At 44.3% G+C, this 72,089-nt stretch overlaps 1 protein-coding gene across 1 annotated transcript; it reads left to right on the forward strand.

The window, feature by feature from the left end:
• Positions 1-24,670: 24,670 nt before the first annotated feature.
• On the forward strand, positions 24,671-56,198 carry SP1 (Sp1 transcription factor). The gene is made up of 6 exons (XM_075851846.1): positions 24,671-24,865; positions 25,431-25,513; positions 43,024-44,407; positions 45,726-45,891; positions 46,691-46,890; positions 51,453-56,198. Exons 1-6 carry the CDS (start codon positions 24,859-24,861, stop codon positions 51,761-51,763), a joined length of 2,151 nt encoding a protein of 716 aa, XP_075707961.1. The 5' UTR covers positions 24,671-24,858; the 3' UTR covers positions 51,764-56,198.
• The last annotated feature ends 15,891 nt before the right edge of the window (positions 56,199-72,089 follow it).

The following is a 72,089-nucleotide window of genomic DNA, read 5'->3' on the forward strand; positions in this document are numbered from 1 at the left end:
TGCAACGTGCTTTACAAAAGATGACATCTAATGATGATGATGTAGAGGCCTACCTCAATGTGTTTGAGATTATTCGTGAAAAACGGGAATATGTACGGCGCTGCTACTCAATAATGATACATATGTTATAATTTTGATGATGTTTATTTGATCAAGGCTACGCGTTTCAATGCCGCACCGGCTCAGGCCTGAGGAAGATGCCGGTCCGGCATTGAAACGCGTAGCCTTGATCAAATAAACATCATCAAAATTATAACATATGTATCATTATTGAGTAGCAGCGCCGTACATATTCCAGTTTTTCACGAATAATCTATTACTTTGCACGGGGGCCAGTGGGCTTGACCGTTTGGTATTTCGGCAGCAGCACTCACTGTTATCCACCTGTTCAACGTGATTGATCTACCTTCTTGTGGTAAGCATCCATTTGTCATACATTTGACTGTCATTTCTGGGATTACTCACACTATGTGGCGCCGTGTGTTTTCCTTGCATTTATATTCAATGTGTTTGAGAGACTTGCTGAAAGATAAAAATTTCCACTCAGTGAATGGGCAGAGGTTCTGGCACCCTATTTACCTGGTGAGCCACAAAAGGCATATTTTGATCTAACTTCAGAACAAGCTAAGAACTATGGCTTGTTTAACCCCTCCCCCCTGCTTGCATTCTGGGCCCTAATGACCAAGCCAATTTTTACGTTTTTCCATCGTCACATTCGAAGACCTATAACTTTTTTATTTTTGCGTCGACATAGCTGTAATAAGGTCTTGTTTTTTGCGGGACAAGTTGTATTTTTTAATAGCACCATTTTGGTGTTATTGTTTGATTAATTTTTATTAACTTTTTTGGGGGGGATAGAAATAAACCTGAAATTTCGCCACTCTTTTTTGCATCCTAAATCTACGCCGTTTACCGTGTGGTATAAATAACACAATAACGTTAGTCAACGGGTTGTTACGATTGCAACGATACCACATTTGTATAGATTTTGTATGTTTTACTACTTACACAGTAAAAACACTTTTTTTCAAAATTATTTGTTTTTGTGTCTCCATATTTGAAGAGCAGTAACTTTTTTATTTTTTCACCGATGCAGCTGTATGAGGGCTTTTTTTTGCGGGACGACTTGTAGTTTTTATTAGTACCATTTTGGAGTAGATGCGACTTTTTGATAACTTTTTATCACATTTTTTTTAAGTCAGGATTCACAGAAAATAGCAATTTTTCCATTGTTTTTTATTTTATTTTTTACGGCGTTCACCGTGCGGGCTAAATAATGTCATAGCTTAATATTCGGGGTCGTTACGGACGTGGCGATACCAAATGTGTGTAACTTTTTTGCTTTATTTTGGGTTTTTTAATAGTAAAGCATTTTGTAAGGGGGAAAAGTGTTTTTCATTTTTTTTCACATTTTTTTATTAACATTATGAAACTTTTTTTTTACTTTTTTAATAGTCCTACTAGGGGACTTTATTATAAAAGCGATCGGAAGATCGCACATTACACTGCAATACTTCTATATTGCAGTGTATTACTGCCTGTCTGTTTAAGACGGACAGGCATCTGCTAGGCCTCCGGCATGACCTAGCAGGCATTCACTACAGGCAGACCTGGGGGCCTTTATTAGGCCCCCGGTTGCCATCGGAGACACAGATACTCGGCGATCTTATCGCCGGGTGTTGGTGGGAGAGAGAGGGAGCTCCCTCCCTCTCTCCAAAACCACTCAGATGCGGCGCTCGATATTGAGCACCGCATCTGAGGGGTTAAACGGGTGAGATCGATACTAATATTGATCTCTCTCATTCGAGCAGGGATGCCCCCAGCTACCTCTGGTAGCTGAGTGCAGGGAGATTTAACGGCTCCCTGCTCTGTTTATTTATTCTGATGCAGCGCCGTGAAAAGGCTATTGCATCAGAATAAAGCCCACTAATGACCGCCGTGAAAAGGCATATCAGCGGTCATTAAGGGGTTAAAGCAGAGATAATGGCTCGTCTGGGGGTCACCTTAACTGTACGGGCTCACGGAGTCCATGACTGGCAGTTTCAAAAATGCAAGCCGCCACATTCCCAGATGTTTGATCTTTTGCACCTAGTGCGCAAGTGGCTATAACCAGAAACTTTGAGTCCCTCTGACATTGTGGATAAGATAGTACTGGACCGCTAAGTTAGTGGTCTTCCTCGGGACATATATCGGTGGGTTGCTCAGGGAGAACCCAAAACTTTGGACCTGCTTGTTTCGCTTGTGGAGCGTTACACTACTGAAGATTTTCTTGGCCCTGAACCAAAGGCGCAGCGGTTTGTGCGACTCACCCATGCTTCCCCTATTTCTACAAAGAGAATTTCAGATGAACCTGCACATGAGGGAAATCGATTTTCTGGGCAATATCTGTGTCCAGCCACAAGGACAGGATGCGCCAAAGTCTAATAGACCACCAACCCGGGGACCAACTGATCGTCTGTGCTGGAGGTGTCACCTACCTGGGCATTTAGCAGCCCACTGCCCAACAGAGGCAGAGCCAATGGATTGCGATATGGCTCAGCGGCGATCATTGTGTGCTCACTCTGCAAAACTCGGGGGTTACAGCAGGTCCCCAGGAATGTCAGGTGGCCGTAAATGGCCAGGAAGTAGTTGCCTTACTGGATTCTGGTAGTTTAGTTACCTTACTTAATGCAAATGGTCCCCACGAAGTTTGTGCTCCCCGCAAGCATGTGCGTGATTTGCATACATGGGGACACCAAACAGTACCCCATTGCCAAGATAACCGTGGAAACCCTCTGTGGGATTCATGACCAAGAAGTAGGGGTTGTAGAAAACCTGTTGCATGAACTAATTATAGGTCGGGACTGTGTCTTGTTCTGGCAACTTTGGGAACAGGGCACGAGCAATCTTGAGTCTGTGGGAGTCAATAGTAACCACATGGTTGATGTATTGATGAATACTGGTGAACCTGCAACCATTACCAGTAATCTACCTGAAACTGTAGAAATTGTATACCCTGATGAGCAGAGTCAGTCACCACTAGCCGTGTTTGCTGGTGAGGAAATTGAGGATAATTCCTCTGGGCAGAACTTCTCTGATTTAGGGGTGTCACATGATAACTTTGGTACGGCTCAGATGAAAGATCCTACTTTAAAGAATGCTAGAGACCAAATAACGGTCTTGAATGGTGCACCACAACAGCAGGAAGCTGATGCCCAATTCCCTCATTTTTCGTTCAATGGTGATCTGTTATATAAAGTAACGAAATACGCGATGAAGTGGTAGGGCAGCTGCTAGTGCCCCAGTCATACAGACGGCAGGTGTTAGACCCAGCCCATACTCATGCACTAGGGGGACACCTTGGAGCCGATAAGACCCAGGAGCGGGTCTACTGGCCTGGGGTTTACAGAGAAGTATAAGAATTCTGTGAATTATGTCCCACCTGTCAAATAACCACTCCCATGTCTCATTTTCGGAGCCCACTGGTGCCGCTCCCAATTATTGCGGTACCATTTGAATGCATAGCTATTGACCTGGTAGGCCCTTTAGTCTGATCCTCTGGAGGACATCAATATATACTTGTGGTCCTAGATTACGCTACCCGGTATCTGGAGGCTATCCCTTTAAGGAACACCTCCTCAAAAACTATTGCTCGCGAGTTAGTCCATATGTTCACCAGAACTGGTCTCCCTAAAGAGATACTTACTGTCCAAGGAACACCATTCATGGCAAGGGGAGAGAATTAAAGAGGCTCTGTTACCATATTATAAGTGCCCTATATTGTACATGATGTGATCGGCGCTGTAATGTAGATTACAGCAGTGTTTTTTATTTAGAAAAACGATAATTTGACCTATTTTAGCTTTATGCTAATAAGTTTCTTAATGGACAACTGGGCATGTTTTAGTTTCTGGCCAAGTGGGCGTAGTACAGAGGAGTGTATGACGCTGACCAATCAGTGACCAATCAGCGTCATACACTTCTCTCCATTCATTTACACAGCACATAGCGATATAGCTATATTGCTATGTGCAGTCACATAAACACACTATAAAGTTACTGCAGTGTCCTGACAATGAATAGGCATCACCTCCAGCCAGGACGGGATGTGTATTCAGAATCCTGACCACTTCTCTGCACTTCTCTGTCATTTACAGCGAGATCTCGCTGTGCTGTGCTGTAGTCTCACACAGACGCTACAGAAGTGGTCAGGATTCTGAATAGACATCACGTCCTGGCTGGAGGTAATGTATATTAATTGTCAGGACACTGCAGTAATGTAATGTTATAGTGTGTTTATGTGGCTGCACATAGCGATATAGCTATATCGCTATGTGCTGTGTAAATGAATGGAGAGAAGTGTGTGACGCTGATTGGTCACCGTCATACACTTCTCTCCACAACGCCTACTTGGTCAAAAAGTAAAACACGCCCAGTTGTCCATTAACTGGTTCCCGACTGCTGGCTGTGTTTTTACGGCCAGTGGTCAGGGTCCTTAAAACTCGAGCCATAGACTTTTTACGGCTCTGGTTTTAACTTGCTGCCCGCTCGATCGGGCAGCTGAATGTCGGGTCTCCGGCTGTCAATGACTGCCGGGGACCCTGAGGAGAGGATAGAAGCAGCTTTCGTTGCTTCTGTCTTCTCCGATCTCTTTTACACAGCGCTCAATGAACGCTGTATATAGGAATAGAGGCAGCAGCCGCGCCGCTGCCTCTATTCCTCCCGGTGTTCATGTGACTGGTCACATGATTGCCGGGTGCCGTTACTGACAGACTGCTGCTGGGTCTTACTAGACTCAGCACAGCCCTATTAGTGACAATCGTCACTATGAGAGGGCTGATTTCCAGTTACAGCTCCGTTACAGTGGAAAAACATGGTGTAAAAGAAAGAAAAAAATATATAAAGTTCCCTAAAGGTCTTTTTTGACCTTTGAGGGACAGACCATAGTAATAAAAAAATAGTAAAGTAAAGTGCAAAAAAAAATGTATAATAAATACACACGCCAAAAAAAAAACTTTCCCCCCCGCCAATCAGTGTTGTAACACTAGCGCTGACCCAATTACCCTAATATACACATGTAATATATTAAAATTTACGGTAGACAATGACGATCACAAATAAAAGGTCTATTTTAGGGTAAAACTATGTTATTACCCAAAAAAATGGCTGAAAAATAAAAAAGCTTCGTTTTTTGCTATTATTTTCAAACTTTATGAATAAAAATTCTAAAATAGCAAAAAGGATGTGTATAAGAACGATAAAAAAAAGAAACCTGCATTGTCTATGGAAAAAACATCGCAAAAATCACGTCGTCAGCCAAACAAATAAAAAAGTTATAGCCATTTAACCAACACGTGCAAAAAAAGGGATAAACGGTGTCTGGTCCTGAAGGTTCAAAATAGCCCGGTCCTGAACTGGTTAAAGAAACTCATTAGCATAAAGCTAAAAAAGGTCATAACTCTGCTGTAAAAAAACAGATCATATCATGTACAATATAGGCCACTTATAATGTAGTGACAGCGCCTCTTTAAAGAGGCTCTGTCACCATATTATAAGTGCCCTATCTCCTACATAAGGAGATCTGAACTATAATATAGGTGACAGCAGTGCTTTTTATTTAAAAAAACGATCTGTTTTCACCACTTTATTAGCGATTTTAGATGTATGCTAATGAGTTGCTTGATGGCCAAGTGGGCGTGTTTTTACGTTAGACCAAGTGGGCGTTGTACAGAGGAGTGTATGATGCTGACCAATCAGCGACTTGCACTCCTCTCCATTCATTTAGACAGCTCATAGGGATCCTGTTAGATCCCTATGTGCTGTCTTATACTAACACATTATCGATACTGAAGTGTTTAGACAGTGAATAGACATTCCACGGGATGTCTATTCACAAACTCTGCACTTCGTTACTGTCTCTGTGGTAGTTACAGCAGAGGAAGCGTAATCTCGCGAGATTACGCTGTAGATGACAGGTTACAACGAGATTACGCTTCCTCTGCTGTAACTACCATAGAAACAGTAACAAAGTGCAGAGATTGTGAATAGACATCCCTGTGGAATGTCTATTCACTGTCTAAACACTTCAGTATCAATAATGTGTTAGTATAAGACAGCACATACTGATCTAAAAGGATCCCTATGCGCTGTCTAAATGAATGGAGAGGAGTGCATGACGCTGATTGGTCAGCGTCATACACTCCCCTGTACAACGCCCACTTGGTCTAAAGTAAAATCATTAGCATAAATCTAAAATCGCTAATAAAGTGGTGAAAACAGATCGTTTTATTAAATAAAAAACACTGCTGTTACCTACATTATAGCGCCGATCTCCTTATGTAGGAGATAGGGCACTTATAATGTGGTGACAGAGCCTCTTTAACAAGACCTTAAAAGGCATGTTAAGGAGAGTTGTGGAAAAAGATGGACAGGATTGGGATTATTTACTACCATTTTTGTTATTTGCTATAAGAGAGGTGCCTCAAGCCTCCACTGGGTTTTCACCCTTTGAATTTGTTTATAGTAGACGCCCCCGGGGATTGATGGATATTGTTAAGGAGGCCTGGGAACAAGAAACCACCCCCTTTAAAAGTGTGGTTGAACATATAATCTAAATGCAAGAGCGAATGTCATATGTAATACCTCTTGAAAAGGAACATCTGCAGAAAGCGCAGGAGTCCCAAAGTAGGCTGTACAATAGGAATGCTGATGTCAGAGAATTCAGCCCAGGAGACAGAGTGTTGGTGTTAGTTCCCTCAGTGGAAAGTAAATTTCTTGCCAAGTGGCAAGGTCCTTTTGAGATAGAGGAGAAAGTGGGGATAGTTAAATATAAGGTGTACCAACCCTCTAAACAGAAGCAATATCAAGTGTACCATGTAAATCTTCTAACACCCTGGAAAAATAGGGAGTCGTTAGCTGCAACCCAAATACCCCAGAAGAACCCTAATGAGCAAATTAAAAAAGTTAAGGTAGCAGATGCGCTCTGATACCATCAGAAACAGGAAGTAAAAGAGTTTTTGCAAAGAAACAGGGATGTTTTTTCTTGGTTGACAGGTGTTACTGATGTAATTGAACATGAGATTCTGACAGAACCCCATGCCCAGGCAATCTCAAGCCTTACAGAATTCCTGAGGCCCGCAGAGAGGTGGTAGCTGCTGAAGTTACATTTTTTTTTTAGACCTTGGCGTCATTGAGGAGTCCACAAGTGGGTGGTGTAGTTTCATTGTGTTAGTGCCCAAACCCGATGGTACCTGGCGTTTTTGTAATGAGTTCAGAAAATTGAATGAGGTCTCCAAATTTGATGCTTACCCAATTCCTCGGGTAGATAAATTGATCGAGACATTGTGTCCAGCAAGGTATATCACAACCCTTGACTTAACAAAAGGGTATCGGCAGATACCTCTATCTAAGGATGTCAAAGAGAAAACTGCTTTCTCTACCCCTGAGGGATTGTTCCAATATAACAAAATGCCCTTTGGTTTGGATGGAGCTCCACCTACCTTCCAGAGGGCCATGGATAGGATACTGAAACCCTATAGGGAATTTTCTGCAGCATATCAAAATGATATTGTCATTTTCAGTACAGACTGGGCAAGTCATATGAGTAAAGTCCAGGCTGTTCTTGATTCTCTCTGTCAATCCAGAGAAGTGTGCTATTGGCCTACAGGAAGCCCGATATCTGGGGTATATTGTGGGGAGAGGAGTAATCAAACCTCAATTTAACAAAATATATGCTATCCAGAGTTGGCCCAGCCCTTGCACCAAGAAACAGGAGAGCAAATTCCTGGGCATTGTGGGGTATTATTGAAGATTTATTCCCAATTTTGCAACTCCGGCAACGCCATTGACTGACCTCACAAAAGGGAGAACGTTCACCAGCGTACAATGGAGCTCAAATGCGGAGAGTGCCTTTCAGATATTAAAATCTGCGTTGTGTCAGCAACCTGTCTTAATAGCCCCAGACTTCAACAAAGAATTTTTGGTGCAGACTGATGCCTCAGATGTAGGTTTAGGTGCGGTAATGTCACAAGTGGTTGGCAGAGAAAAACACCCAGTCATCTATCTAAGTCGTAAATTAACCCCAGCAGAGAAAAATTATTCAATAGTGGAGAAGGAATGTCTTGCTATAAAGTGGGCATTAGATGACTTGAGGTATTACCTGTTGGGTAGATCTTTCAGGTTGGTTTCTGACCATGCTCCTCTGACCTGGATGTCTCAAAACATAGAAAAGAATGCAAGAATTACCAGGTGGTTCTTGTCCCTTCAGGACTTTAAATTTACTGTTGAACATAGAACTGGTAATTATCACCAAAACGCAGATGCGCTTTCCAGAGTGTACTGTACTTGGGCTTCAAGTGTCCAGTGCCCGGGCCTGGAGCAAGGGGGGGAATGTCAGGAGCCGAAGGGGTTAATTGTTGAAAGCAGGTACATCCCACCTAGGTTGCTCTATTTAATTAGGTGTGGCTACTCATGTGTGTGAGCTGCTGGGTGCTGACTCTCAGGCTGGATTCACCCGAGCACGTTCGGCCCGTAAAGGACTGAACGTATTCTGGCCGCAAGTCCCGGACCGAACACACTGCAGGGAGCCGGGCTCCTAGCATCATAGTTATGTACGTGGAACTACTGTCCCGTACTGTAAACATGTCCTTGTCAATGAATTAGAATATCATCAAAAAGTTAATTTATTTCAGTAATTCAATTCAAAAAGTGAAACTCATATATTATATAGATTTATTACACACAGTGATCTATTCCATAACACCTCAGCAGTGCCACAGGCTGATCGCCTCCATGCCACGCCGCAATGATGCAGTAATTTATGCAAAAGGATTTTTTGTACTTTTATCTTTGGAGTACATTACTTGCTTTAGGGTCATGTCCCATCTTTGGTTCGTTTTTAGGTCTATATCTTACCCAGGTCGACACAATTTCCTCTCTAAACTGCAGCATAATACTGTACTACTTGCAGTAGGAGCTGCAAAACACACCTAAGGCCAGCCTTACGAACACAACTAATGTGCTTGCACTGTTTATGGACAATGAGGAAAGCAGCACAGGCGCCGATGAACAGGCGGAAATTAACGCTTGTTCTCGCATGTACGAGGCAGGTCACATGCCCCTCCAGGTCTCGGACTGTGATGGATGAGAACGGCATGATGGCGGCGAGAAAGGTCTCCTTTCATCAGGGCTTAGTGAAAAAATACAGAAGTACTTATCAAGATATAAACGAGCACACACAAAGTGGTGCGACCCATTTAAGCCATTGTTGTCTATACAAAGTTTAATGAGAAGCACCACTTCAAGAACTGGGGGTCCTCACTGTATCAGGGCTGCTATGTCTATGAGACCCACCAACCATGATTGACGTCCCAAAGACTGCTGTTATTCCATGTAACTGGGGCTATTTTGGGTGGATAAATGGAGTTAAATGTGAGGACTAAAAGTACCATCAGCATGGTGACACAAGCGCCACCCTACATAAAACCATACATACCACAAGATAACTAAATAAATAAAAGACCAGGAGACTATTCTTTAGATGGAAATATATTGGCAGTGGTATGTATTAAGGGATTAAATAATAAATGGATAATAAATAAATATTAAACTTGTGATAAATAACACATATTTTAATAAATATTAAAAACCAATAAATAATTACCACTAATGAACCCCTTCCCCACATCCGCCGTGTATGTATATATATATATATATATATATATATATATATATATATATATATATATATATATATTGTAATGATGGGGGTAAGGAAACAGACAAGTGAGCCCTAATCTACCCGCCACTCAGTCCCTGCCTACATGCAACGACCCGCCCTAGGCGACGGGGTACAACTGGGCGACGGTCCCTACGCTCGATAAGTGCACGACAGACAAACAGACAAGGGTACACAGAAGCAAGGGAAAAGGGGCAGTTGCCCACGGCAACACCGTGAGCAACAAGAGTGGTGGACGAGCCGAGTCAAACCAGGAGTGTACGAGGTACCAAACGCAGAGCAGGAGATAAGTGAACAAGCCGAGTCAAACCAGGAGTGTACGAGGTACCAAACGCAGAGCAGGAGAGTAGTCAGTAAGCCAGGGTCAATATGAAGCAGGGTCAAATGGTTCAAGAAGCTGCAGCAGGGCCAGGAAACAAAACGAGAAGAATCACATGAAAGGAGGAACAGGAAAGGCAGGTATAGATAGAGGGCGGGAGCTAGCTCCGTCTGGCCAGGCTGTGATAGGCTCTCCCACTCCTAAGCCTGCCATTCTGAGTGGTGGAAGATGGAGTCAGTCTCACAGACATAGAAGCAGGCTCAGACTGATTACCTATGGGCGTGGATACAGAAGCTGTGCCTGGCAGATCCTTAACAGTACCCCCCCTTTTATGAGGGGCCACCAGACCCTTTCTAGATGGACCTGGTTTATTGGGGAAACGAAGGTGGAACCTTCTGACCAATACCCCAGCGTGAACATCCCGGGCGGGTACCCAAGTCCTCTCCTCAGGCCCGTATCCTCTCCAATGGACCAGGTACTGGAGGGAGCCTTGGACCATCTTGCTGTCCACAATCTTGGCCACCTCGAATTCTACCCCCTCAGGGGTGAGAACAGGGACAGGAGGTTTCCCCGAGGGAGCCAAGGACGGGGAGCAGCGTTTAAGGAGGGAGGCATGGAACACATCGTGTACTCGAAAAGATGGGGGCAACTCCAGTCGGAAGGAGACAGGATTGAGGACTTCAATGACCTTGTACGGCCCTATAAACCGGGGAGCAAACTTCTTGGACGGGACTTTAAGGCGCAAGTTCTTTGACGATAGCCACACCAGATCCCCGACCATAAACAAGGGGTTAGCAGAACGTCTTCTATCTGCCTGAGTTTTTTGTATGCTCTGGGACGCCTCTAGGTTCTTCTGAACCTGGGCCCAGACTGTGCACAGTTCCCGATGAACGACATCTACCTCGGGATTGTTGGAACTACCAGGTGAAACGGAGAACCGTGGATTAAACCCAAAATTACAGAAAAAGGGGGAGACCCCTGACGAGTTACTGACCCGGTTATTAAGGGAAAATTCGGCGAGGGGAATGAATGAGACCCAATCATATTGACAGTCAGAGATAAAACACCTTAAATATTGTTCTAGAGACTGATTAGTCCTCTCAGTTTGGCCATTAGTTTCAGGATGGAAGGCAGAGGAGAAGGACAGATCAATCTCCAACTTTTTACAGAAGGCTCTCCAAAACAAAGAAACAAATTGTACCCCTCTGTCAGAAACAATATTGACAGGGACCCCATGGAGACGCAGGATGTGTTTGACAAACAAGGTAGCTAACGTCTTAGCATTGGGTAGTTTTTTGAGGGGCACAAAGTGGCACATCTTACTGAAGCGGTCTACTACAACCCACACCACCGACTTGCCTTGAGATGGAGGCAAATCGGTGATAAAATCCATGGAGATATGGGTCCAAGGTTTCTGGGGAATGGGCAAAGAACGTAGTAAGCCCGCTGGTCGGGACCTGGGAGTCTTGGACCTAGCACAAACCTCACAAGCGGCGACGTAGGCCTTAACGTCTTTAGGCAACCCAGGCCACCAATAGTTTCTGGCAATGAGGTGCTTGGTACCCAGGATGCCTGGATGACCAGATAGTGCGGAGTCATGATTTTCCCTAAGTACCCTTAGCCGGAATTGTAGGGGAACAAACAGCTTGTTCTCAGGAAGGTTCCCGGGAGCTGAACCTTGATCAGCAGCAATTTCAGAAACTAAATCAGAATCAATAGAGGAAATGATTATACCTGGAGGCAAAATACAAGCAGGATCTTCCTCAGAAGGAGGGCTGGCCATGAAGCTACGCGACAGTGCATCAGCCTTAATATTTTTAGACCCAGCCCTATACGTAACCCAAAAATTGAATCTGGTAAAAAATAACGCCCATCGAGCTTGTCTCGGGTTTAGCCTCCGGGCAGATTCTAGGAAAACCAGATTCTTGTGGTCGGTAAGGACCGTTACCTGGTGCCTAGCCCCCTCCAGGAAGTGGCGCCACTCTTCAAATGCCCATTTAATGGCTAAGAGTTCGTGGTTGCCAATATCATAGTTACTCTCAGTGGGCGAAAACTTCCTGGAGAAGTAGGCACAGGGACGGAGATGGGTGAGGGACCTGGTACCCTGGGACAAGACAGCCCCCACTCCCACCTCGGATGCGTCAACCTCCACGATAAATGGCTCCATTTGGTTGGGCTGAACCAACACCGGGGCCGAGATAAAGCACTTCTTAAGGGCCTCAAAAGCCTGGACAGCCTCAGGAGGCCAGTGGAGGAGATCAGCACCCTTGCGAGTGAGATCCGTAAGAGGCTTAGCGATGACCGAGAAGTTAGCAATAAATCTCCTGTAATAATTAGCGAACCCCAAGAAGCACTGTAACGCCTTCAGGGAGGCAGGTTCGACCCATTCCGCCACAGCCTTGGCGGGGTCCATGCGGAATTCATGAGGAGTGAGGATTTGACCCAAAAATGGTATCTCCTGCACCCCAAAACACATTTTTCGGTCTTCGCAAACAGTTTGTTTTCCCGAAGGACCTTCCTGACATGCTCAATGTGGGAGGACCAGTCCTTGGAAAACACAAGTATGTCATCAAGGTACACTACAAGAAATACCCCCAGGTAATCTCTTAAAATCTCATTTATGAAATTCTGGAAGACCGCGGGAGCATTACACAACCCAAAGGGCATGACGAGGTATTCGAAATGACCTTCGGGCGTGTTAAACGCAGTCTTCCACTCATCCCCCTCTTTGATGCGGATAAGGTTATACGCCCCCCGTAGATCAAACTTAGAGAACCATTGGGCCCCCTGAACCTGATTAAAGAGATCAGGAATCAAAGGAAGGGGATACTGGTTCCTTACAGTGACCTTATTCAAGTTACGGTAGTCAATGCATGGCCTAAGACAACCATCCTTCTTCCCTATGAAGAAGAAGCCAGCACCTACCGGAGAAGTAGAGGGGCGAATGTAACCCTTGGCCAGGCATTCCTGGATATACTCTCTCATGGCTTCACGTTCGGGACAAGAGAGATTAAATATCCTACCCGTAGGGAGCTTAGCTCCTGGTACCAAATCGATAGCGCAATCGTATTCTCTATGAGGAGGTAACACTTCGGAGGCCTCCTTAGAGAAAACATCAGCGAAGTCCTGAACAAACTCAAGAGCATGTTCACCTCCTCAGGGGGAGAAATAGAATTAACAGAAAAACATGACGTCAAGCATTAATTACCCCATTTGGTAAGATCCCCAGTATTCCAGTCAAACGTGAGATTATGCAACTGCAACCAGGGAAGGCCTAAAACCAAATCGGACGATAATCCCTGCATCAACAGTACAGAGCACTGCTCCAAATGCATGGAGCCAACAAGGAGTTCAAAAACAGGGGTATGCTGTGTAAAATAACCATTAGCGAGAGGAGTGGAGTCGATACCCACTACCGGGACAGGTTTAGGCAAATAATCAAAGGCATAGCTAGAGACATAGCAAATTCCACAGACATGATATTAGCAGACGACCCTGAATCCACGAAGGCACTGCCGGTAGCAGACCTACCACCAAAAGAGACCTGAAAGGGAAGCAAGATTTTATTACGTTTCATATTTACGGGAAATACCTGTGCGCCCAAGTGACCTCCCCGATGATCACTTAGGCGCGGAAGTTTTCTGGCTGCTTATTCTTACGCCTAGGACAGGTGTTCACTTGATGCTTGTCATCCCCACAATAGAAGCAGAGACCATTCTTCCTGCGGAACTCTCTACGTTGTTGGGGGGACACGGAGGCCCCGAGTTGCATAGGTACCTCCGAGTCTTCCGTGGAAGAACGAAGCAACGGAACCTCAGGAGGCATCATGGGGGAGTCAGAGGAGAAAACACAAAAACGTTCACGTTATCGTTCCCTGAGACGTCGGTCAAGTCGTACCGCTAAAGCCATAACCTGGTCTAGGGAGTCAGAAGAGGGATAGCTAACTAGCAGGTCTTTCAGGGCGTTCGACAGACCCAACCTAAACTGGCACCTTAAGGCAGGGTCATTCCACGGAGAAGCTACGCACCACTTCCTAAAGTCAGAGCAATACTCCTCAACAGGTCTCTTACCCTGACGTAAGGTCACCAGCTGACTCTCGGCAAAGGCAGTCCTGTCAGTCTCGTCATAAATGAGTCCGAGAGCAGAAAAGAAAAGATGAACGGAGGAAAGTTCAGGGGCGTCAGGAGCCAAGGAGAAGGCCCATTCTTGGGGCCCTTCCTGGAGCCGGGACATAATTATACCCACCCGCTGGCTCTCAGAACCTGAGGAGTGGGGCTTTAAACGAAAATAGAGCCTACAACTCTCCCGAAAGGAGAGAAAAGTCTTCCGGTCCCCTGAGAACCGGTCAGGCAACTTGAGGTGGGGTTCAAGAGGTGAGGTGAGGGGCACTACCATGGTAGCATCAGGCTGGTTGACCTTCTGAGCCAGGGCATGGACCTGTAGGGAGAGACCCTGCATTTGCTGAACCAGGGTCTCAAGGGGGTCCATAGTGGTGTGAGGGACCAGGGTAGAGTAGGTATATGGGCTTGTGATTATGTAATGATGGGGGTAAGGAAACAGACAAGTGAGCCCTAATCTACCAGCCACTCAGTCCCTGCCTACTTGCAACGACCCGCCCTAGGCGACGGGGTGCAACTGGGCGACGGTCCCTACGCTCAATAAGTGCACGACAGACAAACAGACAAGGGTACACAGAAGCAAGGGAAAAGGGGCAGTTGCCCACGGCAACACCGTGAGCAACAAGAGTGGTGAAGGAGCCGAGTCAAACCAGGAGTGTACGAGGTACCAAACGCAGAGCAGGAGAGAAGTGAACAAGCCGAGTCAAACCAGGAGTGTACGAGGTACCAAACGCAGAGCAGGAGAGTAGTCAGTAAGCCAGGGTCAATATGAAGCAGGGTCAAATGGTTCAAGAAGCTGCAGCAGGGCCAGGAAACAAAACTAGAAGAATCACAAGCAAGGAGGAACAGGAAAGGCAGGTATAAATAGACAGCGGGCGGGAGCTAGCTCCGTCTGGCCAGGCTGTGATGGGCTCTCCTACTCCTAAGACTGCCATCCTGAGTGGTGGAAGATGGAGTCAGTCTCACAGACATAGAAGCAGGTGCAGACTGATTACCTATGGGCGTGGATACAGAAGCTGTGCCTGGCAGATCCTTAACATATATATATATATATACACACACACACAGGGTGGGCCATTTATATGGATACACCTAAATAAAATGGGAATGGTTGGTAATATTAACTTACTGTTTGTGGCACATTAGTATATGGGAGGGAAACTTTTCAAGCTGGGTGTTGACCATGGCGGCCATTTTTAAGTCAGCCATTTTGTATCCAACTTTAGTTTTTTCAATGGGAAGAGGGTCATGTGACACATCAAACTTATCGAGAATTTCACAAGAAAAACAATGGTGTTAGTTTTAACGTTACTTTATTCTTTCATGAGTTATTTACAAGTTTCTGACCACTTATAAAATGTGTTCAAAGTGCTGCCCATTGTGTTGGATTGCCAATGCAACCCTCTTCTCCCACTCTTCACATACTGATAGCAACACCGCAGAGTGTAAACTGAACTTTTCTCAAAGCACCCTCCATGACAGCACCACAGGAGGTAGGACCCCACCTCTAATAGGAAAAGGAAAATCACAAGAGGTTAAATAACCACTCCCCACCATTCCTCCTCAGTGTTTTTTCCTGTCCCTATGGGGCAACAAGAGGATGCTACCGTCCCTGGTCTGGTAGCAGGGGGTGACTAACAATAAACTAAACTAAGATCTACCAGGCAGCGGGGGTTTGGTCTTACCTGCTCCCTTTTGCTGCTCCTGTTCTCTCTGGGGTCTGGGACCTGCGGCAACCTCTCCTGCTGTGTTCAAGCTGAGGTTGGCGGTGGTGGCTGTGGTCCTCGTCGGAGCTCCCTAGCCATGCTACTTCCAATGTAGGAAGTAGCGATGACTACTCCATGCCTGGCGTGCGTTAATCTATGAAACGCATGCGTCATTGGTTCTGGTCAAAGCCAAAAAAACCTTAGCGTCGCCCACCGCTAGCGCCAGCAGAGAATCTACATAGAATCTAATTTTCCATGAAAGGGAAAGGAGTCAGGAAAGGCCTGCAGGATGTCCATCAAGTCTCCCTCCTGGATTGGCAGACTTATCCATCCTAATCCCGGTCACCTGGTTTAAAGGTCTCCTGGACGAAGGTTCTCAGTCTCAAAGTATGATCTCTGCTACGGACAACTGTTGTTGTATTGTCAAGAGTTTACCTCGAGATGGATAATCCGACACTTAAAGGGTAACTAAACTGTCAGAAAACTTCTGACATGTCATAGTGACATGTCAGAAGTTTTGATCAGTGGGGGTTTGAGCACTGAGACGAGATCCCCACGACCACTAAAACGAAGTGGCAGAAGCCCTGAGCCGCTTGGTTTCTGATCGACTTTTCTCGGAAAGCCGAGCAGTTGGTGTACGTGCTCATGGACTCTCTGTTGACTATGTATCACGGCTGTAGGGTATGTGGACCAACTAGGCCGCTCTGCCGTAGCGGAGAAGCAGCTGGCCAAGCAACAGTCAATAACAGTCTCACGGATATGAGTACCTAACTAGATGATCAGACATATACTCAGAGTAGCTGATATATGGTGAAGCAGACACTTGGCTCAGATGATGCTTGGTGTAGCAGAAGATACTAGGTGTGGCAGATGACACCAGACATGGCGGATAGCACCAGACGTGGCGGATGGCACCAGACGTGGCAGATGAGGCACACACAACTCCAACTATAGGCTTAGGCTCAGGAACAAACACAGCAACCGGATACAGAAAGCAGGATACAACTAAGGGACCAATTGCATAGACAAACACAGGAATACAAACAACGCTCAGGCAAGTAGAGGAAGGGCAGAGCCCCTTTTAAAGTCCAGGGTGCAATGGGGTTGGCTGGGGAACTTTAAGGCCAGGAGTGAGTGCGCGCACCCTACGGGACACAGGAGAGAGCTGCAACTGTGTGTGTCAGCATCTCCAGAAAGGTAGATGCCAGCATGAAGACAGAGCCGGAACTTTTTTATGAGGGCCGGGCATCTCTCCTCACTACCAAATCCTTTCCAGTCCACCAGGTAGAACATCTTTCCTGCTACCCTCTTGCAGTCCAGAATCTCTTTCACTTCAAAGATTTCAGAAGAACCGCTGAGAGCAACTGCAGAACGAGGTTCTCTTTTTCTCCTATTAGCATTCCTCTTCATGCGGTCGACCGCCAGTAGGATAGAGGACCTGGTCTGCTGCCATATGTGAAGAAAGTCTCCAAATGCAGAGTTAGCTGCTGGTACATGGGATGTAGGAGGATCATGTGCATGTTGGTTGTAAACAATGAAGAATGGAGTAGAGGCAGTAGATTCACTTGTGTGGTTGTTGTAGGGGAACTCGGCCCAAGAAAGAAGTTGTGCCCAGTTGACGTGCGGAGCATAAGTTTAATGACAAAGGTAATTCTCCAATATTTGGTTAATTCTCTCGACTTGGCCGTTAGACTGAGGATGATAGGCAGAGGAAAAGTCCAATTATACATTAAGGAGTTTACATTTACAGAGGGCTCACCAGAATTTCAAAGTGAATTAAACCCCCCGATCAGACACGATATGGAGAGGAAATCCGTTCATATGTTGTATGAAGAGATTAGCTAGACGAGGAGCTGAAGGGAGACCAGTAAGTGGGATGAAATGTGCCATCTAGGAAAAACCACCATCCAGACTAGTACATCCAGCCAAAGGAGGAAGCTCAGTAATAAAGTCCATTGCAATATCTTGCCAGGGGGCATCGGGCACTGGCAGGGGTAGGAGCAGACCAGCAGGTCTGGAATGAGCAGATTTATTAGAGGCACAGATAGCATAGGAGGAAACAAAGTCCACAACATCCTTAGGCAGCGTGGGCCACCAGTATTGGCGTGCAATTAGGTCCCGAGTTTTACGAACGCCAGAGTGCCCAGCCAGTTTAGAACTGTGTCCCCAGCAGAGAATCTTTTTCCTGTCTGCAAGACAAAGGACTTCCCAAGAGGAATGTCTCTAATTTGAAGAGGATTGACGGAGATAACTCTGGAAGAATCTATAATGCATTGAGCAATCTGTTCAGAGTCCTTCCGTCTTAAATGACTGAGACAGAGCATCGGCCCTCATATTCTTGTCATCTGGATGGAAGTCAAGCACAAACTGGAATCGGGCGAAGAACAGCAACCACCTGGCTTGTCGAGGATATAAATCTTTAAGCAGACTGGAGATAGGTAAGATTCTTGTGGTCTGTAAAGATGACAATAGAATGTATGTCGCCCTCCAGCAAATGTCTCCATTCCTCCAAGGCCAACTTGATGGCCAGTAACTCCCGATCCCCAATGGAGTAATTGTGCTCTGCAGGAGAGAATAGTCTCGAGTAGTAGCCACACACCACTGCCTTACCCTTGAAGTTTCTCTGAAATAGAAGTGCACCTGCACTAACAGAAGAAGCGTCAACCTTTAGGGAGAACTGTCGAGATATGTCAGGATGATGAAGAATCGAGGCTGAAGTGAAGGCATTCTAGAGACTGATAAATGCTGACTCTGCCTCCGGGGTCCATACTTTGGCGTTCACCCCTTAGTAAGGGCAGAGATTGGAGCAGTCAGCGACGAGAAGTTTGGGATAAACTGCCGGTAGAAATTTGCGAATCCCAGAAATCGCTGTATGGCCCGAAGGCCCTGAGGATTTGGCCACTCTAAGACGGACTTCACCTTCTCAGGATGTATCTTGAGTCCACGATCAGAAATGACAATGTAGCCCTGGTAAAAGCAGAAAATTCTTCTCAAAAATGCACTTTTCTAGCTTAGCATGCAGGCGATTTTCCCTTAGCCGCAAAAGGACTTGGCGGACATGCTTCCGATACGTTGTCAGATCTGGTGAGTAAATCAGGATGTCATTCAAATTCACCACCACGCAGACATAGAGGAGATCCCGGACGATGTCATTCACAAATTCTTGAAATACCACTGGAGCGTCACACAGGCCAAAGGGCATCACAAGATACTCGTAGTGTCTGAATGTTGAATGCGGTCTCCCACTCGTCACCCTAAAGGATCCGGATCAAGTTGTATGCTCCACGAATGCGATTAGAGATACTTGTTCTTAACCGTGATTTGGTTAAGACCGCGGTAATCGATACAGGGTCGAAGAGATGCATCTTTTTTTTCACGAAAAAGAACCCAGCTCCAGCCAGAGAACAAGACATGTCTACTGTGATATATCAAGTCCATAGTCAGCACAGCCGTATACCAGGACATTTTTATGGAGATGCTGATTTCATTTTCCAGCAGGACTTGGCACCTGCCCACACTGCCAAAAGTACCAATACCTGGTTTAATAACCACAGTATCACTGTGCTTGATTGGCCAGCAAAGTCGCCTGACCTAAACCCCATAGGGTATCTATGGGGTATTGTCAAGAGGAAGATAAGAGACACCAGACCCAACAATGCAGACGAGCTGAAGGCCGCTATCAAAGCAACGTGGGCTTCCATAACACCTCAGTAGTGCCACATGCTGATCGCCTCCATGCCACGCCACATTGATGCAGTAATTCATGTAAAAGGAGCCCCGACCAAGTATTGAGTGCATATACTGTATATACTTTTCAGTAGGCCAACATTTTTGGTATTAAAAATCATTTTTGAAATTGGGCTTCTATAATATTCTAATTTTCTGAGATACTAAATTTTGGGTTTTCATTAACTGTTTGCCATAATCATCAACATTAAAAGAAAAAAATGCTGGAAATAGATCAATGTGTGTAATGAATCTATAGAATATATGAGTTTCACTGTTTGAATTGAGTTACTGAAATAAATTAACTTTTTGATGATATTCTAATTCATTGAGATGGACTAGTATTCTCCAACCGCTGCCTCCCCTTGGCGGAGGGCCACAAGATAGGAAGCTGTGGAAGACGTCCGACCTGGTTCCTCAAAAACAGTGCGGAAGATCTCTAGGAACAACTGTAAATTAGAGGATTCCGGACCCTCACGTTTCACAGATGGGATTAGCCCATGCCAGAGCTTTGCCAGAAAGGAGGGAGGGAGACAATTAAAGTGACCTTGGTAACATCAGAGGGGAACAGATGTGCGTGCAATCTGAAGTGAATCTGGCATTGGTTAATAAAGCCTCTACAGGTCTTTGCATCTCCATCGTAGCGAGGTGGTAGAGTCTCAGAGATTCCGGGGCCAGTACTCACAACAGGATCAGCAGGAGGAGGTGTAGTAGAAGCAGCCACGGAACGAAGATCCAAGCGATTAACTATGGAATTCACTGCCTGAAGAAGCTGATTTTTTCGTGTCCGGAGGTCACGCATGTCTGTTTCCTTCAACTTAATTGCAGCCTTGGGTTGACCGGTGGGATACATGGCCTGAGCTTACCGTCACGGCTGTGGGGTATGTGGACCCACTAGGCAGCTCTGCCGTAGCGAAGTAGCAGCTGGCCAAACTACAATCAATAAAAGTCCTTAGAACAAGAGTACCTGTATAGAAGTTCAGACAGACACAAGATGTAGCAGATACTTGGTCGTGGCAGGCACCTGGTGTAGCAGACACTTTGGCACAGATGATACTTTGGCACAGATGACACGTGGCACAAGATGACACTTGGCACAGATGACACTGGGCGTGGCAGATGACACTTGGCGTGGCAGATGATGATCTTGACTCCAACACTAGACTTCACTCAGGAACAAACACAATTACTGGATACAGGATATGGGAACACAGGATACAACTAAGGGACCATTTTCAATAACGAACATGGGTTGACACAACAACGCTCAGGCACGGGGAGGAGGGCAGGACAGACTTAAGTAGGATAAGTAGAACAGGGATAGGCTAGGGAAGAATATAGTGGTGCGTACGCTGGGCCTTTAAGAGGTCACCAGAGTGTGCGCACCCTACGGCAGCAAGGCACGGATGGGAGCAGTACATACCGACGTCCCCGGGGAGCAGGAGGCCAGCAAGAAGTTAATAGATGCCGGATAGCGGCGAACGGTTGCCATCAGCACTATACCCTTATTGCACTGGGTTTTGCATTCTCCATTCGGAGGTGTTCCCATATTAATAAACTGTGTTCTCTCATGTTAAAAAAACAATACATTTTTTAGTAGATGTCTCTGTATGAAATATATGTTTAACCATGAAAAAGGGAATTTTATTTTAAACCCAATATCATTTAAAAAAAAAATTACACTGAAAGATAATGAATAGGGGCCATTAGAGTAAATAAAGTGTGCTCCTTATGGTAACAAGGCACCCCCCCCCCCCCCCCCGATTTTTTCCTTCTTTAGGTTTCTATTATTTTCATTAATGTTTTATTCCACCGTTCTCTCCCATTTTTTCATTATGGTACTTACCTGTACAAGTTCATGGTCAGGTCAGTGGTGCTTCACCCCCTCCTTCTGGCACACGCAGGTTCTAGAAAATTCTATATTGTGCCGGGAAAATCCTTTATTCTAATTGGTTCCCAAATGAAAAACAGCGGGAATTCTGTGTATATATTCCCAGGTTTTGGGCGGGTTTGTGCCAGTCTGAAGTGGAAAGGAGGATCATCATCGCCTCGCCTTCCCTCCCTTATGCTGTCACGGTATTTGTTGGTGGTTTAGTGGCCCAGTTTATGGATAGACAGGGTCATGTAACAATTAACCCCTTCCCGCCCCAGCCATTTTTCGAATTTTCTCTTTAGTTTTTTCCTTCCCACCTTCCAAATTCCATAACTTTTTTATTTTTCTATCAATATTGCCATATGAGGGCTTGTTTTTTTTGGGGATTAAAAAAAAACCTTTATTTTACTCTTTTATACTTGAACCAACAATCGTTGCATCGCTTGCACGGTATACTAATGTATTGCACTATATCGTGATTCTGACAGTCTCCTATGGGAGTACAAAGATGGCGGACCTGGGGGCCTTCATCAGCCCCCAGGCTGCCATGCCAACCGACACCCCCCGATCTCACGTTACATTGCTTTTAGTCATTTAAATTCTGCGGTCGCTATTGACCGTGGCATTTAACAGGTTTATCAAGCGGGACCGTGCTCGTGCGGGATCCCGTTAGTTACACACATCGTTATAACACACATCCGACGCGCTCGTCCTATGGAACGGGCTCAGCCCATACTCCCCCACCCGAAAAACAGCTGAAAAATCGGAAGCAGGACGCCTCCAAACATCTGCCCATTGACTTCAATGAGAAAACGGCGTTCTATACCGACGGAGCATTTTTCGCTGTGTTTTTTACGCGGAAAAAAATGGCCACAAAAAAGAAGTGCAGGTCACTTCTTGGGACGTTTTTGGAGCCGTTTTTTATGGACTCTATCGAAAAAAACGTCAAAAATGGCCGTAAAAACGCCGCGAAAAATGCAGCGAAAATCTCTAGTGGATTAAAAAACTTCTGAAAATCAGGAGCTGTTTTCCCTTGAAAACAGCTCTGTAATTTGAGACGTTTTTAAGTTTGTGTGTGAGCATACCCTAAGGAGAACAGCAGCAGAAGCGTGAGGAGTTGAGCCAGCACCATGCATGAATACAAGCAGTTTATCCTTGGTCATGTGGTGTCGGGACTTGTGCACGGACTATTCAGTTTGTAGTTTTCTGGCGCTGGTTTTTGAAACCGCATCGAAAACCACCTCCCATCGATTTCAATGGGAGGTAGAGGCGGCTTTTTCCCACGAGCGGCAAAAAGCGTCATGCCCTTTCTTCCGGTGTTTCCATCTCTGACCTCCAATTGACAATGGGAGGCAGAGAAAGCGGTTTTCGCTGCGTTTTTTTTTTTACCCACGGAGTTCTATTGCCGCGGCCGAAAAAACACCACAAAAAACGCTGCAAACATAGTGCAGGCAGGTCCAAATCTGCCTCAAAATTTCTGAAGGAATTTCGAGGCAGATTTTCCTGCCTACAAAAAACTCTGTGTGAACTAGGCCTAACAGTATAAATAGAAGCGCAAGAAACTACTTGGCAGCAATGCAGTGAGAGCGTCATATGGTGCAGCGCTGCTGCCCACCCCCAACCCCTCCCCCCAGAGAGCAGGAAAGCCGTGGGATACAAAAGAATTAAAAAAATAAAATGTGAATTTAATTTTTTTTTAAATTATTTTAGATACGTGTATCCTGTCAATGACTAGAGTATTTTGTGTAAGAGGATTTGCGAGATAACCCCTTTAGGCCGGATTCACACGAGCGTGTGCGTTTTGCGCGTGCAAAAGGTTCGTGTGGCGTCAGCATATGGTGCGGGGGTGCGTGCTTTTCATGCAGCCGGCATCATGACACCCTGGTTTTACGTTTACAAACAGAAAAGCACGTGGTGCTTTTCTGTTTTCATTCGTAGTTTTTACTACTGTAGCGCACATCACCCGGAAGTGCTTCCGTGTGCCGTGCGCGATTTGCACGCACCCATTGACTTCAATGGGTGCGTGCAGCGTGAAACACGGGCAATTATAGGACATGTCATGAGTTTCACGCTGCGCACATACACTGCGTGACATTCACTGACCGTCTGAACGGCCCCATTCACTAACATAGGTCCGTGCGAGCGTAGCACTGACGTATTATACGTTTGTGTAAATAAGGCCTTAATGAAACATCCTATAACCCTGCCCTATGAGGAGAGGACTGCTGAGCGGCACTGACCCCAGCGTAAACACAAGCTGAAAAGTGTGACCAGTATGAAAACTGCTATTTCAAGGTTGTTTTTTTTTCATATAGTGATATGGAGAGGAAAACCACCACAGAATAAGACTGCAAATATTGAAATCCACAAAATGTCTGCAATTTTTTTTTGCAAAACCCCATTAACTTGCATTGTAGGTCCACACACACACGACAATTTTACTGTAGAGATTTCCGCAAATGTTTCACAGATCTGAATGTGGGTGGTAAAAATTCACATACAAGATACAGAAACACTTCCAATTGCAGGAATTTCTGCAACAAATCTGCCGCGTGTGAACATACCCTAGATCAAAAAAAACAAAATCATGTGAGGCGGTGCAACCATACAATATTTCTAAGATTTTTCATCATGATCAACCACTCCAGAGCCTTCTATTACTTCATGTGTCGCACGTGGGCGCAAATAGTCTCTCTCCTCAGCCTTTGCAACAGCCTAGAACTGTTGGCAGCCGCATGAGGTCGCATTGTGCAATATAACTCCCGCCTATAGGGCGCGATTTCGGCTGCTGCTGAACCTCTAGCGGCCAAAGTGACCGCGTAACACGGGCTTTATACTGACAACATGAAAGTCGAGCAGCCGAACCCCCTTCTACCTCGGGGAACTTTAAATTCGACGAAATGGCGCCTAAGGTTGTGCAAGATCAACCACACTACCTAGTAACCGATTACTCTAAGGCGCAGATGAGCGCTTCTTCCTCTGTTTATTGGTTCCCGAGTACGAGGTTACTCTCCTAACTCGCTCCATGATTGGTCAATACGCACGTCAGTTATTTTTTGGAGGGGAACTCAGCAGGAGAAGAGGAAGAGAGCAACGCCCTTCTTCCCGCCCATGCCACATTCCTTTTTTCCCCTCCCCCAGTAGTACGACTCCGTCACTCCGTGGCGGGGGCGGAGCGGAACGGTCTGTCATTGGCCTTCACCTTCTGTCAGTCTTAAGCCTTTTCCCGCCCACCGCGCCACCCCATTGGGCGGTGGAGCCGCCCCTCAGCGGGAGTGGTTAGGCAGACTGTCGATCTCCGCCCGTAGCCACGCCTGCTATCCGTCTCCGCCGCGCGGCAGGCAGGTTAGGTTGCCATCGTCAGCCGAGGTTTGTGTGAAGTGCCTGCGCCCCCAGCAAATATGAGCGGTAAGAAATGGCGGATTATAACGGGGGCGGCTGGGATTCCTCCCCATCTGCTAGAACGGGAAGAGTAGGAGGAGGGGTCAGTTGAACGAAGGGGTTTGCGATTGGAACGTGTAGGCCTTTTCAGGGCGGAGGATGAGGCCGGTTTTACCGGAGGAGACGAGGGGGCTGTGTAGACAGTAATATCCGCCCTCACTCTCGTTGTCCCTCTGCTACCTCGCCCCCTTTTTACTTGCCCTACAATCGGAGGTGGTGGCGAGGATCCCCTCCCTCCTGTCTCTCCACCTCTCCCGCCCTTTTCGCTGTCCCCCTGGGTGGGTGGGGTAGAAATATAAAATTGCCCCCCTCCCCTGGTCTGACCCCACTACCCTGACATGTCCACTGTGGTCGCACCTAAAATGCCCGTTCGAACACTCGTTCCCCGGGTGCCTTACTCTCCCTGTGGGCCTCCGCTAGCCTGTCCCGGAAGTGGCAGCTTCCCTGTCCTGGCCGCCATGTTGTATTCTACGCAGTTTAGGCTAGAATGTGCTGTTATTGTATTCATCACACTGACTTCTCTGACCAGCAGATCAGGAACACACGAGCGAAGACATGACTTCAGGAAAGTCAGACAGCCGGGCCGGAGGAGGCGGTTTTGCACAGAAGGGGCAGGTATGTTCACCCACCCAGAGCGCACTGGGCAGCCCTCCCCCATCCACACGCATACAGCCAGAAGGAGGGTGCGGGGAGTTGGTTTATCTTTGCTTTGAAGCCTGGCTCCCACCCTTTGGCTGCCAACCCACCCACCCCTTGACTCTGACTGCCCACTTAGGGCTGGCTACAAAAACCCATCCTCCTTGCCCTGTCCCTCCTGTTCAGGGATTCTCTTGACATGCTGGTTTGTTTACATGCTGGCACCATTGGATGAGTGGCTTACTCTGTTTGTAGAGAATGGCGGTGAATGGGTTAAGACATGTCTGGTTGGTACACTGCTCAGGCTGTGCTTGTTGTTTGCGACTAATCACGTGATGAGACTTCTGCTTTATCTCTTGTATAAGGTCAATGTCGTATGAGACGTGGTATGGATTTCATGTTGTGGTTGACTAGATTGGGTCCTGTCTGACCATGTTGCTTTGTCGCCAGACCTTTTGCTCTGTATATTGGACTCGTGGCACTGGGTAGTGTTGTGGGAGATGGTGATCCTGGTTGATTTGCAGTATATTGACTTAATGCCTGATGTGAATGAGTGTTACGTGATGTGTGGAGTCATGTGACCTGCCGCATAGTCTTCTGTTTCTGAACATTCTATATAGAATCTCAGGACTTTCTCCCTGGAGGAGTTTAGTCTTCTGTATTAACCCTTGCTGTGGAACATGCCTCAGTCTAAAGCAATACATTGAGTTGTGTGCAATTTTGTGGACTACTGGCACTCAATAGTTAAAGTTTATCAGTTGCGTTAAAGTCTTGTGTAGCCAGTGTTGCCCTCCATTGTTACCCTGTCTGTGATACTAAGAGGACTGCTAATTGATCTCTACAGAACAGGAAGGATCAGTCTATTGTGAAAAGTGGATCCTGTCTTATTTATATAAAGGTGTTACCTTTTTATTGTAATTCTGTCTGTGATCATGAGGAGACTGCTGAGAAGTGATCCCTACAGAACAGGAAGGATCAGTCTATTGTGAGGCTCAGTGGCCAAAGTGAAAACTGCTACATTTCAGGGTTATTTTATATATATATATATATATATCACATGGAAAATTAAAAATCAAAGTACAATAAAAATGATACGTCTTTTTAGGCACGCTACAGACTTTTAAGGCCCTGTTCACACAGTTTTTTGACACGGAAAACGCGCCGCAAAACTCGTCAAATACCGCCCGAAAATGCCTCCCATTGATTTCAGTGGGAGTTGGACGAGTTTTTTACAGCGACTAAAAAAACCGCGTCGTGGTAAAAAGAAGCGTCATGACCCATTTTGAGGCGGTTTCCGACTCCAAAACCCCATTTCAATCGGTCAGAAAGAGGAAAAAAAACGCCTCGACGAGTGTTTTGATGAGTTTTTGTCAAACCACTGTGCAAAAACCGTCTGGAGCAGTTTTTGCAGGAGGAATTTTCCTCCTGCAAAAAACTCAGTGTGAACACAGCCTTATGTTGCCGATTTCGCATAAAATCTGTGCCAAAATCCACGTGTTACATGCACGTTTTGGTGTGGATTTCAGCATATGCATTGCAAAGGATGAAAATGAGTTATTGAGGATTAGAAAGTCCGCAGCATGCCCTCATTTTGTGTGGATTATATATAATGTGTGTGTACACACACACACACACACACACACACACACACACACACACACACACACACACACACACACACACTTTTTAGCCTTCCCGTCGTAAACAACTTTCAGATTTTCATTTTCGTTATTTCCTCCCCACATTCCAGAAGCCATAACGTCTTTATTTTTCCGTTGATATAGTCCTATGAGGGTTTGATTTTTTGCGCAACGAGTTGTCGTTTTTCGTAGCACCATTTATTTTGCCGTATAATGTACTAGGAAACAGGGAAAAAATTATTTGTGGGGTTGAAAATGAAAAAAACTGCGATTCCTCCATGTTTTTTTGCACGCCGTTTTTACGGAATTCACTGTGCAATTAAAACAACATGTTAACTTTATTCTGTGGGTCAATACGATTACGGAAATACTAAATATATATAGTTTTTTTCTATATTTTACTACTTTTACATGTAAAAACCTAAGTGTAAAAAAGAATTTTGCGTCGCCAAATTCCGAGAGCCATAAGTTTTTTATTTTTCCGTCAATTAAGTGGTATGAGGGTTTATTTTTTGCGGGATAAGCTGTAGTTTTTAATAATAGCATTTTGGTGTACATGCGACGGTTTGATCATTTTTTTTTATTTCATTTTTTTTGTGGGAGATGAGGTGACCAAAATGGAGACATTCTGGCGTTTACAATTTATTTTATTTTTTTACGTCTTTCACTGCAGGTTAAATAATGATATATTGTAATAGTTCAGACTTTTACGGACACGGCGATACCAATTATGTTTATTTTATTCTTTTACTATGCTCTAGGGGGAAAATGGGAAAAGGTTGTTTTTTTTTTGGAACTTTTAATTTTTACATTTATTTTTTTTAACCCAAAAAAACTTTATTTAAAGGAACAGTGTCACGACCAACTTTTTTTTTAATATGTTATGTGTTTTAGTGTGATAGATCAATAAATTTTATTAATGTATGTTGCTGTGTTGTACTTTTTACGTTTTTAATTGATTTACTTCTCTATGGGGGCTGCCATTTTTGTTTCCATTACTGTGTGTGTCGATTAACGACACACACAGACATGGAATACGGCAGCCACAGTCCCATAGGGACTGCGAACGGCTCCCGTCCCATTGACTGCCGTGTACGGCGTCTGTGTGGGAACTGCGCATGCGCCGCTCCCACACAGTCCTATTCGAAATTGGCGCCGTCCGGCGCCATTTTCCTGTGGACCGGAAGTCGCGGCCGGACAGTAATATTACTACTTCCGGTCGCGGCTTCCGGACTTGTGCACATAGAACAGCGGCAGCAAACGGAGCGGACGGGCCGGAGACAGCCGCGGCGGCAGGAGCAGGTAAGAGATTTCAATGTATGTTCGTGTTTACTACTGTATGTAAACCTACTACGCTGTGTGTTAGCTCAAAAAATGGCGACACACAGTGTAGGAGGTTACACCGTTCAAACCCCTCGTTTATCCCGGCACTAGCCAGGATAAAGGAGGGGGGGATGCTGAGAGCTCACTAGAGCGAGAGCTTTTAACCCAATGTTGCAATGCTGCAATTTTGGGAAATAGCTCCATCTAGTGACCAAAAATGGGTAGTATTATAAATTAGAATTAATTTATAATATTTCCTGACTATTTCCTGACTCGTGAAAAAAATAAAAAAAATGTGAACAATGTTTAATCACCCACACACTAAATGTTTAATTAAAAAAAAAAAACATGTTTTTCGGTCAACACCATGCCTTTAACTCATTTTTACTTTTTTTTTTTTTTTTATTAGTCCCCCTAGGGGACTTCTAACCAGCGATACTAATGTATTGCAGTATATTGTGATTCTGACAGGCACCTCTTAAGCCCTGCCGGAGGCAAGGCTTAATAGGTGTACAAAGATGGCGGACCTGGGGGGCGTTCATTAAGCCCCCAGGCAGCCATAGCCACAATCGTCCGTCCCCCCGTCCCCCCCGCGCGGTGAGCTGTTAGAGGGGGTCGCCCCCCTCTTTCTGACGAATTAAGCCCACTCCATACTTCGCCTACCCAATTTTGGCGTATGGATACGTCAAATGTTGGGAAGGGGTTATTAAAGTGCCATCGGCATACTGTACTGTAAATTGATGTGGATTTTCAGTGGGAAATTTTCACGGTGTGAAATAACCCTAAGGATATGTTCACACACTTTTTTTTTTTTTCTTTAAAGTTGAAAAATCAAAATTTTAATCGCTGATTCTAAAATGCCAGTGGATTGTGACACTTTTTTTTGCACATATTTTAAAGAGGCTCTGTCACCACATTATAAGTGCCCTATCTCCTACATAATCTGATCGGCGCTGTAATGTAGATAACAGCAGTGGTTTTTATTTTGAAAAACAATCATTTTTGAGCAAGTTGAGCTAGTTTAGATTTATGCTAATTAGTTTCTCAATGGATAACTGGGCGTGTTTTTACTTTTTACCAACTGGGTGTTGTACAGAGAAGTGTATGACGCTGATTAGTCACTGATTGGTCAGCCTCATACACTCCTCTGTACAACACCCAGTTGGTAAAAACACGCCCAGTTGTCCATTGAGAAACTCATTAGCATAAATCTAAACTAGCTCATAACTTGCTCAAAAATGATAGTTTTTCAAAATAAAAACCACTGCTGTTCTCTACATTACAGCGCCGATCAGATTATGTAGGAGATAGGGCACTTATAATCTGGTGACAGAGCCTCTTTAAAGGGAATGTGTTGCTAGCAAAAAATGTATTTTTTTTAGTTAAACAATTAGTGTGTAGGTGATTAAACATTGTTCTAATTTTTTTTAATTTTTTTCACGAGTCAGGAAATATTATAAATTAGATTCTAATTTATAATATTTCCCAGTGCTGGTCACTAGATGGAGCAATTCCCAAAATTGCAGCATGGTCACTGTTGATTTATGCTGCAAATTTGGGGTGGACACACTCTCCTCTAGTGAGCTCTCAGAATCCCCCCCCCTCCTTTATCCTGGCTAGTGCCGGGAGAAACGAGGGGATTGAACGGTCAAACCTCCTACACTGTGTGTCGCCATTTTTTGAGCTAACACGCAGTGTAGTAGGTTTACATACAGTAGTAAACACACACTGAAACACGAACATACATAGAAATCACTTACCTGCTCCAGTCGCCGCCGCTCCCTCCGGTCCATCCACTCCGTCTGCTGCCGCTGCTCCATGTGCACAAGTCCGGAAGCCGCAACCGGAAGTAGTAATCTTACTGTCCGGGCGCGACTTCCGGTCCACAGGAAAATGGCGCCGGACGGCGCACAGTTCAACTTTGACTGTGTGGGAGCGGCGCATGCGCCGTTCCCACACAGACGGCGTACACCATAGTGGATGGAACGGGCCCCGTTCGCATTCACTATGGGACTGTAGCTGCCGTACTCCATGTCTGTATGTGTCGTTAATCCACACATACAGAAATGGAGTAAAAAATGGCAGCCCCCATAGGGAAGAAAAAGTGTAAAAATAAAAAAAAAGTAAAACACAAACACACAAATAAATATAGAAGTTTTTAATGAAAGACTAAAATCAAACTGATAAAACTTTTTTTTTCGTGACACTGTTCCTTTAAGGAACAGCCCCTTGGAGGTTTTGACTTTGAAAGTTAAAATCAACACAATGTTTTTGGCGCTTTTCGGCGCATTATAAACTAAAAAGTTTCCCGTTGATTTTATTGGGAATTTCAGGCAGGATCTGCTCCTATATAGGTCAAGAGGCTCTTTTTGTTTTCAGCCTGGCTTATTTAGATTCAGTTCGCTAAAAAATCAGCACCGTTTGAACCACTGCCCTTATACCCATTGTAAACAATAGGAGGCAAAATAGAGCTGTTTTTAACCTCTTGCGGACCACCCATAGACTATAAAAGTCTGGGCGGTCCGCAATGAACTCAGCATGGCCGTTCCAGAACCTCCTGCAGAGTTAGCAGGTTTTCCGCTCCCCGGAGGCCTTTAGCTCCGGGATACAGCTGCCTCTAGACAGCTGTATCATGGAACTCTCACCGGGGACCACTCAGCGTGGTCTCCGGTCATGTGATCGTTGTGACAACCTGTCCCAACGTTCACATTGCTCCTAACAGCAGCGCTTACGCGCCGTCTGTGAGGAGCTCTGTCAAACAGCTGTCTAGAGATAGCAGATATCACGAAGCTTTCACCCGGAGACCACTCAGCGTGGTCTCCGATCATGTGACATCCAGTCACAGCGATCACCTTGCTCCTCCCAGCAGCGCTTGCGTGCCGACGGTAAGGAGCTCAGCTATGTGATCGCTGTGACATCCTGTCACAGCGATCACCAGTTGCATCTTGTCCCTCTCTGGCAGACTGCCAGAGAGGGAGAAGAATAATGTAATGTAAAAAAAAAAAATTTTTTTCAATAAAAATTTTGTCTATAAATAAATTTGTCTACCTTCTACACAGCGACTTTGGCCACACATGACACAGGTCGACCGGCCGAAGATCGCTATGTCCCGTAGCCTACATTGCATGTAGTAAAAGTCAATGTGGTTGTGTCGCAACATGCAAGTTGCCACAATGTCGTGTCGCAGTTACTTGCAGGTCGCAACGCAACCACATTGACTTTCATTACTTGCGGTGTAGGCTATGGGACATAGCGATCTTTGGTCGGACGACCTGTGTAGTGTGTGGCCAAATTTTGACCTGCCTGCACTTTTTTGCCCGAGACCATGGAGGACCACTGGTGTAAAACGCTTTTTCTGCCTCCCAGCCGCCCGGGAAAAAACAACAATTTTCATCCGTATATTGGTGCTAATTCCATGGAAACCTGGTTTCCACATCAAAATCAGCGCCAAAAAACTCTGTGAACTGGGCCTTAGGGTGGCGTTAGATGTGGCGGATTCACTGTAAATTTTACCTGTGGCTCAGGCGAAGTCTGCTTCGGATTACAGTACAAGGCAAGTAGATGAGATTTTACAAAACATCTGCATGCTGCAGATTTTTAAGTCTTTGATCCGTCGTTAAATTAGTACCCAGGGGTCTACTTTCCATAAAATTATAATTTTTGGGGTTTCAAAGGGGTTGTCCAGTCCACAAAAATTGATGACCTATCCTCAGAATAAGCCATCAATATTTGATCGGTGGTGGCCCGTCTACCGCAGCCCTGCCGATCAGCTGTCTTGAAGGGACCACGCTGCTCGTACGATCGTCGCTTTTCCTTCATTTCCTTTACTGCTCACACTGAATCGTGGACACTTGTAGCAGCGGTTCACAGTATTACAGTATACACTTGAATGGGAGAAGGCTGTAAAACTGAACCGCCTCTACAAGTGTGTCCGCGATTCACAGTGTGAGCAGTAATGGAAATGAAGGGGAAGCAACGCTCGTATGAGCACTGTGGCCCCTTCAAAACAGCCGATCTGGGGTGCCAGGTGTCGGATCCTGACCGATCAGATATTGATCGCCTATCCTGAGGATAGGCCATCAGTGTTTGTGGACTGAAAACTGCACAACATCTGTAATGGTCATATGGTGTCAGCGAATCAGCATTGGAAATTTTGTCTCTAAAAGCCAGTTTGCGCACCATTCATTGTAATCACCACCTTGCGTCCAGTGTGTAAGAAATGCACACATATTTGGTATAGCTGAAGTCGGCAGAAGTTGCCAAATATGTATTCAGGTGTGTTGACCCAGTGGCATGCACCAGATGTAAAAAGAAAAACAAAACCCCTAAAATCACACATTCACATTTTTTCCAACTTTTTTTTTTGTCATTTTTCATTCCATATTTTAAAAAAAACTTAAAACAATATGGAAGCCCAATATGTTCTGTGGAAAACCAGACCAAATACATGTAGGTTGGAAGAGTAATCGAAGAACAATTTGCTTTTAAATTTGCACATGGCTATAACGTAAAAATGTGCCTGATCAGGAAGGGGGGGGGGGGGTAAAGCTCCTGGTCAGCAAGCTCATTCTGGCATTGAAAAAGTGTTGGAATCATCTTGCAATAAAAGCCTTGTGAGCAAGGCCTAAATGAGGTCTCCAGGAATTTATATACATGAACTATCCCGTCAATGTGTGATCGATTGGGGCTCTAAGTGTCTGAGTTTGCGATGAGCTGCAGTGCCAGGCACAGCATGATGTGCCAGGTACAGCATTGAAGGGACCACCTTAGTACTGCTTATTGTGGGTGGATCAGTAACTTTAAAGGGGTATTTCTTTTGTTTATAAAATAGCGAACCATACAATTTCTAATATACATGTATTAACCCCTTGACGAACCAGGACAGACCCGTACGTCCTGGTGCAAAGGTTTTAAATATGGAGCGGGCTCGCGCGCTGGGACCGCTCCATACGCTGCGGTTGTCAGCTGTGTATTACAGCTGACACCTCGCACTAATGCTAAGAAACAGAGAGTGATCTGATGCTGGCCATTTAACCACTTTTTGATGGCACAGTAAGTATCGACCGCGGCATCTAAGCCGTTAGAAAGAGGAGAGCAGCCCCCTCTGACGGCATCGCGGCCAATGGGTTCTCTCCCCTTGCGGATGGTTGTCATTTCAGCCTGGGGGCCCAATGAAGTCCCCAATGACAATACACTATATCTATATTTATTTTCGTATTAGGGTTGTCACGATACCAGAATTTGAACTTCATTACCGATATTTTGTGTAGTATTGCGATTTTCGATACCAAGACGATACTTTGGCAACAGTAATAATAATAAAAAAAATAAGTTATTACATTTTCTGATGTGAGGTACGAGGTGTGATGAATTTTGAATGTGCCTCACATTAATCGTAATTAACCCCATCATGTTTCTGTCATAATGGGTTAATGTGTAAGGTACATGATGGGGTTAATTACTATTAATGTGAGGCACATGGAGGCACAATTCATCACACCTCGTGCTTCACAATAAGTGAAAGAAAGCTGTTGGTATTTTTTTTACAGCGTACACATCATAAATGATGCAAAAAAAAATTGTACCTAAGTATGCCCTAACCGGAAATATGGTAAGACAGCCCTGGGGTCCTTCAATGGACCCTGGGCTGTCTGCCCATATATGGTTTGTCCCTCAATCGTGTCACAGGTATTCCCTATAGCGCAATCCAAGGGCCCCCCCCCCCTTCTCATTTTCCCCTTGAATGATGCGATCAGCTTTGATCACAGCATTCAGGGGAATAACGGTGGAGATGAGAGGTTTCTCCTTTTTTTTTTCATAAAAAAAGTTATGGCTATTGGAAAGTGGGGAGTGGAAAACGAAAAAACTAAAATTACTACTCCTATACTTATGTTATTGGAATAATTATTATTGTGGCTATTGTAACAACTATTTTACTGTGAGTTTTATCACGTATAACATGGCTGCTTGTCTCTAGATCAGGGGTGGGGAACGTGCGGACCGTATAAGGCCTGGCAGATCATTTGGTCTGGCCCGACCTCCGAACGTGCTTCCGCCGCGTCTTTGCTACTTGGCTTGGTCTACCCTACTCACTCACATTTAGGAGCAGGAGGAGGGCGGGCGGAGCCTAGTATGGCTGCGGTCTGAGTGAGACATAGGACCTGTCCTAAATACATGAAGTAAGGTCAGGTGATTTTAAAGGGGTTTTCCTATCAAGGACATGTATGATATATCAACAGGATATGTCATAAATTTCAGATAAGTGCGGGTCCCATATCTATCTTGGGGCCCCCTAAACCACATTCTACCTCGTTGTGGCTGAAGCTTGTGATTTCCAATCAAGAATAAGAAAACCGCGTAGCTCGCATGCTACGCTTCTTCCTTAACTGCCATTCTCTACTGTGGGAGTTACTGAAACCGCGTAGCTCAGCGAGCCACTCTGTTTTCTGGGTCAGAAATCAGCCAGAACACAAGTAGAACGGGGTTTAGGGGGCCCAATTCTAGAGAGCGGTGCGGGTCCCAGAGGTGAGACCGACATCTATCTCACATTTATGACATATCCTGTGGATATGTCCTAAATGTCCCTGATGGGAAAACCCCTTCTAAGTAAGTCGGAACAACTTACTTCTGCGAACACTTATTTTTAACCCGTTCGAGACCGCCAATACGCCTTTTCATGGTGGCCACTAACGGTCTTTATTCTGATGCTTATGCCTTTTCACAGTTCTGCATCAGAATAATGCTGCGCCGCCGGGAGCAGTTAAAACTCCCCGTTCTCAGCTATCGGAGGTAGCCGAGAACTTGGGGCATCGCTGCTCTAGTGGGTGGATCGAAATCCGCCCGTTTAGCCCCTCAGATGCGGTTCTAAATAGCAAGTGCCGCATCTGTTGAAGTTGGGGAGCGCACACATCTTTGTCCAGAAGACTTGGGACAATCTGCCTTCAGCCTCATCTAGCCTAAACATTCACAGCTGTCCCTCAAAGCTCTAGCAATAAACTAAGCACAATACATGTAAAAATGTTGTCGGACAATATAACCACCCAAATAAACAAGGGGGGCACAAGAAGCAGAAAGCTCTCTTCTGTGGCAGCTCAAATGTGCTGTTGGGGAGGATCTTTCCTCTCTATCTGCTATTCACCTGAGAGGCAAAGAAAATCTGTTACCCGACTTCCGCATAGATCCTCTTTGCGAATGGGGATTGGACCCTAGCATTTTTCTCCAACTGATAAAGAAGTGAGGGCTTCCAGTCCTAGACCTGTTCACCACAAGAAAAAAAACATCAGGTTTCAAATTTCTACTCCAGGTGGATTCCCTGTCGCAAACTTGACCGAACAGTCTTATATGCCTTTCCACCCTTCTGTCTCATCCCAAAGAAATTTCATGAGCAAGGTAATTCTGGCTGAAGAGGTCCTGGTTCCCGCTGCTGATCCTATCAACAGGGAATTACTACAGTGTCGTTGTCCCCCCCCCCCCCCCCCCCTTGCCAGACCTTCTCATTCAGGGTCCAGCCCTCCATCTTGGGGGTCCCACACCTTTAGTTGACAGCATGGATGCTAAACGTACCATCTGATATATGCTTACGGCTATGAAGTAGAGTAGATGACGTCAAAAATCTATCTTCTATTTAGTAACGCTTTTGTGACCTTTTCTAAAAAACAAAAAAAAACAAATGGGACCTCTCTGGAAAGCACATCTTTGATCCTGGTCTTTTTAAAGGCTCACGACTAGCACTTTAAAAGTACAAGTTTCAGCTTTTAGTACCTTCTTAAACTAGCTAAACATACCTTGATCAAAAATATCATTCCTGACTTCCGCCGTCTATATGTGGGAGGCTGTATCTCCTCCATAGAACGAGCCTATCGGCTTTATGAAACCGCAGACACTTCAGTAACGCGCGGTATCCCGCTTGTTTAACCCCTTAGATGCCTTGGTCAAAAGCAACTGTGGGGTGATACGGGGTGAGCCCCCTCTGACATTTCATCGGGCCCCCCACCGCAACACTTTTTTCTTCTAAGAATATATATAAATTTGGTTTTGCTGTAATCTTATTGACCCATAGAATAAAGTTAACATGTAATTTTTCTCACACGGTGAATGCCATAAAAACAAACCCACACAAGGAAATTTCTTCCAGTATCCCAGTACGTTATATGGTACAATAAATGCAGGGAAAAACTACAGTTAGTCTTGCAAAAAACAGGTCTTCATACGGTATATCGACAAAGATAAAAAAAAGTTGTGGCTTTTTGTAGGTGGGGAGAATAAGCGAAAATGAAAATCAGAAAAATGGCTGCAGAGGGAAAGGGTTAAGGACACGAAAATACTTCATCTTTTCTGTTCTTCTGTGCCCTTCTTGGGGCCTTAATCTTGTTCTATCAGTCCTTGAACCCATCTCTGACATCCCTCTTGGGTGCTTTATTATTGGTTGTCAAGACGGCCAGAAGAGTGGGCAAGATAGAGGCTTTCTCCTTCAGAGCTCCATATCTTACCATTATTAAAGTGGCTCTGTCACCAGATTATAAGTGCCCTATCTCCTACATAATCTGATCGGCGCTGTAATGTAGAGAACAGCAGTGGTTTTTATTTTGAAAAACTATCATTTTTGAGCAAGTTATGAGCTAGTTTAGATTTATGCTAATGAGTTTCTCAATGGACAACTGGGCGTGTTTTTACTTTTGACCAAGTGGGTGTTGTACAGAGGAGTGTATGAGGCTGACTAATCAGTGAGCAATCAGCATCATACACTTCTCATTGTTCCAGCCCAGCATGATCCACAGCCCAGTGTGATTGTGCAGTGAAAGAAGCAGGGTTGGAACAATGAGAAGTGCAGGACACTGATTAGTCACTGATTGGTCAGCTTCATACACTCCTCTGTACAACACCCAGTTGGTCTTTAAGAAACAAAATCTAAACTAGCTCATAACTTGCTCAAAAATGATCGTTTTTCCAAATAAAAACCACTGCTGTGATCTACATTACAGCGCCGATCCGATTATGTAGGAGATGGGGCACTTATAATCTGGTGACAGAGCCTCTCTAAAGATAGGATCATTCTCAAACACCAACCTTCCTTTCCAAAGTATTTTCAAAATTCCATTGTCGGCTAAAGATCTCACTCCCTTCATTCTGTGCTAATCCACCTACAGAGAAGGTTTGTGAATTCACGAATCTTAATGTACATAGCTGTGTTCTCCTCTACCTTCTGAGAATTTCAAGAAATCAGACTATTTTGTTTGATACCAAGGCAAGAACAAGGGTTGCATTCCAAAGTAAAACCACTATTGGCTCGCTCGATAAAGCTCGCTATTGCTTCCTGATATCCGACTTCTCCAGAAGACTTGAAAGCCCATTCCACAGGGCAGTTGCTACCTCCCTTGCTAAAGGTGTTTTGGCATCCATCGGGCAGGCCTGCCATGCAGCCTTATGGGCTTCGCCTCTAACCTTCTTCAAACGCTACAAACCAGACCAGGTTCTATCCATAGCAATTCGAGTTCTTTTTTGTTTTGTGTTTTTTTTTTTTGCATAATTTCAATATACCATGTTAACTGGATAAGGTAACGGGTAGGAGACCTTTATTTGCTGCTTCCATGTTTCCTGTCCCTAGGGAGGTGGGGAATCTTTCCTCTCAGTGATGCTGTGGAGGTTAACGGAAAATCCAATTAATGCTTAGTGTACGTCATATTTCTCTCTCCACTATTAAAGGAACAGTGTCACCCCCAAAATTTTTTTAATATGTTAAAGATGTTAGTGCTTTATTAAAAACTTTTGGATTAATTTGTGTTACTTTTTTTTATTTTTACACTTTTTCTTCCCTATGGGGGCTGCCATTTTTTTTTTCCATTTCTGTATGTGTCGATTAACGACACATACAGACATGGAATACGGCAGCTCCAGTCCCATAGGGACTGCGAACGGGGCCCGTTCCATCCACTTTCGTGTACGCCGCTGTGTGGGAACGGCGCATGCGCCGCTCCCACACAGTTCAATTTGAAATGCGCGCCGTCCGGCGCCATTTTCCTGTGGACCGGAAGTCGCGGCCTGACAGTAAGATTACTACTTCCGGTCGCGGCTTCCGGACTTGTGCACATGGAGCAGCGGCAGCGGATGGACCGGAGGGAGCGGCGGCGACTGGAGCAGGTAAGTTATTTCTATGCATGTTCGTGTTTCAGTGTGTTTACTACTGTATGTTAACCTTCTACACTGTGTGTTAGCGCAAAAAATGGCGACACACAGTGTAGGAGGTTAGACCGTTCAAACCCCTCGTTTATCCCGGCACTAGCCAGGATAAAGGAGGGGGGGATTCTGAGAGCTCACTAGAGCGAGGGGATTTTTACCCAATTTTGCAGCATAAAGCAATGTGGTTGCTTTACCACATGCAATGCTGCAATTTTGGGAATGGCTCCATCTAGTGACCAGTGCTGGGAAATATTATAAATTGAATCTAATTTATAATATTTCCTGACTCGTGAAAAAAATAAAAAAATTAGAACAATGTTTAATCACCTATACACTAACTGTTTAATTAAAAAAAAACAAAACATGTTTTGCTGGCAACACATTCCCTTTAATGAGTCTCCCCTCTCTGATCTCTTTGCTAAGTAATAGGAGCATTCAATGGATTGTTGTGCGTGCATACACCCCACTCATTCTTTTGCAAAAAGGAATTGCATACACAGCAGTTCTGTAATAAAATATTGATTTTGAGATGTCATTTTTACAAGTGATGATCACCCGCAGCACCTAAGACACCATTCTGATAATACGTATATATTCTAGAATACCTGTGCATGTAATAACTTTATGTAAAATAACTTTTTTTTTTTAGTTTAGCAAAAACCAGTATGATACTTGATTTTAATCTCTATTTTTCTTAAGTTTAAAAAAATGAGATCTTCTCTTTAGGCCGTTTTGCATATCGCTATTAAATGTATGTCCCCTGTTAGTCCTTGTGTCCGTCACCTTTATTTGTGGTCTTCCTTCTCCCCTTCTATGTCGGTTTGGCCGTTCTCCATCCTGTAGTCCTGTGCAGGGCCACTGAACACTCCGTAGCGTTCCTGGTTTTCAGGGAGGCAGTTTCCCAGGTAGCAGGGCTAGGAGGGAGAAGTGCAGCGTCTGCTCGTTCTGAGCCCATTGCTGACGCAGCGTAGCGGTATCATGCCAGTTGAGCGCATTGGCGGGGTGTCAGGGGGAGGGGATATAGGAGGAGGGTTGCACAGCAGGAGACTGATAAGTACAGGACACTACAGTTCAGCCCAACCACTGGGAACAAAGACCACATTTTCTGTTCAGAGAAGGGGGGGGGGGGGCACTCCTAAAACTTTTGCACTTGGCTGACCAAACTGTTAAACCTGCCCTGCGCCCAGTAGTGAACTTCCTTCCTTCACTGCTAAGCACAGATTCTAACATTTTAATAAAGGGGCTTGGAGCAACTATGGGTCATATATACCAAGACTGGGGTTTTGTTTCTACCGACTCCACTGTCCTGTTTATAAGTTCTACTCCTCAATAAACAATTGTTTTACTGTTCTACACGTGGACACTTTCCTGAATCATTTACTACAAAAGACTAAATATGGCGGCAGCCATGAGACCAGCTCATGTTGTAAATGCTGGTTCTCATGTGAATGGCACATTAAGGGAGACTCCTAAACTGTTTTATAAAACTCTGACCCCGAAAGCAATATATGTGTATGTATGTAATATATAAATAGATATAGATCCAGGGGATATAGATCAATATTGAAGAAAGTCCCACAGCACTCCGTGTTAGGCTATGTTCACACGGAGTATTTTGGGGGAGGAATATCTGCCTCAAAATTCCATTTGGAACTTTGAGGCAGATATTCCTCTCCCTGCACGCCGATTTTCGCGGCAATTATCGCGCCGTTTTTCGCCCGCGGCCATTGAGCGCCGCGGGTATAAAACAGCGAGAAATACGCTTTCTCCTGCCTCCCATTCAAGTCAATGGGAGGTCGGAGGCTCAAGCGCCCGAAGATAGGGCATGTCGCTTCTTTTTCCCGCGAGGCAGTTTTACTGCTCGCGGGAAAAAGACGTCGACGCCTCCCATTGGAATCAATGGGAGGCGTTCTCGGGCCGTTTCTGCCGAGTTTTGCGACGCGGTTTCCGCGTCAAAAAACTCGGCAAAATACCCCGTGTGAACATAGCCTTAGTGGGAAAAAAAATGGTGGTTTATTAAAAAAACACAAGCTGCAACGTTTCCGTCCTGCTATAGGCCCTTTATAAAGCTTGATAAAGGTCCTATAGCAGTATGGAAACGTAGCAGCTGGTGCTAGCTTAATAAACCACCATATTTATCACTAACATGGAGTTCTGTGGGACTTTTCTTCAAAATATATATATATATATATATATATATATCATTACAAAGCACTATAAGAAATAGAAGCTGCGCTGTTTTTATGAGCCTCCCCGATTTGTATAGTCCTGTTTATCACATGGGCAGAGGACTGATCCTTTGGCTGTACGTTCTGACTGCAGAGACAATGGTGCACTGGTATAAGATGGTTTTGTTAGCATTATTTTTAAGAAAACTACACAGTCAAGTCACATTGTTAATGTCCAGCTAACCGCCGTGTGCAGCACGGACAGCAGGTAGATGGGTTGGGAGTGACTCAATAAGATGCTGGTAAGTTGTCTCCGGTATCTGGAGCCATGCTGACTGCAGTGCATCCCAAATTTGTTGGAGGGTGCGTGGGGGAGGATCCATAGAGCGATTGAGGTGGTCCCACAGATGCTCAATTGGGTTCAAGTCTGGCTAATTATGGGGCCGGGGAAGTACTTGGAAGTCTTGATTCATACCCAAATCGGTTCAGAATACCTTCCACATGGATATGTGGGCCCAGAGAATGCCATGAAAAAATTCCCCAGACCATAATGCTGCCGCCACCAGCTTGTGTTCTTCCAGCAATGGTTGCAGGGTGTTTGTTCTGTTTCTCGCCTGACACGTCACCGTCCATCCGTTCGATGATTCAGAAAACGTGACTCATCGGAGATACCTTCGTAGCCAACGTTCACCTCTCATCAATGGCACGTGGTGCTCCACAGTTTCCACGTTGGTTATTCTCAATGGTGCCATTTTCCACTCACGATACACTTTCACCACAGCAGCACGCAAACACTTCACATACTGCGCTTTTGAGAAATGGTGCCAATCTAGGCCCGAAAGCCAAAAATTATACCTTTTTGCAGGTCTGATAAATCGCCCCTTTTACCCATGGCATCAACGAGTGACGTGTTCAGACAGCCTATCGTACACCTCGTATACCCACCAAGCCAGCCCACAACGTATCACTTCCTTCATTAGCTACGCGCTGCCAACGTCAAAAGTAGGAGGTTGTCGTCATAATAATGTGACTCGATTGTGTACCTGTGCAAGTACACCGTGTCAACGCTACATTTGTTTATTACATCGTGGTCTGTATAAGGGTCCCTTTACACTGGCCAATTTTGGCCATTAAAAACGAGCGCCGAGCAACGAGATCGCTCGTTGCCCTGCACTCGTTTTGTGCCTTTCACAATGAGCTAGTATGGGGACGAGCGCTAGTTATTCCGATCACTCGTCCACATACGTTTCCATCATATCGGCAACAGATCTTCCTGTTTATCAAGGGAGATGTGCTGCCGACAACCAGACTATTTTGGGCAGCATAAACTATGCGATCAGACGATGAACAAGCATTGGCCAATGATCGGGACTGCGCGTTCATATGAATGCGATCAATGGCCTGTGGAAAAGAGCCTTAACAGACCTTGTTAGCAAAGTCCACAGTGCTAATCCTCCCATCAAAATGATGGAAGCCCAGTGGACCCCGCTGTCAGTCGGGGGGGGGGGGGGGGGGTCCCATCAGGTGCTGGTGTTATGGGGCACAGTAAGTCTTCTGGGTACTGTAAATAATTCCAAATATCCACAGGGACTCTTATTCTCACCAAGGGATATACACAGCTGAGTTTGCTGGTTTCTGAAACAGAGCATGGGAGTTTATTACTTCACTGATTGTCAGGTGCAATAAAGCCATTTATTTATAAAATTATCTGTCCTATAAAGTTGTTTTTTTAAATCTTGTGCGTGTGTGTGTTAAAATTGTATTGTGTATTCTATTGTAATTCCTTTTGCTGCAATTGTCACCCTGTGTTGGCTTAGTTGCCTGATAACTGGCTTGGTGTTTGTGTCTCCTCTTGCATATTGAGGGCTCCAAAGAAGAGACATGAGATGGATGGCTGTTTGCGTGGTTTTTTTTTGTTTTTTTTTTAATGGCTGCGTCACTGACATGGTCAGTACAGTCTACATCAGCTATGTATCTACCAATAAAAACTCTATCTTCGAGACCCATCCAGTGTGAATGCTGGCTGCTGTGACGCCATGTCCTTGTAGTCAAATAAAGTTGTCACAAAGACATCACAAACTAACACTTATTTGTTTTAATAGTTTGTTTTACAGAAAAAAAATATCATAATTTTACTTTTAATGTCCTACATTGTCTATTTATTTTGTTTCACATTTGATAGGACTCCCAGCCTTCTCCATTGGCTTTATTGGCAGCCACATGCAGTAGAATTGAACCTCCAGAAAATGGAAATGGTGCAGGCCAGCAGCAGGTTGCACAAGAACTGGATTTGAGCACTGCCCAAATAACACAGACAGCCAACGGCTGGCAGATCATATCTACATCCAAGGACCAATCCGGAGGAGATGCCTCCAAGAACCGTCCAATAGCTCCTGGACAATATGTGGTAGCAGCTTCCCCAAATGTGCAGAATCAGCAGGTACTGGCCAGTCTTCAGAGTGTAATGCCTAACATTCAGTATCAAGTTATACCACAGTTCCAAACCATGGATGGGCAACAGCTGCAGTTTACCACCGCCCCTCAGGTGAATGTTCAGCAGGATGCCTCCGGACAGCTGCAGATCATCCCAGCTACCAATCAACAAATAATTACTACCAATCGTGCTGGTGGAGGAAATATACTTACCATGCCCAACCTTCTTCAGCAAGCTGTCCCTATTCAGGGGATGAATCTAAGCAACAATGTCCTTTCAGGGCAGACCCAATACTTAACCAACCTCCCTCTTTCTCTTAACGGCAATATCACCCTTCTCCCTGTGAATGCAATGACACCCACATCTCAGTCAGTGACACTGAGCAGTGGTACTCAGGAGAACTCTCAGCCTGTTACTTCATGTGTTAGTTCTGCACAGCTGGCGAACGCCTATTTTACAAATGCCAATAGTCTCTCCACCTGCACCACTGCGAATAGTGTGAATCTTTTGAACTGTAGCAGTGGAAGCAGCACATCTGGGACCAATGTCCAAGTTCAGAGTTCTCACAGATCAAGTGGTCAGCTGAGCTTGGTTGCTGACGCTGTTAATCAGAACAGTGGCGCTATGCAACAGGGCCAACAAAAAGATGGTGACCAATCTCAGCAACAACAGCAACAGATTCTCATTCAGCCACAGCTTCTTCAAAGTGGACAGACTATCCAGACTTTACAAGCTGCACAGCTTTCTGGCCAAACCTTCAGTACACAAGCCATCTCGCAAGATGCCCTCCAGAATCTTCAGTTTCAAACTTTGCCTAACACTGGTCCAATCATAATCCGTACTCCTACTGTGGGACCCAATGGGCAGGTTACTTGGCAAACCATCCAGTTGCAAAACCTACAGGTTCAAAATCCTCAAACTCAGACAATCACTCTTGCTCCCATGCAAGGTGTATCTCTGGGGCAGTCGGGGAATGCTGCCAACTCCATGTCAGCTGGCACACTGACCCTGAATGCTGCTCAACTTTCATCAATGTCTGGCCTTCAGACCATTAACCTAGGTGCCTTAGGAGCCTCTGGAATACAAGTACACCAGCTTCAAGGGGTTCCTCTGACGATCACTAATGCAACTGGTATGTCTGTTACTCCTTGCTCTCTACTTTACTTGTAATTGTTGGCTGATGTTAATAGGCTTATGTGTGAAGTGGTGGCACAAGTTACTGGTTTTTTTCAGGATCCAGGTAGCCAATGCAAAGTCTCATGGACTGATTTCTTGGGCCCCTAAAGTCCGTAGTGATAGTAATCTTTATTTATACAGCGCCATCATATTCTGCAGAGTATTACAATTGGAAAGTAACGAACAAGCGATTTGACCATCTGAGTTGTCATTCACGGCCTAGATCTAGGTTTGTAGCATTGGGTTTAAGTACCCAGGTGTTGGAAGGGAAACCTCACCCTGTCATTCAGGTTCTGTCCGACCCTAATATATGTATTGTGTATGTGTGATAATGGTTTTATTCAGAAGAATTGACAAGGTGCATGCAAGTTGATAACTTTTTTTTCCTCCCTGGCCTTAAAGTTTTGTGGCACCATGTGCCCAGTAGGCACAGCAAGCATACCTACCACCTTCACCAGTAGTCACAACAAGCCAAACATTCCATTTAGTGATCCTTGCAGTTACATGAATCCTATAGATCTAGGATAATAACCGTGTTAATTACTAGTAAGTTTACTAATTTTGGTAAGAGTATGTTTATATAATGGTATGATGCTGCTGCTTTTTGCACCACTACCACCATAGACCACGTGCGTGTTGTGCACCTCTTGTATTTGATCAAAGTAAATTTAAAAAAAGGCAACCGTGGTTCTTACATGCTGAAAAAATGTGTATACCATCAACAAGGGGTGCAGCATAGATTATGCGTTTTATATATATATATATATATATATATATAAAGGGTATAGACCTACTTATATTTCTTTGAAGCTATTGTGCATATAAGAATAGCTACATTGCAGTTTGAGTGCTCAAAAAACTTACAAATAAACCAAAAAAGTTCACATAATTGGTAAAATAGGTATAAAAATGATGCCTTATGCATAGTAGGGAGCGGTAGAGGCTCCATGCAAACCGCTTAATCAGGGACAATATTCTCCACAAGGAGTCACTGTGCATTGCTTTATTTCAAGGGATTTTCTTTCCTCTCAAAAATATCCTGGTCTTCAGAAATTAAATTCTAGATTAGGTTTAACTGCTGACTGTTTTCATGCATTTTAATATGAGGGGTGGGGGGCAGAGGTTATACTGGCACAATTTTGCTAGTTTGCTTCAGTTTGTTAATATTCTTAATAGAGTTCTGCTTCCTTATCTAACGAGGTCAAACTGAAGCCATCTTTGTGCCTGAGATAAAGTTCAATGCCACGTTGATTTTATTTCCTTCCCCAAAACAGGAGATGGAAGCGGTCACCTAAGCATTCATACTGCTGGTGACGGATTACATGAGGATCATTCTGCCATGGAAGAGGGTGAAACAAGCCCAGATCCTCAACCCCAACCTGGACGGCGAATGCGCAGGGAGGCCTGTACTTGTCCTTACTGTAAAGACAGTGAGGGAAGGTATGCATTACAAATCTAGCGGAATCCTTGTGATGTGACTTCTAAAGTGATGTTTTATGCAGTCGTACCACCACCAAAGCCTGCATACATTAAAGGAAGGGGGTGCTGGCTAGACTTTTTTTTTTTCTTTTTTTTTTTTTCTTCCCTGCATGAGAATTCAAGTTTTAGACGGCGCTCATTGAAATCAATGTGTTGTCCAGGTAATACATAGAAGGATTATCCTCTAAAGGCAGAGCAGCTCTTTGATGTGGCTCTTTGCTCCAAAAATACCCTATTGACTTGTGGAAGTATCATGTAAGCATGCTCTGTGACGTGTGCAGGAGGGGGGTGTGAGTGGTCTGCATCACCTGTTGTCAATAGTGTGATCCCGCCCTCAGCTGTAAAATAGAGGTATTTAATTTGTAACCCTAACAAAATGACTTCTGCCCCAGAGTAATAGCTGAAATGTAATCTCTACAGAACAGGAAGCGTCCGCCTATTGTGCAGGCTCCGTGGCCAGTGTGGAAACTGCACGATTTATTTAATATCATGACATGGGGAAGAAAAAAACACAAATAGGAAAAAATTGTACATAAGACTTTTTATTTAATTTATAAAAGTAGATTCTTTTTTTTTATTTTTATATCCTGTGTCACTTCCGCTTTTATGACAAAACATGGGTTTCTCTTACTATAACATGGCAAGTTCTCCCTGCTTTTCATTTGCTGATGGTGTTCTTGCAGATCTAACTTGTGGTGTTTTGATTCATTATACTACAAAAAATGTTAATACTATTTTCAAAACTTTTTTTAATTCTCAGAAGTTCAAGTGACCCAGGGAAGAAGAAACAGCACATCTGTCACATACCAGGCTGTGGTAAAGTTTATGGAAAGACATCACACTTGAGGGCTCACTTACGTTGGCATACAGGAGAAAGACCTTTTGTGTGTACTTGGGTGTTCTGCGGAAAACGTTTTACCCGCAGTGATGAGCTGCAGAGGCACAAGCGTACCCACACTGGTGAGTTTTCGGTAGTAAAGTATGTAGGGTTGTACGGTTACTAGGTTTTGTCAGCCACACTCCTATGACCACTGCTCAGTCATCAGCACTACTGTCAGTAGCACATTTGACTTCTCGATTTCCTCTGACATCTGTTGGGTGTGATTATTACATAATCCTATCACGATATACATTGTTTGGTGTTCGTCAGGACTCCTTGAATGTCTTTGCAAGAAATTTCCATGTAGCCTAAGATGTAGACCGTATTATTTTTCTGAGCAGTAAAATATGTAGGCATGTGGTTTTTTTTTTTTTGTTTTTTTTTTTGTTAAAGGTAATGTATGACCTATTTAGTTCGTTTTTTAATTGTCTACTTTTTTAAAATTATTTTTTCTGTGCGATTATGGGGGCAGCCATCTTACCTGAGCTGCTTCTTTACAGCAATCTCATGGGCCATAGTAAACTATAGTCTGGAGCTGACCCATTGACTTCTATGTAAGAGTTTTCTAGGCATGCTCTGTGAACTGTGCGGAGGACATTGTGCCGGGAGGGGGAGGAGCTGTGTACAGTAACGATTATCAATGGTGGATCCTGTGTTATCTATATACAGGTGTTACCTTCTATTGTCATCCTGTCTGTAATAGGGTTGCACGATTTGTCAACTTTGATACTATTGCAATGCCGTGCACCCTCAATCGATTCAATACCTTTAACCCCTTAATGACCGCCGATACGTCTTTTTACGGCGGTCATTAGTGGGCTTTATTCTAGAGCGCCGCCAAACTACGTCGCTGCTGTAGAATAAAGTAAACAGAGCAGGGAGCCGTGAAATCTCCCTGCTCTCAGCTGCCAGAAGCAGCTGAGGGCTGGGGGCGTCCCTGCTCTGCCGGGTGAGATCGATATTAGTATCGATCTCACCTGTTTAACCCTTCAGATGCGGTGCACAATAGCGAGCACCGCATCTGAATGGTTTTGGAGAGAGGGAGGGAGCTCCCTCTCATCTCGCTGACACCCGGCGATAAAATCGCCGAGTGTCTGTGTCTTCTATGGCAGCCGGGGGCCTAATAAAGGCCCCCAGGTCTGCCTGGAGCGAATGCCTGCTAGATCATGCCGCAGGCATGACCTAGCAGATGCCTGTCCGTTTTAAACGGACAGGCAGTAATACACTGCAATACAAAAGTATTGCAGTGTATTATAATAGCGATCGGAGGATAGTGAAGTCCCCTAGTGGGACTAGTAAAAAAGTAAAAAAAGTTTAATAAAGTTAATTAAAAAAAAAAAGTGAAAAAAAAAATAATGAAAAACCCAGCTTTTCCCCTTACAAAATGCTTTACTATTAAAAAAAACTACAATAAAGCAAAAAAGTTACACATATTTGGTATCGCCGCGTCCGTAACGACCCCGACTATAAAGCTGTTACATTATTTAACCCGCACTGTGAACGCCGTAAAAAATAAAATAAAAAACAATGGAAAAATTGCTGTTTTCTGTTAATCCTGACTTAAAAAAAATGTGATAGAAAGTGATCAAAAAGTCGCATCTACTCTCAAATGGTACCAATAAAAACTGCAAGTTGTCCCGCAAAAAAACAAGACCTTAGACAGCTATGCCGACGCAAAAATAAAAAAGTTACAGCTCTTCGAATGTGACAATGGAAAAATCTAAAAAATGGCTTGGACATTAGGGCCCAGAATGCAAGCAGGGGGAAGGGGTTAATTCATGTGTTTCAATCCTAAACTGTGCGGCCGCACATCTTAGTATTGTAACACATAAATGTGGTCAGAGCGGGTCTGCGGGTGTATAATACAGCCATTGCCCTGCTCCTGAAAGTGTACGCACAGTCAGTCAGCACGATGTGTTTTTTGCCCGCGCTGCACTAATGGGCACTGGCACTGAAGACCACCGAGAACATGGTGGGCGCAATGCAAAACACACATGTTCGTTCTTCAGTGCCGGCGCTCATTAGTGCATCGCCTGTCGCATCACTTCATGCTGACCGCGCGGACACTTGTCATTACCGGGGCAATGGCTGTACATGGCCTCAGCCCGCTAACGGCGGAGATCAGAGAAACCTGATCTCTGCAGCTATTCCCATGAATGCTGCGATCAAAGCTGACTGCAGCATTCAAGGGGAAAATGAGAAGGGGGGGCCTGGATCACATTAGGGAATTCCTGTGACACACACCATATATGGCCAGATAGCCCAGGGTCCATATCTCCTGTCAGGACATACTTGGGTACAGCCAGGACGCGATGTCTATTCACACTCCCGACACTTCGGTAAAGTTTTTGTGAGACTTACTCTTTACAACGCCCACTTGGTCAAAAGTTAGACGCCCAGTTGGGCATTAAGAAATGAATTAGTATAAGTCTAAAATTGTTCATAACGTGCTCAAAAATGATTGTTTTTCAAAAGACAAACCGCAATCTACATACAGCGCCGATCAGATTATGTAGGAGATGGGGCACATATAATCTGGTGACAGAGCCTCTTTAATATAAAAAATTTAAAGTACACACACATTATTTACAATAAACATTAAAATAAGTCTTATAACATAAAATATACACACATTCGGTATCGTCGCGAACCGTAATAAAATGCACAACAAATGTAAGCGTCATTTATGATGTGTGGGAAAAAAACTGCTTTCTATCACTTATTAATGTGAAGCACGAGGTGCGATGATGAATTTCACCTCCATGTTCCTCACATTAATAGTAATTAACACAATCATGTACCTCACACATTAACTTATTATGACTGAGAAACATGATGGGGTTAATTACTATTAATGTGAGGCACATTCAAAAGTAAACCCACCTCGCGCCTCACATCAGAAAACGGAAGAACTTTTTGTTTTTATTACTGTTGGCAAAGTATCATTTTGGTATCGAAATCGCAAATACTACACAAAGTATCGGTATCAAAGTCCAAATTCTGGTATCGTGACATCCCTATTATGAATTTTAAATCTCTGTGCCTCACATTAATAGTAATTTCATCATCCATTATGACTGAGAAACATGATGGGGTTAATTACTTTTAATTTGAGGCACATGGAGGGTCAAAATTCATCACACCATGTGTCATCAAAAAATTATTGTTGGAAAAGTATCGTTTTGCTATCGAGAATCGCAATACTACACAAAGTATCGGTATTGAAGTCCAAATTCTGGTATTGTGACAACCGTAGTCTGTAATGATAATGAGATGGCTGAAAAGTGATCTCTACAGAACAGGAAGTGTCTGGCCACTGATCCTCACAATAGACTGAGTGAAAACTGCAAGATTCTAGGATTATTTGTATAGGTGATATACGGTCCGCATGTCAGCTGCATTTCCCGGACCGAACACACTTCAGGTAGCCGGGCTCCTAGCATCGTAGTTATCTGACGCTAGGTGTCACTGCCTCCCCGCGTAACTACTGTCCCGTACTGAATACATGATTACAGTACAGGACAGTTTTCCCGCAGTGAGGCAGCGACTCCTAGAGTCATAGATAACTATTTTGCTAGGAGCCCGGCTCATTAAAGTGTTCGGTCCGGGAAATGCGGCCGACATGCGGACTGTATATCACGGACTGAACACACTCGTGTATGGGAGGCCTAAGGCCCCCTTCACATCATGTTTCGGTTTTCCATCAGAGGTATAAGTCGGGAGGGCTTCTGAAGTATACCTCCGACGGAAGGCCAAAACGTATCCCACTGTTTGACATACAGTGGGATGGGTCGCCTTGGGAAGCTACTGAAGTCACTGCATATATGGACAGTGATGTCAGGAGCTACAATACCGAAATCCCTGACCCTGAAGTAGCTTCTGGCGTCACTGTCCACACGTGGACAGTGATATTGAGAGCTTCACGACGTGCGGTATACGGTTTTAATGGGATTTCTCTGGATGGAATCGCCTCACAATAGACTGACACTTCCTGTTCTGTAGAGATCACGTAATCTCATTATTATCACAAGCAGGATTACACTGAAAGGTAACACCTCTATATAGGTAACACAGGACTCCCCATTGATACTTAGTGATGGACACAGCTCCTCTCCTCCCCCTCCCTGCACAATGACCTCTACACAGGTCACAGAGCATGTCTAGACAACTCTCCCATAGAAGTCAATGGGTCATCTCCAGACTGGTTTCCTATGGTCCATGTGGCTGCTGCAAAACATATCTCTAAATGCTGTTGACAGCATCTCAAGCAAAAGATGGTGGCCCCCATAATCATGTACAGAAAATAGAATAAGAAAATCTACAATCTGAAAATAAAAATAGACCATAAACAAATTTGTTTCACGATCTAGTTATAATTAGTTAAAACGTTCTAACTAGATAGAGGTGGTGCATTCCCTGTAACACCGTCTTTGTGAAGAGAAGCAAGGGATTCGACGCTATAAAGATGTATTATGAAATAGCTCAAGATATTGGCCACATGAATAATAGTTGGAAATTCACTTTAATTAGATTAACCAACTTCTGTTTTATGCAAGTTGTAACTGAAGTTGATAAAGAACGTGTTTGTCTTTTTAATTGACCTTGCAGAATGTAATATAACATCCACCTCTATGCTCTCTAGGTGAGAAGAAATTTGTGTGTCCCGAGTGTCCGAAGCGCTTTATGAGAAGTGATCACTTGTCCAAGCACATAAAAACACATCAAAACAAGAAAGGGCAGGTCGGACCCATAGCCATGACAACAGTCACAATGGAAACGGGGACAGGCTCTGACGGAAGCGCAGCCTCAACTCCTACCCCTCAGGCCCTCATCACCACCAATATGGTAGCCATGGAAGCAATATCGCCTGATGGCATTGTCCGTCTGGCCAGCGGCGGCTTAATGCAAGTGGCGGACCTGCAGGCAATCAATATCAGTGGCAACGGCTTCTGAGGGGCTTTGTTCAGGCAGGACTGTAAATAATTGGGAAAATGTGTGTGGCTGTTGGAGTTTGGGCTATAAAAGAATGATGGGTCCAAAAGCATATACATGAAATGTGTCAAACATCTATTGTGACATGGAAGTTTGTGCCAGCTTATCCTCCCAGCCGTGATGTGGGGAGACTCGTGCTCTGTAGCAATCCTTTTTTTTTTTTTTTTTTTTTTTGTTCTCCATCCTCGTTGATTAACCGTATATTCTAGATATCTACAGGGCTTCCTGTATGGAAGGTAAACATGTATTTGTTCAAATGGAAAACCTCCAGTTATTAAACCTTGATCTGGTTGTGGCAGAATGGATTTTTAGCTTTACCCGCTTGATATAAAGGTTAATAATACCCACCAGCCTTCTGATTAACTGAAGGAGAGCCAGCAGCTAGCCACTGTAAAGCCCCTGACCCTATTAGGGTGAAGGTTGTAAAGATGTTTGCCAGGACTTATCTATTCTTCCTTTTTTATTATAAATATATATATAATAAATATTTCTATTTTCTTATATTTTCAAAAACAGAGGAAAACCTAAGGTACACCTGTAAACGTTGAACCTTTATAATTATTGTCAAAGCAATACATTTTTAACCACACATATATATCTATTAAAACATAAAATAAAAAAACATAAATGCCAAAAAATTTCATGTTATAACAAGTGCTTAGACCAAAATTGACTCTGGTCACTCTGCATAGCCTTATCTTGTTAGTACACTCTAATATTTTTATTTTATGTTTTTTTGGCTGATCTTTAATCTGAATAAATTGCGTTCTACATTGATCCTTTTTTTTTTTTTCTGGCATTTTGTAGGATTCTGTATACATTTTTTTCTTTCATAACCTTTTCTCCACAAAGTTTTTGACATTCCGGTTGAGCAGGAGAAACATTGATGGGTCATGGTGGTCACAAGCCGTTAATGCAATATTGTCTTTACCTGGCCTGCATCGATAATAATCCGTCTACTATATGTACAAGTTATTATTTGCTGTAGTGCGTTGGTCTTATTGCTTGTATGGACATTTGAAATACCGATCGGTGCAAGCAACAAGTCCGAACTGTTATGTACCAAATTATCCATTGTAGATGAGTGGGGTATCAAGAGTTTGGAGACTAAATACAAGATGGAGCTGCTAATTTGCAAATTCTGATTTGCTTATTTTCTATCCGGGCATTGGATTGTCCAGTCACAACTGAAGACATCCAATGGAGTGATAAAATCCCATAACCGTAATGCACCAGACTGGTAAACTCGTGTTGCCACATTCTCTAACTCGCTTGCTTTTTATAGATTGTGTGCTGTGCAGTATATACATGTGGGGTTTTATTTTCTTTCTTTTTGCCCCTTTTACTCTGTTACTGACTGGAGGATTAAGGAAGAGTCATCGCTGCTTTCGGTGTATTGGAAATGTGTTGTGGAATCTATGGTTCCGGGCATTGGATGTTTTAGAATGGTGCAATGAACGTAACTTGTAACCGTTATTCTTGGTATGTGTGTCTGTGTCCCCTTCGCTCGTGTTCTAACACCTTTGCAAATGTTAGTGGAGAGAGGTTTTTTGATTTTGTTTTGTTTTAGAAATCGTGTAAATATGCATAACTTTTTTTTTTTTTATATTATTTTGGAAATTGTATTTGGTGGGGGCTTCCACCTACATATTTTTATATAAATATATACACGCAGCCTACACATATGAGAATAAAATGTATTTTTATACAGTGGCTTTAACCCCCAGGGTATTTCTAGTCATCTTGTATCCTGCTTATATAAAATCTAGATAGAGGTTGACTGATCTCATAAGGCCGTGGTGTAAACCAGATTCTTGGCAGATATGAAATCAGTGCGTCGTCCTTTCACTGTAGAAGTGGAAGTCGTGTTTGATCCGAGGCTTGTTGAGGTTTCTGTTAGTTTTGAAGGCATCGGGAAAGCCATTTGCATTTGATGGAGATGTTGTGTGTGTTTTTTCTTTTCTCAATGACTGTGCCTTAATCTATCATCATGTGGCTAGACCCTTAATGATAACTTTATAAGGAAACAAGTTAAATTAGTTACAAGCTATGCATTATTGTCAGCTGTTGTCACTATATATCATACTCTATTATTTTATGAACTTCTTGAAAAGAATGACCGCCCCTCCCCCGTCGTCGTTTGTGTATTATGCATTGTACTTGATTTTGAGCATTGATACCTATGTAATTGCTAGTAGTTTTTATTTTTAAAACCTATAAAATATTCTGTGACCTCTCTATATATAACTGTTGTAAATAAACGACTGCTTTCTATTTCTGTCAAAAGAGGCTCCAAGTTTTGTTTCAATTTACTTTGCAGTTAGCTGAGAGATCAGAGGATGAACTTCTAGATCTTCAGTTTATGAACTTTCCTGTGCAGGCTTGTCTCTGGACTCCCCTTTCTTTTTGTTGTCTGACTTGGCTCATGTACATCAAACCATAAGTGTCCCAAAACAGCGCCACTACTGTTCTTTGGCTGTGTTTGGTATTGCATATTGGCTCTATTTGTTGAACGTTGCAGTACCAGACAACCCATGGACAAAAGTAGAGCGGTTTCTGGGGGAAGAAACCTTTTCTAATCCTGGACAACCCCTTTAAGAGGAGATATACCATGTTATATAACATTGAGCTAGTGAATAGATAAGCTGTATTGTCTTATAATAGACTAGCCCATATACAGACTGAAGTTGCCTCATGAGGGTATAGATGTATTGGGAAGCAACGTGTTCAATAAATGACATACTAATGAGTTTTAAGTAAGTTCTAGGTGGACTGTATAGCTTTTGTTTAACATGGTTATGATGCCACTTTGCAGCATGTTTTACATTGTTTGTAGACATTACTGGAAAGACTAAACGAAATATGCTTGCACGCTGGAAAAATAACTTTCGGGGAGCGACAATACAGTAATTGTAACCTGCAGTCCAGTATGTTGTCCGGAGACCTGAGAAACTGCCCAGAAGTCTATATTCTCTATAGGTCAAATGTTATTAGGGCATAATCCGTTTTCCAAATATTACCTGGTCATTGATGAAGATCAATGATTTGGCCCGCTTTGGCTTTCCGTTGCAATTATGTGCAGCCTTTCGCATCCTGAAATCAAATCAAAGATCTGACCCATTTTGAAACGGACAAGTGGCCATTGACTATGTTGACCCTCCCTTATAAGATCAGAATTGTGGGTTAAAGGGAACCTGTCACCAGCATTTCACCTATTAAACCAGTAATATCTGCTGGTAGTGGGTGAAAAATCATGTATATTAACTATAATCTTCTAAGATGGCTCTGTACCTTAAGTATTTAGTGTTCCAGCACTATGCTAATGAGCATAAGAGTCCCGTCTGCATTGGAAATGCTTGAGGCCTCCTTACTTTTGATTGGCAGCTTGCTTTTGATTGACAGCATTCACGATGGGCCAGTTTTCGTCAGTGGGCGGGCATATGAAGAGGAACGAATGAGACTGCCGGATTATTACCATAAAAGGCGCAAAATGTTTGGATACCGTTAGTTACAGTCGGAGGAGGAGTTTAGGAGAGGGGATAATGGCAATAAACTTTCTACAGCAGCGGCCAGTGAGGGGTGAGTAGAGTTCAATGGGTGAAATGCTGGTGACCGGTTCCCTTTAAGGCCATTTTACACCGGCCGGTGCAGCGAGCGCCGATCAACGAGACGTCGTTGATCTGCGCTCGTTTGCCCCTGTCACACGGAGCTATGGATGGGGACGAGAGGTTGTTACGCTGATCGCTCTTCCTCATCCATTATTATCATGTCGGCAGCGCATCTACCTGTTTACACAGGGAGATGTGCTGCCGACAGCGATAGTCTTTTACGTTTTTAAAACTATACGACCAGCAGATCAAGCATTTGCTCGTTCACCTGCTGATCGTTCCCCTGTTTACACAGGGCAATTATTGGCAATGAGCGTTATATGAACGCTCGTCTGCCTGATCGTCCTGTGTAAAACCCCCTTAAGATTAGTCTATATGTAGGGAATCTAGTGAGATGAGCTGATGACAAACTTTGTAGGTTGTAGATGGTGGTTATTTCCTAGTGATTTGTATTTTTCACGCTATCAATGTATTTTGTTTTTTGTACCTTGTTAAACCTGACCTCCAAGTATATTCCTGTACTTTTGGGCAGTATTCTTTAAGCCATTAACTTTTCTAAAACCTCTGGGAATGTATAAAACCGTGCCTAAAACTCTTACACTGGCAAGAACTAAAGGCTAGACTAGAATTAGAAACTTTTTGTAATTTTTTTTTTCATTTTGGTGTAATATGGGAAGCTTTTAAAACCATTCTTTTGTACAAAGGTGACAATTACTGTAGTTTATAACTCATTTGTAAACTTAATTACATTTGTGTTTTTAATAAAGTCTCTTAAGAGCTCTATCAGATCTGGAGGGTATTTTGTTTTTTATTACAGTAATCTTTAATCGCTCAAAAAGTAAATCTGTTTTCAGTAAAACACACAACCATGATTACTAGAAGTGCTATTAGAAGAACACTGTGTGCACATGACGTTTTTATCGCCAACATTCTGTCTGGATTCATTTCTAATTCTATAGTTATAGATGTCGGAGCTATCAAGTTTATTGATAAAACTTTTGTCTTCCTGTGGCAAAACCTAGACGGAGCTTACGGTGTACTGTTTTTTGTTTTTTTTTTGTGTTTTTTTTTAGTTGTGTATAAATTCTATGCAGTGAGCTCCACCCTTAGGTGGCGGCAGGCAGGCAGAATTTTTTTTTAAAACATTTTATCTGTGCAAATGATTTGAAGATTTGCATCAGGAAAATGAAGCGTTGGCTGCTATAAAGATATTTTAAAATCCGCACCGAATTTTGTACCTCTTCAGAATAAAAAAAGAAAATGGTGTTTTAAGGGTGAATGTGCACTTGCAGACTTAGGCCTCATTTACACGAGCGTGTGCGTTTTGCGCGCGCAAAAAACGCTGCGTTTTGCGCGCGCAAAAGGCACTTGGCAGCTCCGTGTGTCATCCGTGTATGATGCGCGGCTGCGTGATTTTCGCGCAGCCGCCATCATAGAGATGAGGCTAGTCGACGCCCGTCACTGTCCAAGGTGCTGAAAGAGCTAACTGATCGGCAGTAACTCTTTCAGCACCCTCGACAGTGAGTTCCGATCACAATATACACCAACCTGTGAATAAAAAAAGACTTTCATACTTACCAAGAACTTCCTGCTTCCCCCAGTCCGGGCTCCCGGCCGTTGCCTTGGTGACGCGTCCCACTCTTGTCATCCGGCCCCACCTCCCAGGATGACGCCGCAGTCCATGAGACCGCTGCAGCCTGTGATTGGCTGCAGCCTGTGCTTGGCCTGTGATTGGCTGCAGCTGTCACTTGGACTTAACTGTCATCCCGGGAGGTCGGACCGGAGTTATCGGTAAGTCAGAACTTTTTTTTTTTTTTACAGGTTCATGGATTTTCGGAGCGGAAGTCACTGTCCAGGGTGCTGAACCAGTTTAACGCTTTCAGCACCGTGGACAGTGACTGTCTCCTGACGTCGCGTACCCGAACGTTTTTTACCGGTTTCGGTCAAAACGAGTTTGGCCGAACCCGGTGAAGTTCGGTGCGCTCATCTCGTATTTGACACTCCGTTTGGATGTTTGTAACCAGAAAAGCACGTGGTGCTTTTCTGTTTACATTCAGGAGTTTGACAGCTCTTGCATGATTTTCGCGCATGCAACGCAGGACCGTCAGTGTGGCATGCGTTGTTTTCACGCACCCATTGAAGTCAATGGGTGCGTGTTGCGTGAAAAACGCAAGAATATAGAACATGTCGTGAGTTTTACGCAACGCACTCACGCAGCGCAAAAATCACGCATCGTCTAAACAGCCCCATAGACTATTATAGGTGCGTACGACACGTGTGAAAAGCACGCGCGTCGCACGCGCGTATAATACGCTCGTGTAAATGAGGCCTTAAGGCCTCATGCAGACCACCTTATTTTTCATCTGTAATTACAGACCCATTCATTTCTTTTGGCCACGGACACCTTTCCGTGTTTACAGATGGGTGTCCGTGCTGAAAAAAAATAATAGAACCTGTCCTATTCTTGTTCGTAATTACGGCACGGACTCTCCCATAGAAGCCTATGGGCGCTTCCATAAATACGGACAGCTGCGGATATGCATCCGTAAACAATCCGGATTTACGGAAGCGTTACTATGCAACATGGTTTTTTTTTACGGATCCGTATATACGGCTCAAATACTGATGCATTACAGACTATTTGCGGATATCGTTGCGTATGTGCGGATAAGTTACGGACAGATGAAAATACGGTCGTGTGCATGGGGCCTTGCACATAACAATTTTTCAAACCGCCATCAAACGATCAATGATTTGAAAAATTGTTGCCAGTATCTGATAGATATTTTGATCGGTGTAATAATTATACCAATGCTGCGATGATGGGTAAACTTTTTGCACATTAACCAGTTAGTGACCGCCCCATAGTGTTTTTATGGCGGGGCTTTATTCCGGTGCAATAGCCTTTTTACAGCGCTGCATCGGAATAAAGAAACAGAGCAGGGAGCCGATAAATCTCTCTGCTACCAGAGGTAGCTGTGGCCATCTCTGCTCTAACGAGTGAGTTCTATATCCGTATCGATCTCACCCGTTTAACCCCTCAGATGCAGTGCTCAATAGCGAGCGCCGCATCTGAGTGGTTGTGGAGAGAGGGAGGAAGAATAATTGTTACCATCGCACAAGTCAGAACAAATGTGTAGACGAACCTTCAGGAAAACGAAATACTTAAAGGCTCTGTCACCAGTTTATAACTGTCCTTTCTCCTACCTAATCTAATAGTTGCTTTGATGTAGATAAATATGGTTTTGTTTGTTTTGGCCAAGTTATGAACATTAAGATTTATGCAAATTTGTTCTTAATCCCCTACTTTGTGTTTTGTTTTTGTACTCTTGACCAAGTGGGCGTTGTAAAGAAAAGTGTATGACGCTGACCAATCAGCGTCATACACTCCTCTAAATTCCAGCCCAGCTTGATCCACAGCACAGCGTGATCTGAAGAGATCACACTGTGATGTCACTTCATCCTGCAAGTCCGGCCTCTGAGTGATGGAAGACTTAACAGACATAGCCTCCAGCCACTGCATGTTTGGATAAACGTCTTGGCACGGCTGAAGGCCATTTCTGTTCACTTCATCCCACGAGTCCTTTACCGGAGCGACGGAAGAGTGATGTCATAGCGTGATATCGCGAGATAGGCTGTGCTGTGGATGTAATGAAGAGCTGGGCTGGAATGAAGAGAAGTGTATGACGCTGATTGGTCAGCGTCATATAGACTTTTCTGTACAACGCCCACTTGGTCAACAGTAAGGAAACGTCCAGTTGGCCATTAAGAAAAATGTTCATAACTTGGTCAAAAATAAACGTTTAAAAAAAATAGTTATCTACATTAAACTGGTGACAGCCTCTTTATTCCTAAGCAGTTTTGAGGATTAAATGGGTTCTCCACTTTAGACAATCCCTACTTGCTGGAAGAGTCCCTTGACCATAAGCGGTTTGGTGGGGGTCCCGGCAACAGGGGCACTTTGTAATTTCTGGGGAAACCTGTCAGTAAGTGTTCTGTTTTTGCAGTGCCACTACAGAAGAAATTAAGGATTACATAGTGCCCATTCAAATGAATACAGGTCCACGCTTTTGTAACCACGTCCACACTGTCCTAGAGATAAGAATCTTAAACAGTGGATGCTTCTATTAAATCAGAATTCCCTAAAATGTCCATGGAACTGGGTTTTCGAAACACGACCAGTAATTTTAAGAAACAAAATAGATAATCCAACATGTTCCTCCTCTCAATAATGGCTCAAGGGACGTATAAAGTTAACACACTAGAAAATTCCTTTCTGGACTGTTTAAGAATTTGCTGTTCTTTTTCTAGCTGTTTTTATTTATTCTAGTATACAATGAATAGCCGTCAATAACCGCATATTCAAATGGGAAAAGGCTATGTTCACATCTGCGTTGGGAATTTTTTTGCGCTGATTCGGACACGGTTTCTATGTTAATAAACTGAGTGAACGGACAATAATACTTTAAAAAGCAGTAGTGACTTAGGCTTCATTCACATCTGCGTAAGGGCAACGGTCCGACGGAGCCTTGACTGACTCAAACTGAAACGATAGGTTTCCCTTTCCATCACCTCTTAATGGTGACTGATCCGGTGCCAATGGTTTTGGTTTGTCGCAGTTGTGCAAGGGTTCTGTCGTTTTGACGGGATGAATACCGTAGTAGACTACGCTATTGAATTTGTCAACACGATGGAACACTTGCACCGCTTGTTAGGAATTTTCAGGCAGATTTTGCTCTGCCTGCACACTGATTTTTGCAGCGTTTTTTTGCCCATGGCCACTGAGTATCGCGGAAAAAAATGCAGCGAAATATGCTTTCTCTGCCTCCCATTGATGTCCCGAAGATAGGGCATGTTCCTTCCCCCCCCCCCCCCCCCCCACAAGATGGTTTTTCCACTTCTCGGAAAAAAACTTCTCTGCCTCCCATTGAAATCAATGGGAGGCATTTTTGGCGCGGGTTTTCGCATCAAAAAATTCAGTGTGAACTCCCCCTTATACTTTGTGAATTGTCTGGCTTTGGCACATTAAACTGCATGTGTGATTGCAGCCTAAGGGTATGTTCACACGGCAGCGTCCGTAACGGCTGAAATTACGGGGCTGTTTTCGGGAGAAAACGGCCCCGTCATTTCAGCCGTAACGGCATGTGCAGGCTCTTGAACGCCGCGTCCATTACGGACGTAGCTGGAGCTGGTTTTCCATGGAAAACTGCTCCATTTACGTCTGAAGAAGTGACATGACCCTTATTTGGCGCCGCCGTCTATTTACGCGCCGTCTTTTGACAGCGGCGCGTAAATATACGCCTCGTGTGAACAGACAAACGTCAGCCCATTGCTTTCAATGGGCAGATGTTTGTCAACGTTTCAAGCTGTAATTTCGGATCTAATTTGGGGGGTTAAAACGCCCGAATTACGTCCGTAAATAGGCCGTGTGAACATACCCTAAAGGGTACAGTTTTCTATTCAATCCCAGTCAGGCAGAAGTGTAGATGGGCTAGGCAATCTGTGACCACTCACCAGTTCCAAGAAGAGAATTTGGTAAGGACTAATATGCCTGTTTATCTCTTGTAAAAAGCCAATGGAAAAAGTTGCACTATAATGAAGCTAAGACATGGTCACGATACAGAAGATTTTTAATGGAAAATTGGATACAGTGGTGATAATGTTAGGCTTACATGATGCCTGCTGTCATCTATTTATTCCACCAGCTCATCGGAAATCTACAATTTGCCGTTCAAGTCAAAAAAGAAAATAAGCACCACAAATTAACATATCCACTGTGCGGGATGCTTTCTGCACTGCCATCTTTTAAAAAAAAACAAAAACACATTGATGGAGTTGGTAGGTCAGTTACTGTTCTCAGAGGATGCCTAAAAGATAACTGGGGAATGGGGTTGTCTGCCGCCTATATTGACTTCCTTGCCACGAGTTAAGACTACATGGTGGAACGGTTTTTCCCCTGAAGCTGTGGATGACCTAATAAAAATTTGGATGTTTAGCCTGACCTGCATTTCCACATATACCCCTCATTCCTAGAGTTACAGGAAACCTAGAAAGAGTAAGGCCCCATGCACACGACCGTACAAAATTGTCTGTAATTGTGGACTGTAATACAGTCCGCAATTACGGATCCATTTATAGTAATGAAAGGAGGAGACCTCCAGCTCACCAGTAGTTGCGTCTCCAGACACCTCGCACGGATCCCCGCTACGGCCAGCGGTAGGTATATCAGGAAAAAGAAAGAGAAAATCCAGCGCTGTGTTTGATTAAAAAGGAAAATTGTTCCTTTTTGCCATGATTAAGAGCAACACGCTTGCTCGAAACGCGTAGGCCAAGGTCATCCAGCCCGCTATATATACACCCTGAGACTGCGTCTCCGTGTAACTTTTAACCATTTTTTCAATAAAATTGGGAACAATTTTCCTTTTTAATCAAACACAGCGCTGGATTTTCTCTTTCTTTTTACGGATCCATTTAGTTCTATTGCCTGCGAACACCTTTCTGTATTGGTACAGATGTTGGGTGTCCGTGCTGTACAAATGTTTTGGAACTTGTCCGTTCTTTTGCATTTTGCGGGCCGTGCTCCCATACTTTGGGAGCACGGCCCGAAAATACGGATGGCAGTCGGTGGCCGGCCGTGTGCATAGGGCCTAAGGGTATGTTCACACAGCAAACCAAAAACGGCTGAAAATATCAAATCAAGGGAAAATCGCTCTGGATTTTCAGCTGTTTTTTAATCAAACTAGCGGTTTTCGCAGACGTTTTTGGAACAATTTTTCTAGTCAATGAAAAACGGCTCATGAAGTGACATGCACTTCTTTTTACGGGGTGTCTTTTTACGTACCGTTTTTTGAGAATGAGGCGTAAAGAAACTGAGCAGAGCGCCATTTTCCTATTGAAATCAATGGGCAGATGTTTGTAGGCGTTCTGCTTCCGATTTTTCAGCCGGTTTTCAGGATGTTTACGGCCTGAAAAACGGCTAAAAATAGCCCGTCTGAACATACCCTAAGGCCGGATTCACAGGAGCGTGTGCAAAAAATGCAGCATTTTGCACGCGCAAAAGGTCCATAAAAGCTCTGTGTGTCAGCAGCGTATGATGCGTGGCTGCGTGAATTTCGTGCAGCCGCCATCATTATGACACTGTTTTTATGTTTGTAAACAGAAAAGCATGTGGTGCTTTCCTGTTATCATTCATAGTTTTTACTGCTGTTGCGCGAATCACGCGTGTCACACGGCCATTGAACGGCGCGGGCAAAAAACACGGCGAAATACCCTTTCTCTGCCTCCCATTGATGACAATGGGAGATCAGAGATGTAAACGCCCGAAGAAAGGGCATGTCGCTTCTTTTTGCTGCCAGATGGTTTTTCCGCGTCAAAAAAATGTGTCAAAAACTTCCATGTGAACTGGCCCTTGAAGTTCTGTAGTGTGACAGAAAAAAAAAAGCTCTACATTGCTGTAGGACGGAAGAAACGTGACGACATCTTAGGCTGGGTTCACACGACCATGTTACGTCCGTAATGTAGGGAGCCGGGCTCCTAGCATCATAGTGATGTACGACGCTAGGAGTCCCTGCCTCGCTGCAGGACAACTGTCCTGTACTGTAATCATGATTACAGTACGAGACAGTAGTTCCACGCAGAGGCAGGGACTCCTAGCGTCGTACATCACTATGATGCTAGGAGCCCGGCTCCCTGCACTGTGTTCGGTCCGGGTCTTCCGGCCGAAATACGTTCCGTACATTACGGACGTAATATGGTCGTGTGAACCCAGCCTTATTTATCCTATTAACCCCACCTCAGGACATAAGAATCATGCATGCTGTGTTCGTCGGTCTCCAGGAAGAATTTTATTTGCTCTTTAAGGGTATGTTCACACAGCAACCAAAAGTGGCCGTAAAATACGGAGCTGTTTTCCAGAGAAAACAGCCCCTGATTTTCAGCCGTTTTTTAAGCAATTTGCGTTTTTTACGGTTGTTTTTGGAGCTGTTTTTCTATTGAGTCAATGAAAAACGGCTCGAGAAGTGACATGCACTTCTTTTTCCGAAGCCTTTTTTTATGCAACCGTTTTTAACGGCTGCGTAAAAATCTTCCTGGGGGAAAGGAACGCAGTTTTTCCTATTGAAATCAATGGGCAGATGTTTGGAGGCGTTCAGCCCCCGCATTTTTAGCCGTTTTTTGGGGTGTTTACGGCCCGAAAAACGTCTGAAAATAGCCAGTGTGAACATACCCTAATGAGGATAAGACATTCTGGAAGTGTCTCGACACAGATTTCTCCCCCCCTTCAGTGCCTGGTTGGATATATTGCAGTCATTGTGTACCTGGTGATCTGGAGTGTTATTAGGCCTTATTCACACAAACGTGTCCGTTTTGCACACGTAAAAAATGCAGCGTTATGCGCGCGTTGCAGTGCCGTGTGACATCCATGTACGGTGCCTGTCTGCGGTTTTTACGCGCGTATGTCATCCGTATGTCACTTGTTTTTTACGTTAGCAAAATAAACTGAAGGTGTTTTTCTTATCATTTCTTTAGCAACTGTTGCGTGAATCACGCACAGCACACGGATGTACGTCCGTGTGCTGTCCGTGATTTTCATGCACCCATTGACTTCAATAGCTGCGTGATACGCAAAAAACGCACACGTATAGGACATGCAGTGAGTTTCACGCAGCAGACACGCTGCGTGAAAAACACAATGTCTGAATGGCCCCATTGAATTGCATAGGTCCGTGTGATGTCGTTTGTTTTAACGTGCGTAACACGGACGTGAAATGCGCTCGTGTGAATAAGGCCTAAGGGTAGTGTCCCCATGTTCTCAGTGAGAGTCTCTAAAGGGCGTCCTGTTCACAATCCGGTTTTGTTTTTGTTGTGCTGACCGTTTCGATGCATGTGTGGGGGCTGTATTATGAGATGCCTTTGGGGGCTGCACAATATCACGAGAGCTAAGGTTTTAGGGTCCTTTTACACCGGCCAGCTCGTTGATCGGTGCTCGTTTGCTCCTTTCACATGAGCTATGATCAGTAAGGTAAAGGGATGAGCGATTGTTACTACGATCACACGTCCCCATACATTACCATCATGTCGGCAGCACATCTCTCTGTTTACACAGGGAGATGTGCTGCCAACAATTATAACATTTTCTGCTGCATTAACGATACGATCAGCCGATGAACAAGCGTTTGCTCGTTCATTGGCTGATCATTGACCTGTGCACCTATGATCGCTCATTGGCCAGTGTAGAAGGAGATTAAAGAGGATCTGGCACTAGTTTGGAAATGCCTAATAGCTAATCTAATAGGCGCTGTCACACTGATAATGCTAGTGAAAATTGTGTCCCTAAACTTTTATTATTTTAAAAGTTATGAGCTTTTTTTTTATAAAGATTGCAAATGAGGCTATACTAGACAAGTGGGAGGTAACACCAGCGATTCTCCTGAGGTGGAGCTCCTCACAACCTCTGACCTATCAACATGAAGCTGCTTCACACAGTGTGAGAGACTGAGGCTGGAAGGAAGGGGGATCACTTCAAATAGCTATTTGTTTGGCTGTGGACCACCTAGAACAGTTCCAGCTGTGAAGCAACTGGAGGTATCACCAATTGAAAACACAGTCGGGAATGAAAGCTGTATACTCTATGATCATGCTGTGTAGCTGGGCTGGGAAGAGGAGAATTGTATAACATTGAACTGCGTCATACAGAAAACATTACACTGCCCAGAAAGTGTAACCTCCCATTTGGTAGGTATAGCCAAATTAGCATATTTAGAAAAATGCACATAACTTTGCAAATAATAAAAGTTTTTGGAAAAAAAAAATCACACTAGTTATCAGCATCATAGCGCCTATTCAAGTAGTTAAGAGATGGGGAATTAATAAACTAGTGACAGTGCCTCTTCAAGGCTAGGTTCACTAGTAGCAGAAGCTCTGCATATTACAATACCAGCCCTGTGAATAAGATTTGAACAAATCTCGTCTACATACTGCAGAATTTTTCTGCACTAAAATCGACTTTGAGGTGCAGAGTTTAAAACTCGCAGAATATCAATCTCTAGTGGATTTTTACAGCGAATTTGACCCCTTTCAATTTGACACATGCAAATTTTGCTGCAGATTTTTCCACTGCGTGTACATTTGCCCTAAAGTCCCTAGTGACGCCATTGTCGGCGATCCCTGCTGAGGTCAAAGTAAGCTAGTGGACATCTAGGATTTTTATGCCTCTAGTCTTTTGCTCATCTGGTGCATGGCTAGTGGTGGTTTTTATGTTTTTATGCAAATGCTCAGACAGCCAAGATAATCTGTTAAAAGGAATAGTAAAGCTAGGCACAGGTTGTACCTCAAATGCCACCAACGCCTTCCAGAAAATTACATTCCGAATGTCTGCCAAAACTGCACCATACACTGCCGAATATCCAATTAAAAATTTCAGATGTTCTAAAACTGGCCCCAAGTATTCTATGAAGTAACATCTGTCCCCAGAAATATAAACAACGAAAATCTCCAAAGTTATGTCTTTCTTTTTCTGATTCATTAAATTCTGATGTACAGGTCTTGTCTGAGGGAGAAAGAGAATCAGACTATGCATTACCTGATGATTATTACCTTTTCCATAAGGCAAGGCTAGCTCTTTCATAAAAGTGGTAAGAGGACGATAGAAACACACAATGGAGAGGAGGACAAATCTAAAAGAGAAAGAAATCTGGAAGAGTGTTACCAAGCTACCCCTTGCTGAAAGATTTTATGCAGATGGATTGGCAAAACCAGCAAAGAGAGCTGGTGTAGAGTACTGGTTTAAGACTATGTGTCAACTGAATCCAAAAAGTGTGGAAGCATAGGACTCAACCCCAAAAGTTGATCTAGTAGGAGACATTTCACAATAGCGATTCGACGGACAGGGGAGCAGATTCTCTATTAAAAGAACACTAGCTTCTACGTCCACATGTAAGGCCTCTCTTGCCTCGGTTCCTGTGGCCATTGTTCTTAGTGTCTGGTTTTGTTAACTTACCAGGGACCTGTAGAAATTGGGTTCTTAGGGAGGATATCCATTAGAATATCCCTTACCTTGAATAAGCTGCTGAGTTCCTTTTTTGAGATTCCCTTGGACACGATGAGACTATCCTCTGAAAATATTAACCAAATGGTCGTGGGAGGTGCGCTCCAAAAATTTATTTTGTTCACTTTTCACCCAGGCAGCCTGTTAAGAGACTATAAGATTTTTTCCAGCTGAGGTGCAAAGTGAAGCGGGTAATTATTTTTTTTGTTAAGTCCTTGAATGCAGGGGTTCAGGCAGTTTTGGTTATTGGACAAAGGATTTCAAACCAAGGGCAGAATCTTCAGTTACATTTAAGAATAAGCCTTTTCCAGGAGGCCTTAAAAATGTATACTTATGACACCAGAGTTTTGCTTCCACAAGTGGGATGTGGTCTAGCACATTTCTGCTCGAGACTAAGTTCAACTTCTGGGTACTGTTAGCAGGGTTACGCCCTGGATCTAAAGTTGTTTACACCAAACATCGTCAATTCTCTAGTTCTGCAACTAGTAGAACAATTCAACCAAAAAGGGGCCCTTGAAGAGATTCCTGTCTGCCAGAGAGGTTCTGGGGTCTACTCAACACTGCAGTCGTTGGAGACTAGCGATAAATCTCACATGTATGTTCATGGTAAGAAAGACGTTCAAGATAGAGTTGATAAGATCTATAACAACTATTCTGCAGAAGGACAACATTTTTCCGACAATGGATTTGAATGATGCTTACCTTCATATATCTATCTTGAAGTCTCAGGAGATTCCACGGGATAATTCAGTCTTACATCTGCAGTTCACCTTTCTCCTGTTCAGTCTGTCATGGGATGTAGTCCTTGCAGCAGCCCTCAGGATAGAAGGTGTCTTAATAATTCCAGAATTAGATGACTGGTTGCTGAGAGTACCCTCCGGAGAGTTGATGTTTCATCACATCAACCCTCACGATTAGCATGCTTGTAACGTCTATGGCCGCGGTTGTCGAGGGGAAAGTTAGAACGACGGACATCCTGCTACTGTGCTGCGTCATCTCCCTGTGAGGTGCCGGCACTCACTTCCGGGTATTGAGACTGTCTCCCGGAGGGTGCGCGCGCTCGTGCCCGCGCTCGTGCCCGCTTTTAAAGGGCCAGCGCGCGCATCAAATCATTATCAACTCACATAATTTCCTGGACTATAAGAAGGCCTCCGCCCTTCTGATCCTCGCCTGAGCGTTGTTGTTTCCCAAAGTCTCCTAAGTGTTCTCCAGCTTCCCAGTGTTCCCCGTACCGGTATCCTGTTTCCCATACTATCCTGATCTACTGCCGTGCTGTGATGCATTTCCACGCCTGCTCTGCTACTCCATGCCTGACGTCTACCTGCCGCCTGGTCCCAGCCGTGCCTGCCTTGCTACTGTCTACATTGCCTTAGGTAACCTTTCTGGACTATTGACTCTGTACCATACATCGCATTCCAAATTATTATGCAAATGTTATTTTTCGTTGATTTTCCTAAATAGTCGATGCAAATGACAGTCAGTATAATTTTCAAGCCATCAACCGTTGGCGTATAATGCAAATTTTATTGAACAAATCTCCAAATGATAACAGATTATTTTTTTAGAAGTAAAAAACTCAAAATGCACTGTTTCAAATTATTATGCACAACAGAGATCAAAACATTTTAAAGGTTGTAAAGAGAACTAAAATGGTAATTTGTTGAATTTGCAGCATCAGGAGGTCATATTTACAGAAATCAAAAGCTCTTTCAATCAAAAAAAACTTAACAGGCCAAGTTACATGTTAACATAGGACCCCTTCTTTGATATCACCTTCACAATTCTTGCATCCATTGAATTTGTGGGTATTTGGACAGTTTCTGCTTGAATATCTTTGCTGGATGTCAGAATAGCCTCCCAGAGCTTCTGTTTTGATGTGAACTGCCTCCCACCCTCATAGATATTTTGCTTGAGGATGCTCCAAAGGTTCTCAATAGGGTTGAGGTCAGGGGAACATGGGGGCCACACCATGAGTTTCTCTCCTTTTATGCCCATAGCAGCCAATGACACAGAGGTATTCTTTGCAGCATGAGATGGTGCATTGTCATGCATGAAGATAATTTTGCTACGGAAGGCACGGTTCTTCTTTTTGTACCACAGAAGAAAGTGGTCAGTCATAAACTCTACGTACTTTGCAGAGGTCATTTTCACACCGTCAGGGACCCTAAAGGGGCCTACCAGCTCTCTCCCCATGATTCCAGCCCAAAACATGACTCCGCCACCTCCTTGCTGACGTCGCAGCCTTGTTGGGACATGGTGGCCATTCACCAACCATCCACTACTCCATCCATCTGGACCATCCAGGGTTGCATGGCACTCATCAGTAAACAACACGGTTTGAAAATTAGTCTTCATGTATTTCTTAGCCCACTGCAACCATTTCTGCTTGTGAGCATTGTTTAGGGGTGGCCGAATAATAGCTTTATGCACACTTGCAAACCTCTAGAGGATCCTACACCTTGAGGTTCGCTGGACTCCAGAGGCGCCAGCGGCTTCAAATACCTGTTTGCTGCTTTGCAATGGCATTTTAGCAGCTGCTCTCCTAATCCTATTAATTTGTCTGGCAGAAACCTTCCTCATTATGCCTTTATCTGAACGAACCCGTCTGTGCTCTGAATCAGCCACAAATCTTTTCACAGTATGATGATCACGCTTACGTTTTCTTGAAATATCCAATGTTTTCATACCTTGTCCAAGGTATTGCACTATTTCACGCTTTTCGGCAGCAGAGAGATCCTTTTTCTTTCCCATATTGCTTGAAACCTGTGGCCTGCTTAATAATGTGGAACGTCCTTCTTAAGTAGTTTTCCTTTGATTGGGCACACCTGGCAAACTAATTATCACAGGTGTCTGAGATTGATTACAATGATCCAAAGAGCCCTAAGACACAATACCATCCATGAGTTTAATTGAAAAACTAATAATTAAATGTTTATGACACTTAAAGAGGCTCTGTCACCAGATTATCAAATCCCTATATCCTATTGAATGTGATCGGCGCTGAAATGTAGATAACAGCAAAGTTTTGTTTTTTTTGAAAAACGATCATTTTTGCCTCTTTAAATCCAATGTGCATAATAATTTGGAACACGGTGTACATGTTTGGCCAGCTGCCATCCCGCTACAGTATAGAAGGAACAAGATGTGCTTAGAGCACATCAAAACCAATTTCCCAATTGCTAAACAGTGTAGTTAAAATATAACTTTTATTATTTTGCTATTAAAGATGTCCATGGGGACATAACACTCAGCACGAACGGTTAAAATTAGTAGCCAATCTTGCTTCAGCACACGCTCTGTATTCACTCGGTCTGCATGTGTTGCCAGACGGAGTGTAAAATACTCAGTTGCCAAGTCTTATGTCAGCAGCTGCAGACTGCCGAACTATAGTGGATACGATATGATATGCGTGCTCAGATTGCCAAGCAGGTTAGGCTTTTTAAAATAATAGATTTAGACCCCCAGAGGGGGGGGGCTAAATCTATTATTTTAAAAAGCCTAACCTGCTTGGCAATCTGAGCACGCATACCATATCGTATCCACTATAGTTCGGCAGTCTGCAGCTGCTGACATAAGACTTGGCAACTGAGTATTTTACACTCCGTCTGGCAACACATGCAGACCGAGTGAATACAGAGCGTGTGCTGAAGCAAGATTGGCTACTAATTTTAACCGTTCGTGCTGAGTGTTATGTCCCCATGGACATCTTTAATAGCAAAATAATAAAAGTTATATTTTAACTACACTGTTTAGCAATTGGGAAATTGGTTTTGATGTGCTCTAAGCACATCTTGTTCCTTCTATATTCAACATATGCCTGCCAATTGCTAGGGTCTCCTAGTATCTGATCCCGCTACAGTACACTCAGGCCATGGACCCCGCTGGTCAATTTATGGGCATGTCACCCTCCCAAGCCATGCAGACAGACCTGCAGGACCTCCGAGCAAGACAGGATCAACTTCTTGTGGCAGTGGACTCCATGGCGCAGCAGCTAGGGGCGCTAGCTGCTTCCCTTCCTGCTTCTATGCAAGCTCCTCCGTCCGACCCTCCTGCTACGCCTCCTGGCGGTTCCGGTTCGGATCCTCGGTTCTCGCTGCCTTTACCTTCTCGGTTCCATGGAGACGCAAGTTCGTGCAGGGGATTTCTGAACCAATGCCATATCCATTTTTCCCTGCAAGTCCGAGCATTTCCGTCGGACGGAACCAAGATTGCCTTCATCATGTCTCTACTTGCCGGCAAGGCCCTGGCATGGGCAAATCCAATCTAGGAACGTCAGGGACCTGAGACTCAAGACTTCCAGGGGTTCGTGCGGTTGTTCCGTACTGTTTTTGAGGAGCCGTTCTGTTTGCCTCGTCGGCAGCCACTGCTATCTTCAACCTGCGCCCAGAGGAAACCTCCGTGGGCGAATACACCATCCATTTCCGGACCCTGGCAGGAGAGCTGTCCTGGAACAATGAGGACTTGGTAGCATCCTTCTGGCATGGCCTATCGCCCGAGATCAAGGACGAACTTGCTGCCCGAGATCTACCACCTGCCTTGGACGACCTGATTCTGCTGGTTACCCGGGTGGATATAAGGCTCAGGGAGAGATCTCATGAGCTTCAACAGGAGAGAAGGCTTCCTAGATTGGCACCCAACTTCCAGCAACGCCTCTTGCCGCCGTCTACTGCCTTGCCCGAGGTTTCCGATGCAAGTGGGTCGCCTAAAATTGTCTGTACAAGAGAAACAGCACAGGCGCACCTCTGGACTCTCTGTATTGCGGCCTTGCTGGCCATTTAGTGCATCTCTGTCCACAAAAGCTAAAAAAAAACAACGCCTAGGTTTGGTTGGAGAGACAACCCTGGGCGCCACTGCATTTAATTGTGAACTCTCCTCCAAACTGTTTATTCCCGTGACCATCATTGTTGGCGAGAAACCTCATCTGGCCTCTGCCTACCTGGACTCTGGCTCTGCAGCTAATTTCATCTGTCAAGACTTTGTGGATCTTCTCCAGTTGCCCACTGTCTGTCTGGAAAGGCAGTTGATTGTCGCCTCAGTAGATCGACTGCCATTGCCTGACCCAGTGTTGTCTGTGACCAAGCCATTGAGACTTCAAGTGGGAGCTCTTCACACTGAGCTCATCTCCCTGTTTGTCCTGCCCAAGGCCGTCAACCCCGTGCTGTTGGGTTTGCCTTGGCTCCGTTTGCACGCCCCAGTCCTGGATTGGAACTCTGGAGAGGATCTGCAGTGGGGCCCCAAGTGTCTCGACCGCTGTCTGGATCATATCCAGCCACCGCAGCCTCCTCCGCTTCAGTCATTGGCAGGGTTGCCTTCTTGTTTCTCTATGTTCTCTGATGTCTTCAATAAAAGGGAAACAGAGACCTTGCCGCCACATTGAGCATACGATTGTCCGATCGACTTGGTTCCTGATTCATCTCTTCGTGTAGAGTATACCCTCTCTCCCTGCCAGAGACTCAGTCTATGTCGACCTACATCAAAGAGAATCTGGAGAGGGGCTTCATTCGTAAGTCCTCATTCCCGGCTGGAGCTGGGTTCTTCTTTGTCAAGAAGGATGGATCTCTACAACCCCCCTGCATTGACTACCGGGGCCTCAATCGGGTCACGGTGAAGAACAGGTACCCATTGCCTTTGATTT

Source organism: Rhinoderma darwinii, chromosome 2, assembly GCF_050947455.1.
Source record: "Rhinoderma darwinii isolate aRhiDar2 chromosome 2, aRhiDar2.hap1, whole genome shotgun sequence".
NCBI classification, from domain to species: domain Eukaryota; kingdom Metazoa; phylum Chordata; class Amphibia; order Anura; family Rhinodermatidae; genus Rhinoderma; species Rhinoderma darwinii.

Bases quoted from the DNA above. Each gene is read 5' to 3' on its own strand.
- SP1 (XM_075851846.1), top strand. The intron at 25,514-43,023 runs GTATGTTCACCC...CACATTTGATAG, and splicing joins GTTTTGCACAGAAGGGGCAG to GACTCCCAGCCTTCTCCATT. The intron at 45,892-46,690 runs GTATGCATTACA...TTTAATTCTCAG, and splicing joins TGTAAAGACAGTGAGGGAAG to AAGTTCAAGTGACCCAGGGA.